Below are 72,089 nucleotides of genomic sequence, written 5' to 3' on the forward strand. Positions count from 1 at the left end.
GGGAGCAGTGGCGGTGAGGCAGCCATGGCTAGCAGCGGTGAGCGCGGCCGTGGCAGCAAAAGGCGGCAATGACGGCAGTGGGAGGCACCGGAGGAAGTTGTGGGCAGCAGTAGCAGGAGAAGGCGCGGCCGGAGAACCCGGAGCGCGGGTGAGTGCGAGCTCACCGGGGGCTGGCCGCGACAGGGCACACGAGGGCGAGCGCCTGGGCGCGGGGATGGTGCGGTTGGTGAGCGCGAGCGGTGCACACGGACGATGGCTAAGGCGGGAGACAGAGGAAGGAAAGAGGGGGTGGACGCGGCTCACTACGAGGGAGCTCGTGGGCGTGCTCGGAACCGCGGGGAGGCACCGGTGGTGGAGATCGACGGCGATGGTGTCGTGGCCGTGGGGGAAGGAGTCGATGCAGGCATTGCTGAGGTGGTCTCCCGGCCCTGTTCCAGCAGTGTAGGCATCGAAGACGAGGACGTCGGTCCTCTTGGGCTCTAGAGGACGACGAATGGTGGCCGTTGGCCATGCCAACGGAGGTGCCGCGACGGCGACAACACTCGGTGGAGGGGCGGATAAGGTAAGGGGAGAGGTAGTGGGTGAGGAGGAAAAGATCTCTGGGGGGATGACGAGGTCGAGGGGGCTCGCCCTTATCCCCTCGGTGGTGTAGTGGTGCGCGGGGTTGAGCGCCTGCGGCCATGGCGCCGCGGCCTTCTCCTGTTGCCGGAGGGGGGAAGAAAGGCTGCGGTTGTTGGGCTGGGTTGCACTGTGTGCACCTAGAGCCCAATCCAACAGTTCGCTCTGTTTTATTTTCCCTTTTTATTTTGTTTTATGTTCCCCTTTTTTGTTTCTATTTATTTTAGTTTTATAAATTATAAATATTTCACTATAATTAGTTTTGTAAAATATGTCACTGCCACAAAAGTTTGGCAACTTTAATTAAATTAGTTATAATATTTTACTATTAAAAAGGTATTTAAATAATAGTTTAAGCCTCTGATTTAATTGCTTTAGTGTATTTAAGTAATTTACAAAAAGATGATTTATCCACCAATATTACTTATGAATTATTTGTCATAGTTTGTACCTTTTAGTTTTGAATTTTGAAAACTTTAAATTTTTACTTTGATTTAAATTTGAATATGAACCGGCTTTGACTCTAGTGAGATTAGCAACAGTAATGAGGTGACCTGGCATCATTAGCAGGGGATTACTGTGGCTTAATTATCCGGGCGTCACAGGGATAGACCCCGCCACGGGGGCCACACTCTCAGTGGCGATGGAGCCGGATACTGACTTCACCCCTTACGAGAGCCGTGTCGTCGAACCACTGGATTCGTCTCCGGCCATGGACCCCGAACCGCCTGCATCTGTGCCTATCGAACCCGACTGGGCGCCGATCATGGAGTTCACCTCCGCGGATATCTTTCATCACTCGCCTTTCGGTGATGTGCTAAATTCATTAAGGTCTCTCTCCTTGTCAGGAGAACCTTGGCCGAACTATGTCCAGCTAGAATGGGACGGGGACGACGAAGAAATTCGCTGCCCACCCACCACCCACTTAGTAGCCACTGTCGACGATTTAACTGACATGCTCGACTTCGACTCCGAAGACATCGACGGTATGGACGAACGATGCAGGAGACGAACAGGAACCACTGCCCACATGGCGCTGGACCGCCACCTCATCATATGATATATACATGGTGGATACCCCCAAAGAAGGCAATGGCGACGAGACAGCGGAGGATGACCCCTCCAAGAAGCAACCCAAGCACCGACATCAGCGACGCCGCTCTAAGTCCCGCCATAGCAAAAGTAGTTATACCGGCACAAGAGACAATTACACTCCGGATAGTGCCGAAGACAACCACAATCCCCTCCAGCACGATGTAGAGTGGGAGGGTGAACAAGCTAGCCCTCCAGAGCAGGCAGCAGATGAAAAATCAGAGGAGGACAATTACATGCCTCTCTCCGAAGACGAGGTGAGCCTCGGCGACGAAGAATTCATCATGCCTGAGGATCCCTTCGAGCAGGAGCGCTTCAAGCGCCGGCTTATGGCCACAGCAAATAGCCTGAAGAAAAAGCAACAACAGCTTCAAGCTGATCAAGACTTGCTAGCAGATAGATGGACCGAAGTCCTTGCGACCGACGAATACGAACTCGAGCGCCCCTCCAAGAATTACCCAAAGCACAGGTTGCTGCCTCACCTCGAGGAGGAAGCATTGAAACCTCCATCACCAGTGTACGATGCGGCTGACCGGCCACCACGTGGCCGAACCATAGAGGCGTTTCAGCCTGAAGTTCAGCCTGCACCCCGCCGCCACTCAATCAAAGATTCCAAGACCCGGGGCAACACACGGGACCTGCGAGATGTATTGGACAGTAGGGCAAAACATGCAAGGTCAATATACAGGTCACGGGCGCGCGCGCCAACGCGGGACGATGACCGTCGCACCGGATACACTAAAAGTAAATCCAACCGGGCCGAATACAGTAGACAAGACTCATATGAACTGCGTCGGGATATAGCCCGGCATAGAGGCGCCGCACACCCCCTATGCTTCACTAATGAAGTTATGGATCATGAATTCGCAGAGGGTTTTAAACCCGTAAATATCGAATCGTATGATGGTACAACAGATCCCGCTGTATGGATTGAGGATTTCCTCCTTCACATCCACATGGCTCGCGGTGATGATCTACATGCCATCAAGTACCTCCCACTAAAACTCAAAGTACCAGCTCGGCATTGGCTGAATAGTTTGCCAGCAGACTCCGTCGGCAGTTGGGAGGATTTGGAAGACACATTCCTTGACAACTCCCAGGGCACTTATGTGCGACTACCGGATGCTGATGACTTGAGCCATATAACTCAGCAGGCAGGGGAATCGGCCAGACAATTCTGGACACGGTTCCTAACTAAGAAAAACCAAATTGTCGACTGTCTGGATGCAGAGGCCTTAGCGGCATTCAAGCATAACATCTGTGACGAGTGACTTGCCCGGCACCTCTGTCGACGTTGTGGGAATGGGGGTCCCCAGACTTGCCTGCCTACGGCCTGCGGCGTGGCTCAAAGGGGGGCCCAGCACGGCCCGTCTTCACCAACACAAACCCAAGACCCTCGCGAGGGGCCAAGCCTCGCGGGGCGGACGACGCGGAGCTTCCTCTGGCACGGCCTCGTCAGGCTGGCTCACGAGGAGGCGGAGAGATCAAGGCGGGGTACCTCACGAGGTGCCCGTGACGCAAGCCATGACGACTCAGGGCGCCAGGCGGGTGCCAGCCCGCGCAGCGTCCTCCTTTCCTCTTTGGTCCAAAGGGGGCAAGCGCAGCCGTGGAGTACCGAGGCATCAGGCAAAGGTTGCCATTTCGGTGCAACGAGACCAAGACCAGGAGGACTACGAGACGGAGGTCATCGTGGAACCCAAGACAGCGTCATCACCAGAGCTTTGCGCAGACAAAGACTACTTTTGTCAGGATAGCTGACACTTGCTGTCCCCCTTCAAATTAGCCCGCCATTGTTGGCTCCCTTCCCGCTCGATATTTGGGAAGAGGACCAGGGCCTCTATAAATAGGACCATCCACCCACAGAGCAAGAGGGGGGTGAGTTGAAGAGGTTGGGAAGTAGGAAGGAAGAGGTTCGTTAGAGAGGGTCTCGATCAGAGAGAGAGATAGAGAGAAAGGTGACTGAACTCTTCTCAGCAGTTCATCCCCCCAGCCAAGAACAGACCCTCGCGAGGCTGTTCTTCCTTGTATTGTTCATCATCATCAGCCCAAGAGGCAATCCACCACACCACACACTGGAGTAGGGTATTACACCACAACGGTGGCCCGAACCAGTATAAACCCTGTGTCTCTTGTGTTGTTCTATCCGTAGTTTAGATCCTAGCATGGCGGAGGGGTGCACGTAGGTAGGAGGCGAAATCTCCGCGCGCACCCCAGTGTTCGAACCTCAAGGGTCTGTCGGAACCCGAAATCCGACATTTGGAGCGCCAGGTAGGGGTGCGCCGGAATTCGTCTTCCACCGCCCCGTTCTCCTCCGACCATCGCGCCCATGTCAGACGCTCGTCGGGCCCGCGCCGAGCGCCAGGCCGCCCTCGCTTCCCGTGTCGCCCAGACGGCCCCTATCGGCGGGCGTCCTCGCCGTTCCCCGTCACCTGCCGTCAACGCCGCCATCGGCCCGGCGGGGGACGAGCAGCAAGCATCGTCCCAGCATCCGTCCGTGCGGCAAGACGGCCGCACCACAACTCCCTCGCTCACCCCAGCTGGATCTTCGTCCCGCGCGCTCTGCGCGCCCATGGAGGCTCGGGCTGCACTCATCGTGGCAAACGAGCTCCTGCGCTACCGTCCCGTCGATGACATCTACGAAGAATGGCTCGACCGCGTCGCGGGGGGCTCTCCTGCGCCGTCCGTTCCACTGCACCGCACCTCGCCCCGCGCGGGCGACGAGGCTCCGGCGGCGCCCCGGCTGCCTCCTCCTCAAGAAGACGCCATGGCGCCAAGGCGCGTGGCCCCTGGGCGGAACCCGCTCCGTCGGGTGCCAGCGCGGCAAGAACAGAGCTGCCAAGAAGTCCCTCGTCCGCAAGAAGCTGCCTGGGCGCTCCCTGCTCCAGCACGTCGCGACCATGCTCCTGCTCCCGCGTGTCAAGACCCCGCGCTGCTCTCAGCTGCAGCGCGTGGGGACATGCAAGACCAAGCTCTCCGTCACCCAAGGCCTCCCGTGGCCACAGCAGGCTGCTGCGCCTTCACCACCGAATTACGCAGCGTCGTGTGGCCCGGCAAGTTCAAGCCAGACCTGCCTCCTCGCTACGACGGCATGGCCGACCCTGCGGAGTTCCTCCAGCTCTACGAGTTGGGCATCAAAGCTGCCAACGGAGACGAGAAGGTCATGGTGAACTGGTTTCCCATGGCGCTCAAGGACGGGGCCCGCACCTGGCTTCTGAACCTGGCTCCAGGCACAATCTCCTCCTGGGACAAGATGCGCACCCGCCTCATCGCCAACTTCCAAGGCACTCGCGACCGGCCACCCGCCGTGAGCGACATGCGCCGCATCAAGCAACAACCCGGGGAGACCCTGCAGAAGTACATCCAGCACTTCAACAACGCACGCCTCAATATTCCCAAGGTGACTGAGGAGGCCATCATCTCAGCTTTCTCCGACGGCGTGCGCGATATCAAGATGAAGGAGGAGCTGGCGATGCATGAAGACCTATGCACTTCCTTGGAGCTGTTCAACTTGGCAAACAAGTGCGCCAGGGCTGAGAAAGGGCGTCTCTCCCTCCTCGAGCAGCCTACCGCAGACCCAGAAGAAGAAGCTCAAGGCCAAGGATGTGAAGTGCAAGGGGGCTGCCGTGCTCGCGGCAGAACCAGACACCAAGCGGGGCAGAGATCAGCCCGAACGTCCCAAGGGCAGTCGGTACTGTGTGTACCACGACCTCCACACCCACAACACCAGCAAATGTCAAGAACTCCGAGCCATGCGAGAAGGAAGGATCGGCCGTCGCCCCGACCGCGGTGACCGGGGCTACGGTCGAGGAGGAGGAAGGAACGCAGGACGCTGGGAAGATCGTGGCCTGCGCCAGGGGTGGCGCGATCAACCTCGCGAGGATCGCTGGCAAGACCCGCCTCGTGAGGGAGGCTGGAGGGATCAGCCTCGCGAGGATCGCCCGCAAGGCAACGCAGGCCTCCCACCGTTGTCGCCGCAGCCAAGGACAAACGAGGACCGCCACCAGAAGGAGGAGGCTGGGGGCTTCCAGGAGCCGCGCACAATCGCCTGCATCCTGGGCGGGGCTCAAGCCCCAGCCTCTCAATGCATCTTCAAGCAGTTCGCCCGCGAAGTCAACGCAGTCCTCCCCAGGCTCGAAGCCATGCGCCCTCTCAGGTGGTCGGCGTGCGCCATCACGTTCAGCTCAGCAGATCAGCTCAAGTGTGCGGCTATAGCCAGAGTCCTCCCGATGCTTTGTTCCCCAATCATCAGCAACGTGGTGGTCACCAAGACCCTCATCGATGGAGGGGCAGGGCTCAACTTCCTGTCCGTGGAGACATTCAACAACCTCCAAGTGCCCTACAGCCAGCTTCAGCCAACCAAGCCTTTCTCCGGTATCACCGACAGCTCCACGGTCCCGATTGGGTAGGTCCGCCTCCCTGTCACCTTCGGGGCACGCGACAACTACCGCACCGAGCTCATCGACTTCGATGTCGCTCACATTCGCCTGCCGTACAACGCCATCCTTGGGTACCCAGCGCTGGCCAAGTTCATGGCCGCAACTCACCACGGCTACAACGTCCTCAAGATGCCAGGAAGCGGCGGAGTCATCACGGTGCCCTGTGAAGAGAAGGACGCGGTGTGTTCCCTGGAACGAGCCTTTCAGGACGCATCACTGGAAGACCCGGATTGCGGAAGCAGGAGGCTTCCCGAGACCACCCCCAAGAAGAAGAAGACATCGTCCGGTCCGACCACTCAGGAGGCAGGCCCCTCTGGGCCCGTGCCTGCCCAGGGGGAACCTCCTTCCATCGCATAGGAAAGCGCACCCGGCGCCCTCCTCAGGCAGGGCTCGGGGGCTCTCCACTGGAGGGCCACCGACCTAGCTAGGGTCACGAGGGAGGCATTTGGGCACCACATCGAGGCGTGTTTCGAAGCACGTTTCCCTCAAGAAGGAGCAAGGCAAGGAGATCTAGACCCTCAGGAGTTCGTCAGCAAGGCCATTCAGGAGCTACAGGAGTCAAGAGTCATGAAAGGCGGCCGCCGCCTACCAGCAATGGCTCCCCATCCAGGCGAGGATGGCGGGTTGCGCGTCTGCATCGACATACCAGGGCTCAACCGAGTCGCCTCCCTGGAGCGCCTCTGGCCCTCGCGAGTGGGGCGCTGCGGGGGCCCACCCCACAGCTACGTTCGCATGCCTTACGGCTTGCCGAGCGCGGCTGACACGTACCAGCGCCTCATGAGGGGCAACACGGAGGCACGAGAGGCCAGGCGTTCCGCAGCCCTGGCAGGGATGGAGATGGCCCGCAAGGAGCCGCCAGCGCCTCCCGAGCCTCCCGAGGCCCCTGGGCCTGGGGGCTCATGAGTATCGGCTTCCGCAGCCCACCGAGTCTGCTACACCAACACCCCTTCGTCTTCAGCGTCATCAGGTGACATCTTTCAAGTTTCACTTCCAGCTGGGAGCGCCCCCAGGGTTGCATTATTCCCAGGCCACGTGGGTCCATCCCTGCGGCGTGTATCCCTTTTATTTCGCGTTGTTAGCTTACCTTGTTGGGGGCGCCACTCGGGCTGCATCATCCCCAAGCCGCTCGGGCCAGGCCCAGCAGCACGTATCCCATTTGCGTTTATTTCTGGTTATGCGTTAGAACCACCATGCTCGATTATTTGATGCCGGTCCACGGCACCTCTTCTCCTCCATGCCGACCACTTGCACGTTAAAGGGGGGGTACCTGAGCATCGCGACTCAGGACTCTTACTGGCTCTCCAGCCCTCACCCTCTGGCCTTGACAACGGCATCGCGACCTGGCATACCAGCGACGGCTGAGACCAGCTCGAGGGCCGGGACCCGAGGACGTAGAGTGCAGGCATCTAACCAAATTTGCAGGGACACATCACAAGATAAGGCCCAGTGCCAGACGCAACCCGCCTAGAGGTAGGGCCCCGTGAGTCCCGCGCTGGCTCATGGGTGCCCAGATACACCTCGCCAGGCCCTACCGTGCCAGCCACGTGTCAGGGCGGGGCTGTACATGCCCCGGGGGCTCCTCCCGGAGGGGGGCCCCCTCCCACGTACCAGTGGAAGCACCATGCTCCGCGCTGGCTGACGACACTGCCGAGGAGCGGCTATGCCCGTACACATACGGAAGCGCTATGCTCCGCACTGGTGATAAACAACTGAGGGTGGCCCCCAGGCCGCATCAACCTCAGGGAGCCCAGAGCTCAGTGTCTAGCCTCATCGTAACACCTCCCCTCGGGAGTGCCGCGCGAGGGGGCTGGACACGGGGGCTGCGCCTGGGTCACGCCCAGACGCACGCCGCCCAGCCAGGCTCCCCCGGGCCTGGTTCGTCGCGCACCTCTCCCCGAGCGGAGCCAAGGTATGAAGGCCATTTGAGCATCAAGGGGGACTCCTGAGCATCGCGACTCAGGAGCCTAACTGGTCACGTAGCCCCTCACTCCTTGGTCCCGTCCTGGTTTCCGGTCGAGACTATTGCTGGGTGAGGTACGCGCGGGGCTGGGCTCTGCAGACGTAGAACGGTGGATCCACCCACATCATACCCCCCTACTTGGTGTTCATGCGCCAAGGGGGACTCCTGAGCATCGCGACTCAGGAGCCTAACTTGTCACGTAGCCCCTCACTCCTTGGTCCCGTCCTGGTTTCCGGTCAGGACTATTGCTGGGTGAGGTACGCGCGGGGCCGGGCTCTGCCGGCGTAGAACATAAGCAAGTAGGAAGGAAAAGCACAAATTTCAAGGAATTCAAAAGCAAATATTACAGTCCGCACTGTTATCCCAATACCAAATGCAAGTTTAAACGCCTCCCCGAGGCATGATACATGTGCAGGATTTGAAAGCAGGACAGGAGCCACGACAGAGTCACTGGTCGACGGGGGAGAAGCGCGGAGTGGGTTCGCCTCACGGAGCAGCGGGGTCGGCAGCGCCTTGCTCCGGCTTGGTGCTGAAGGCCCGGAACTTCCCCAGCAGAGCCTCCGCGCGACCCTTCACGGCCTCGGCAGCAGCAGCGGCACGCTCACCACTCACTGGCTCCAGCAGGCTGTCGAGGTCGACACCGGGATCGCGAAGGTAGATGTGGGTGAGGACCCGTGTCAGTGCTGCAGAAGACAGGACACGCGCCTCGGCCTCGGCCATGGGGCCAAGGCCAAGGGCGACATCTTCAAGAGCGTGAACCAGGAAGGGAAGCAGCTCGGCGGGGCCGTCCTCAGCACCAGCCAGCAAGCTCTCCAGGCCGCTGTCATAAAGCGTCCTCAGCGAGGAGCGAGCCTTCGCCTCCAACTCCATGAAGGCCGTGCGGTCCTCGGCAAGAACCAGGGCCTTGTCGGCCAGCTCGGCCTTCCTCGCCCCCAACTCCTGCTCCAGCGCGCCTAGGCGGTCGCGGCGCTTCCTGAGCTTGGCCTCCCGGCCCTCGACGGCCGCCTCGTGAGCCTTCACGCCTTCTTCCTGCTCTTGGCGAAGGTGGACCTCTTTCGCGAGCTGATCCTGCAGGCCTTGCAACTCGTCCTCTAGCGCCTTGCAGCGACCACGGACGTCGACCACCTCCCCAGGGCTGCATCACGAGCAGCCTTCGCCTCAAGGACGGCCTGCTTCTCCTCGTCGCTTGCCGTCGAGCCCTGGACCAGTGTCGCCCGAATCGAGGCGTCGGAGCGAACCCATCCAGAAGCCAGCTCCAAGCGCCCGGCCACCAAGCGAGGGTCGGCGCCAAGAAGATCCTGCCGCAGTCGGTCCAGCTCAGCAGCAGCATGATCTAGAATGGCAAAAGGATTCAGAGAGACAGCAGCCGGTGGAGTAGGAGGAGAAGGCGGCAGCGCGGCCACGGCATCCTGAGGCGGAGCCTGCCGCGCCCCGACAGCTGTAGTGGCGGCGGCAGGCAAGGACACCTCGGGAGCCACTTGGGTCATGGGGGCTGAGCTCGCCCCAGCCGGCTCGGCCAGGCCTCGCGAGGATTACCGGGCAGGAGAAGCCTGTGCGTCGCGGTTACCCTCCTTCGCGGGCAGAGGCGCCGCCACGGATGGAACCTCGAGAGCCCCCTTTGGCTTCTTTGCTGCGGGCGCCAGCCTATCCAAGAGATGCGGACGTCAAGCCTCAGAAGTAGAGCAAGAAATAAAGTCAAGAATCGAACACTTACGGGTCATTGCCAGTGAGCTCAAGCGGCCTCCGGCCAAATTTGAAGCCTGAAAGACGGCTGGAAGGATCAACCTCGGGAAGCTTGGAGGCGGAAGGTGCGTCTGCGGTTCGCCCCGGGGCCGGGGCAGACCAGCGGGAGATCAGCCCGGTCCTGTCCTTCTTCGGGATCGGGGGCGAGCTCCCGCCGTCCTGCTCGTCGTCGTCTTCGCCGTCATCCTCGTCGTCATCGCTCGGAGAGAGGCGGAGAACGCGGGACCTGCACCGGGGGAGGGGAGCCCTCGACTCTCCGTCAGTCGCCTCGGAATCAGGCCCTTTTCCCCGCTCCCCTCCTTCCTCCTCTTCGCTGGAGTCATCGGAGGGCACGTCCACCGGTTCCTCGGGAGTTTCCATGGGCATGGGCCCATCCCCGTTGAAGACGGGCATGGACTTCACTACCCGCTCCCAGTCGTTGCGGAGGAACAAGGGCGTAGGAGCGCCCTCCAGCCTCACCACGTTGCCCCCGACCAGAGACTGGAGAACCGCAGCCAGGTCTCCGTCGGCAAAGGCCGCGGGGCTCGGACGGGGCCTCCACATTGGAAGTGAGTACTGCCGAAGCAGAGCCAGCTGGTGCTCCAGGAACTCCCTCAGCAGCGACGCGCCGGTCAGCTTTGCCGCCGCCATGTCGGTCGGCCTCAGATCCGCGTCCATCTTCTCCAACACCATCTTCGCGCGGGGATCCGCGAGCTCCGCTCGACCCCAGTCGCTGGAGCTCGTGGGCTGCTCCGTGGGCAGGATCAGCCGAGGGTGGATGCGCCCAACATCCACCAAGATCCACTTGCTCCTGAAGCCCTCAATCCTCTTCCCAGAGTTCGAGATGGCAATGGCGCCACCGTAAGCGATGAAGCTTGCGCACGCGGAAGCAGGACCGCGAGAGGTCTGGAGTTAGAAGTAGTGGCGCGGTAAGGCCACTGAGGGCTGCACCCCAACGTGGGCCTCGCAATAATAAGAAAAGATTGCCAGGAGAAGGACGGATTTGGGATGGAGATGCAGAGCATGTAGCTTGTAATGGCGGAGGACAGAGAAGAAGAACTCGGAGAAGGGAGGCACCAGGCCAGCAACAATGGCACTTACGAAGAGCGGATAGAAGGTGCTCCTTTGACCCTCAGGGGTGGTGGAGCCGGCCTTGAACACCTTCGCCCGTCGATGCCCCGCGTCGTCGCCATCCGGCGCAACCGGGCAAGGCTCGCCTCCGACACGTTCGGCGAGTCCAGGGCAGACGAGTACCAAGCTGCGGCCGGGGGCTGGCGAGGCGCCATGGCTTCCGAGGTCGCACGGTCAGAGCAGATCTGGAAATTTCGGAGGAAGGAAGGAGAGGCGCAAGAAAGGGGATCTGATCAGCAACCGGGGAAAGCAAGAATCAGGGCCTAGGCGGATGCCACTCCTTTATCAACTCGCGCGGTTGCTAAGGCGCCCATGTCCAGTCAACCGCCAAGCGGCGCCCAAGGCCGCAGGCTGTTAGGGCCCACGGCGTTTCGTTCTTGCCCTTCCGCCTCCCTGCACGGCCAAGTCTGGGCGTGCCTTGGGCCCAGGGGCTACTGTCGGCGTTGTGGGAACGGGGGTCCCCAGACTTGCCTGCCTGCGGCCTGCGGCGTGGCTCAAAGGGGGGCCCAGCACGGCATGTCTTCACCAACACAAACCCAAGACCCTCGCGAGGGGCCAAGCCTCGCGGGGCGGACGACGCGGAGCTTCCTCAGGCACGGCCTCGTCAGGCTGGCTCACGAGGAGGCGGAGAGATCAAGGCGGGGTACCTCACAAGGTGCCCGTGACGCAAGCCATGACGACTCAGGGCGCCAGGCGGGTGCCAGCCCGCGTAGCGTCCTCCTTTCCTCTTTGGTGCAAAGGGGGCAAGCGCAGCCACGGAGTGCCGAGGCATCAGGCAAAGGTTGCCATTTCAGTGCAACGAGACCAAGACCAGGAGGACTACGAGATGGAGGTCATCGTGGAGCCCAAGACGGCGTCATCACCAGAGCTTTGCGCAGACGAAGACTACTTTTGTCAGGATAGCTGACACTTGCTGTCCCCCTTCAAATTAGCCCGCCATTGTTGGCTCCCTTCCCGCTCGATATTTGGGAAGAGGACCAGGGCCTCTATAAATAGGACCGGCCACCCACAAAGCAAGAGGGGGGTGAGTTGAAGAGGTTGGGAAGTAGGAAGGAAGAGGCTCGTTAGAGAGGGTCTCGATCAGAGAGAGAGATAGAGAGAAAGGTGACTGAACTCTTCTCAGCAGTTCATCAGGGCGGGATGCGATGCTGGGGGAGAGCGGGTCGTCAGGAGGGAGGACTCCGGCACACCCCTACCTGGCGCGCCAAATGTCGGATTTCGGGTTCCGGCAGAACCTTGAGGTTCGAACACTAGGGTGCGCGCGGAGATCTCTCCCCTACCGATCTACGTTCAATCTCCTCGCGTGATCTAAGCTGGAAACAACGAACAACACAAGAGACACAAGATTTATACTGGTTTGGGCCACCGTTGTGGTGTAATACCCAACTCCAGTGTGTGGTGTGGTGGATTGCCTCAGGGGCTGATGAGGAATAGTACAAGGGAAGAACAGCCTCGCGAGAGGTGTTCTTTAGCTGGTGCGATGAACTGCTAGGGTGAGTCCAGTCGCCTCTCTCTCTCTCTCTGTTGGGGTTCTACCCGATCTCTAGCCGTCCCTCTACTCTGTGGTGGCTAGGTCTATTTATAGAGGCCCTGGGCCTCTCCCCAAAAAATGAGCGGGAAGGGCGCCAACAATTGGCCATTTTGAAGGGGAACATCTAGTACAAGTTATCCTGACCAAAGGTGGTCTTCGGCTGCCAAAAGTACTGGTGATGACGCCGTCTTGGGCTCCATGATGACCTCTGTCCTGCCGCTCTGTTGGTCTTGGTCTTGTTGCACCGGAATGGTAACCTTTGCCCGATGCCTTGGCCTGTGCTTGCCCCCTTTGCACCAAAGAGGAAACAAGGACACTGCGCAGGCCGGCGCCCGCCTAGTCTCGGTCGTCATGGCTTGCGTCACGGGTTCCTCGCGAGGTACCCCTGCCTTGATCTCTCCGCCTCCTCACGAGCCTGCCTGATGAGGCTGCCTTTGAGGAAGCTTCCGGTCATTTGCCCTGCGAGGCATGGCCCCTCGCGTGGGTCTGGAGCTTGTGCTAATGAAGATGGGCCGCGCTGGGCCCCCACTTGAGCCACGCCGCAGGCCGCAGGCAGGCAAGTCTGGGGACCCCCGTTCCCAGAACACCGACATATGCAACCCACATTCCCAAGAGGGAACAGAAGCATGTACTAAGGGACGTCTATGCGATGGAGCCCGTCGCCCCAAAGTTCAACCCATGGTCTACTTGTCCGATCACCTTTGATCGCAGGGACCACCTCACTAGTATCCATCATGGCGGATCTGCGGCACTGGTCCTAGACCCCATCATCGACATATTCCACCTCACTCGAGATGGATGGTGGCAGCAGCCTGAACCTGCTCTATCAGGATACAGTGTGCAAAATGGGTATAGATCCCTCAAGGATCACACCCACCAAAACCACCTTTAAGGGTGTCATCCCAGGTGTAGAGGCCCATTGCACGGGCTCAATCACACTGGAAGTGGTCTTCGGATCTCCGGACAACTTCCGAAGCGAAGAGTTAATCTTCGATATCGTCCCGTTCCGCAGCGGCTATCACGCACTGCTCGGGCGAATCGCATTACGCATACCTCAAGCTCAAGATGCCAGGACCTAGGGGGTCATAACAGTCAATGGAAACATAGAACGCTCGCTCCGCACAGAAGAGCACACTGCGACCCTCACAGCAAAAGCACAAAGCAGCCTTTTAAGGCAAACCACCAATTCGGAGATACAGCCCCCAGACACCGTCAAGCGAGTCCGGAGTAAACTACAACAGGATCACCTGGCACGTTCAGAGCTCGCCTAGCAATTGGGCCCCCGTCCCAGTCCCAGCCAAGCGACGAAATCCGTGCCGCGCGTACATAATTACGCACTGAAAATGCCATGGGCATAGGCGGGGGCACGATCAGGGCACGTCCCGCAATGCGGCTTAACCGCCCTAGGGGTTGTATACCTTTATCATTTTTTCTCTTTCAGGACCTAACTCCCTGGAAGCCCTTTCCGGCAATACGATTGCCGGACACATTACGGGAAGGAACATCCAAGGAGGCAAGAAGCTAAGATGTACACGGGAACCCACAAGTGGTCTCTAATAATAATCGATATACCCGCTTTCTACTATTCATACGCAGCTTGCCCTTGGATAGGACATGTCAAATAGTCCTATTTTCTGCTTATTGCACTACTTGTATCAGTACACTTCGACCTATTATTTAAAATAACAATGCATAGCATTAGTCTATTATTTCATTATTCATCCTTTTTTCTTATATGTTCATTTACGACAACTTGCACCTGTACATTCTGGTACGGTCAATACGCCAGGAGCTTTCGTTTACCCCATAATACGGTGTGAGAAGTCCGAACACTTTCGACAGTGCGGCACCCCAAACTTATAACATTATATGCATCAGCTCTGAATCATGTCTTGGGTCAATAGTTGGGTTGCCCGGCTCCCATGCTTTGGTACCTTACGTTCCACTATATCGGCTAAGGTAGCGCTGGGAGAACTACTGTGATTGTGTCCCGGTTCTTCCGGACGAGCACCTCAGTAGAGAAAGCTGAAAACTGACTGTCATGATAAGGCGAGAGCTGGTCGCTGTTCGAGAGGTCTCAAGTCCTTAAATACGTTTTCTACTTCGGGCGAGGAGTCGGCCTTGCCCGACTTAGGCGTGTATAGCGCGCCTAATTCGGCCTTCCGAATACTAGGGGCTTAGCCAAAATTTAAAATTGTAGACTTCTATGGCTAAGTGAGAGTGATAAAACCTTATAGTCCGATTGCCTGGTTGGTTGTGCTGAACACCTCCCTCGAAGGACCCAAGATTGGGATAAAGAGTGCTCAGGTTTATCCCAAACACCCCAGTACTAATTACATGGGGGCAGAAGCCGACGACTGGCCAACTCTCAAATTTTATAAATGGCCGCACAGAAAGTAATATTTTAAATTAAAAAAGCGTTGCATAGCGCAAATGAACTTGTTTCACATTACAGGATCATATGAGCATGTTCATTCAAAAATTACATCTCTGGCACATTCATCCGCCACAAGCCGGGAACCCTTCAGGACACTCTCATAATACATTTCAGGGCAGCGATGCTCCTTGCCCTCCGGCGGCCCCTCCTTCACCAGCTTCACGGCGTCCAGCTTCGCCCAGTGCACCTTCGCCCGGGCAAAAGCCCGGCGCGCACCCTCGATGCAGACGGACCGCTTTATGTCTTCAAGCCGTGGGCAGGCATCCACAAACCACCTCACCAGACCGAAGTAGCTGCCGGGCAGGGGCTCGCTAGGCCATATCCGGACTATAAGACCCTTCATGGCCTTTTCGGCCGCCTTGTGAAGCTCGACCAATTGCTTCAGCTGGTCGCTCAAGGGCATTGGGTGTTCGGTCCCAGTATACTGAGACCAGAACAACTTTTCCGTAGATCTCCCCTCCTCAGCTCGGTAAAATTCCGCGGCATCCAGCACACTGCGGGGAAGATCTGCGAACGCTCCTGGAGAGCTCTGAACTCGGGTAAGTAAAAGGAAAGTTTCCTTCACATGCTTGCTTTGCATAATGAATGCCTTACCCGCTGCTATCTTCTTCACCGCATCCATCTCCTGGAGGGCCTTGTGGGCTTCAGCCTTGGCGCTCCGTGCGCTTTCGAGCACCTTCGCAAGCTCGGACTCTCGTGTCTTAGAGTCAAGCTCCAAGGAATCGTGTTTTTTGGCGAGAGCCTCGAGCTCTTGCTGCATCTCGCCTACCCGGGCTTCTTGCTTTTCCCGCTCAAGGCGCTCCTTGGCCGCTTTGCCTTCGGCCTCGGACAGCGCCTTCTTCAGGGTCTCCACCTCGGTCGTGGCCCCTGGCAAATTCATGATGATCCTATTACTTCACACCCGAACTTCTTTTTAAATATATAGACAAGGTATTGCTTACCTTTCATCTCCTCGAGCTACCTCTTGGTAAGGCCGAGCTCGTTCTTGGACCGCTCCAGGTCCTGCTTCAGTACAGAGACCTCCGCAGTACGTGCGGTAGCAGCCAGCAGCGAAGCCTGCACATACACATAGATATATTCTGATTAGACTCATGAGTCATCATTTGATCCTCTATTCGGCCTTTTTTCTCGAACGCCGAACAGAGCATCAGGGGCTACTATCTATGTGGTAATATTTTCTTATATTTTGATTGCTTACCTCAAAGCCTGTTAGGAGGCTGGCGCAAGCTTCGGTCAGTCCGTTCTTGGCGGACTGAACTTTCTCGATCAATGGACTCATGATAGTGCGGTGCTCTTCATCGATGGAAGCGCCGCGAAGCGCTTCCAGCAAGTTGTTCGGTGCCTCTAGATGGACAGAGGACACCGGCACGAGTGGCTGGCCCCCCTTAACGGGGGATCGCCTGCCGGAGTCTGGAACCATCGAAGGTTCTGACGCAGTGTTCGGCTGGGGGCCAAACTCGGAGCCCGTGGGAGTTTTGCTCCCTTTGCGCCCAGGGTCCGGGAGGTCGCCTCGAGGCGCCCCCAGGACCACCTCCCCTCGGCTCGGTGCCTTTCGAGACAACACCTCAACATTGTCCGTAGGGCGAGGGGTGGAGGCGGTCGGAAGAGAACCGCTGTTCATATCCGACGAGTCCAATGAACCGCTCGACGAAGATACGTCGAGATGAGCTCGGGACGGACTGCATAATCATGTTCGGCATGAGGAGAAGTAGTGCAATAAAACATACCATGAATTACTATGGTGTCCGGATACTTACGACTTCGCCAGGGGCTTGACCCTGGGTAGCCACTCATCCCCACTGTAGGCAGCCGTCGTGGAGCAGTCCGGAGGGAGGGTCCTTCCCTTCTTGGACCCTTCGGCCTCCTCGGTTGGGTCGGCCTTCCTTTTCTTGTCTCCCCCGACTGGGGGGGAGAACTTTCCTCCTCCTCCTCGTTTTCGTGGGAGGAGTGCGCGTCGGAGTCATCGGACGATGAGTCCGATACAACCTTGCGCCGGAGACCCTTTTGGGTCCCCGTGGCCTTCTTATTGGTCTTCTTCGCCGGCACCTCGTAAGGTGCCGGAGCCAGCATCTCCGTTAGGAGAGCATCTGCAGGATCTTCAGGCAGGGGGGTTGGGCAATCGAGCTCCTCCGCTGTCTTTATCTAGTCCTGTTAATGACATGGAAGCTTAGATCCCGCACATGATTTAACTAGGGAAAATAAATACCTGTGAGATATCAAAACTTACCGGATTGGCATGGCGCTTTGCGCTGAGTCCGCGGTCCTCGGTGAGGGAAGGAGGTACCTCGGCGCCCTTGAACAGCACCCTCCAGACGTCCTTGTGCATCGTGTCATAGAGCTCTCACAGCGTTTGGTGCTTGGCCAGGTCGAACTCCCACAAATTGAATGCCCGTCGTTGACACGGGAGAATCCAGCGGAAGAGCATGACCTGGACCACATTGACGAGCTTGATTTTCTTGCTCATCATGTTCCTGATGCAGGTCTGGAGTCCGGTCAGCTCTACTGAAGAACCCTAGGACAGGCCCTTCTCTTTCCAGGAAGTGAGCCGCATGGGTATTCCGGATCAAAATTTGGGGGCCGCCACCCTGTTGGTGTCGCGCGGCTCGGTGATGTAGAACCACCCCGATTGCCACCCCTTTATGGTCTCCACATAGGAGCCTTCGAGCCAAGTGACGTTAGGCATTTTTTCCTACATGGCGCCTTCGCACTCTGCTTGCTGGCCAACCACCACCTTCGGTTTGACATTGAAGGTCTTCAGCCACAGGCCGAAATGGGGCCTAATGCGGAGGAAGGCCTCGCACACGACGATAAACGCCGAGATGTTGAGGATGAAATTGGGGGCCAGATCATGAAAATCCAGCCCGTAGTAGAACATGAGCCCGCGGACAAACGGGTGGAGAGGAAATCCCAGTCTGTGGACGAAGTGGGTAAGAAAAACTACCCTCTCATGGGGTTCGGGCGTAGGGATGATCTGCCCTGCATCTGGCAGCCGGTGCGCGATATCCATGGCCAGATATCCGGCTTCCCGTACCTTTGTGATGTTCTCCTCCGTGACGGAGGAGACCACTTGCCTCCCGCTCCGGACATGCTTGGAGTGGTTTGAGAAGAAAGACGCGAACATGGGCGCTGGAGCTCAAGTGTGTGAGAATGGTTAGCAAGGGGGAAGAAGGCATGGGAAAAAAGGGTGAATCCTTGTCCCTTTAAAAGGGCGGAAGAGGCGACGCGCCTCCCCACTTTCCTGGTAAAATCGCTTATTCCCCAAGCACCGTAATTGATGGCGCAGTTGGGTTACCCATGTCCTTATTGATGAGAATCCCGTAATAAGAGGGACACGATCTCTGCTTTGACAAGACGTGTCTAGAAAACCGCCTCGTGATATGTGCAGTGCTGGTTGAGAAAAACGGTTTGAATAATGACCGAGCCATGATGTGATGTCATGCTGTCAAAACGTGTTAGCAGATTAGATTTGTGGAAATATTATTCTCTCTACGGTGGTATGTGGAACTTGTTTTGCAGAGCCGGACACTATCCTTGTGTTCAAAATCTTCCATGGAGTATTCGGAGGAGGAACCCGCCTTGCAATGCCGAAGACAAAATTGCGCGTCAGACTCATCGTCATTGAAGCCTGGTTCAGGGGCTACTAAGGGAGTCCTGGATTAGGGGGTCTTCGGACAGCCGGACTGTTGGACTATGAAGATACGAGATTGAAGACTTCGTCCTGTGTCTGGATGGGACTTTCCTTGGCGTGGAAGGCAAGCTTGGCAATACGGATATGTAGATCTCCTCCCTTGTAACCGACTCTGTGTAACCCTAACCCCCTCTGGTGTCTATATAAACCAGAGGGTTTAGTCCGTAGGACAACATACAATCATACCATAGGCTAGCTTCTAGGGTTTAGCCTCTACGATCTCGTGGTAGATCAAATCTTGTAATACTCATATCATCAATATCAATCAAGCGGGACGTAGGGTATTACCTCCATCAAGAGGGCCCGAACCTGGGTAAACATCGTGTCCCCTGCCTCCTGTTACCATCCGCCTTAGACGCACAGTTCGGGACCCCCTACCCGAGATCTGCCGGTTTTGACACTGACAACCAAACTATATGATTTTGTAGGGATGAACATTCTTTTGCCATGTTATTTTGAGAAGACATAATTGCTTAGTTAGTATGCTTGAAGTATTATTATTTTTATGTCAATATTAGACTTTTGTCTTGAATCTTTCGGATCTGAATATTCATGCCACAATAAGGAGAATTACATTGAGAATTATCCTAGGTAGCATTCCACATCAAAAATTCTGTTTTTATCATTTACCTACTCAAGGACGAGCAGGAATTAAGCTTGGGGATGCTTGATACGTCTCCAACGTATCTATAATTTTTGATTGTTTCATGCTATTATATTATCTGTTTTGGATGTTAACAGGCTTTATTTTACACTTTTATATTATTTTTGGGACTAACCTACTAACCCAAGGCCCAGTGCAGATTGCTGTTTTTTTGCCTATTTCAGTGTTTCGCCGAAAAAGAATATCAAACGGAATGAAACCTTCGGGAGAGTTATTTTTGGAACAAACGTGAACCATAGGACTTGGAGTAGACTTCAAGCAACCAACAAGGTGGCCACGAGGCAGGGGGCGCGCCCTCCCCCCTCGTGGGCCCCTCGTGGCTCCACCGACCTACTTCCTCCTCCTATATATATTCATATACCCCGAAAACATCCAGGAGCACCACGAAACCCTATTTCCACTGCCGCAACCTTCTGTACCCAAGAGATCCCATCTTGAGGCCTTTTATGGAGCTCCGCCGGAGGGGGCATCGATCACGGAGGGCCTCTACATCAACTCCATGGAGCCTCCAATGATGTGTGAGTAATTTACTTCAGACCTTCGGGTCCATAGCTATTAGCTAGATGGCTTCTTCTCTCTCTTTGAATCTCAATACAAAGTTCTCCTCGATCTTCTCGGAGATCTATTCGATGTAACTCTTTTTGCGGTGTGTTTGTCGAGATCCGATGAATTGTAGGTTTATGATCAAGTCTATCTATGAACAATATTTGATTCTTCTCTGAAATCTTTTATGTATGATTGGTTATCTTTGCAAGTCTCTTCGAATTATCAGTTTGGTTTGGCCTACTAGATTGATCTTTCTTGCAATGGGAGAAGTCCTTATCTTTGGGTTCAATCTTGCGGTGCTCGATCCTAGTGACGGAAAGGGAAACGACACGTATTGTATTGTTGCCATCGAGGATAAAAAGATGGGGTTTATATCATATTGCTTGAGTTTATCCCTCTACATCATGTCATCTTACCTAATGTGTTACTCTGTTCTTATGAACTTAATACTCTAGTTGCATGCTGGATAGCGGTTGATGTGTGGAGTAATAGTAGTAGACGCAGGCAGGAGTCGGTCTACTTGTCACAGACGTGATGCCTATATACATGATCATGCCTATATATTCTCATAATTATTCGCTTTTCTATCAATTGCTCGATAGTAATCTGTTCACCCGCCGTAATACTTATGCTATCTTAAGAGAAGCCACTAGTGAAACCTATGGCCCCCGGGTCTATTCTCCATTATATTAATCTCCCAAGTTATTTCTGGCACCGTTTATTTTGCAATCTTTACTTTCAATCTATGTTATAAAAATACCAAAAATATTTATCTTATCATTATTATCTCTATCAGATCTCACTCTCGTAAGTGACCGTGAAGGGATTGACAACCCCTTTATCGCGTTGGTTGCGAGGGACTTGCGTGTAGTCTCCTACTGGAGTACCTTGGTTCTCAAAAACTGAGGGAAATAGTTATGCTACTTTGGTGCATCACCCTTTCCTCTTCAAGGGAAAACCATTGCAGTGCTCAAGAGGTAGGAGATACCACGACGTCGAGTGCCCATAATTGTTCCTGTGTAGTTGGTTAGTGCGTATAGGCCGATGGCCAGACTCAGATCAAATACCAAGATCTCGTTAAGCGTGTTATTTTGAAGTAACCGCGGACGCCAACCAGGGTCAGGCCCACCTCTCTCCTAGGTGGTCTCAACCTGCCCTGTCGCTCCGCCACAAAGATCCACTCAGAGGGCCGTCGGGACAAATGTCCTTTCAACCCCCAATTCGTGAATCACTCACGGGTACTCTACGAGCTGACCCGACTTTAGTCACCATAAGTATCACATATTATGTATATAAGTATATACCCGTAATCACCTCCCGAGTGATCATGGCCCGATAGTATAGCATGGCAGACGAACAAGAATTTAGGGCCACTGATGGAATACTAGCATCCTATACTAAGCATTTAGGATTGCAAGTAAAGGTAACAATAGTAATAGCAAAGGCAGGCTGTGCATCAGAATAGGATTAACGGAAAGCAGTAACATGCTACACTACTCTAATGCAAGCAGTAGAGAGAAGAATAGGCAATATCTGGTTGATCAAGGGGTCGTCGTCGATGTAGTCGATCACGGGGGGTATCGGCGGCGGTCTCGAGGTCTACCGAAAAGAAGTAATGGAGGGGGAACACAATTAAATAATAGAGCAATCAAAGCAACACAAAGCATAACATGGCAATACGTGGTGCTAGGGGTGACCTAACGCAGTAGTAGGCGATATCGGCAAAGGGGGGCATCCGGAAAAGTATTCCCGGTGTTTCGCGTTTTTGGACGGACTGACTGCAGGGGGAAAGTTGCAGGTTTGCTATGCTAGGGACGCGTGATGGACGAACAGGCTGCGTATTCGGATTCGTCTCATTTTTCAGAGCAATTTTCATATACAAATTATTTTCATTGGAGTTACAATTTATTTTATATGATTTTTCAAAGTTTTTTTAAACAATTTCTAGAATTTCTATTTCTTTTTTTAATTCTGAAATTCACCAGTTAAAACTGGGTGCACCCGGTGTAGTGCACCCACGGGTGCACCAGAGGCTAGCAGTGGGGCCAGTCAACTGTTGTCTACGGTTCACTAGTTAGCGGGTCGGGCGGGATCCAGGTGTCATAGAGTGTTTTTATTAGGAGGAGTTTTAATTAGGTAGTTTAGATAACTTAGATGGGGTCCACCAGTCAGTGGTTAGGTTAATTAACTAAATTAACTAATCAACTAATTAACTGTTTCACTAATTAATTCTTTTATTTATTATTTTTATTTATTTATCTTCTTTTTTAGGGGCGGTCCCAGTGGCTGAGGCACAGGGCCTCCAGGGGGGTCGCTGTGCTCGGCACTCGCACAGGCAGAGGCCGACGACGGTGACCAGTGCCGCGGTGCCATAGCCGGGGCGAGCAGTTGTTGTCGGTGTCAAAACCGGCGGATCTCGGGTAGGGGGTCCCGAACTGTGCATCTAAGGCGGATGGTAATAGGAGGCAGGGGACACGATGTTTACCCAGGTTCGGGCCCTCTTGATGGAGGTAATACCCTACGTCCTGCTTGATTGATCTTGATGATATGAGTATTACAAGAGTTGATCTACCACGAGATCGTAGAGGCTAAACCCTAGAAGCTAGCCTATGGTATGATTGTATGTTGTCCTACGGACTAAACCCTCCGGTTTATATAGACACCGGAGGGGGCTAGGGTTACACAGAGTCGGTTACAAGGGAGGAGATCCACATATCCGTATTGCCAAGCTTGCCTTCCACGCCAAGGAAAGTCCCATCCGAACACGGGACGAAGTCTTCAATCTTGTATCTTCATAGTCCAACAGTCCGGCCAAAGGATATAGTCTGGCTGTCCGGAGACCCCCTAATCCAGGACTCCCTTAGTAGCCCCTGAACCAGGCTTCAATGATGATGAGTCCGGCGCGCAGATTTGTCTTCGGCATTGCAAGGCGGGTTCTTCCACCGAATACTCCATGGAAGATTTTGGACACAAGGACAGTGTCCGGCTCTGCAAAACAAGTTCCACATACCACCGTAGAGATAATAATATTTCCACAAATATAATCGGCTGACACGCTTGACAGCATGACATCATACTACGACCCAGTCATTATTCGAACCGTTTTCCTCAACGAGCACTGCACATATCGTGAGGCGATTTTTTCTTGACACGTCTTGTCAAAGCAGAGATCGTGTCCCCTTATCACGGGATTCTCATCAATACGGGTATGGGTAACCCAACCGTGCCATCAATTACGGTGTTCGGGGAATAAGCGATTTTACCAGGTAAGTGGGGAGGCGTATCGCCTCTTCCGCCCTTATAAAGGGACAAAGATTCACCCTTTTTACCCACGCCTTCTTCCTCCTTGCTTATCCATTCTCACGCACTCGAGCTCCAGCACCCAAGTTCGCGCCTTTCTTCTCAAACCACTCCAAGCATGTCCGGAGCGGGAGGCAAGTGGATGGTCTCCTCCGTCACGGAGGAGCACATCGCAAAGCTACGGGAAGCCGGATATCTGGCCGCGGACATCGCGCACCGGCTACCAGATGCGGGGAAGATCGTCCCTACGCCCGCACCCCATGAGAGGGTAGTTTTCCTTACCCACTTTGTCTACGGACTGGGATTTCCCCTTCACCCGTTTGTCCGCGGGCTCATGTTCTACTACGGGCTAGATTTTCATGATCTGGCCCCTAGTTTCATCCTCAACATCTCGGCGTTTATCATCGTGTGCGAGGCCTTCCTTCGCATCAGGCCCCACTTCGGCCTGTGGCTGAAGACCTTCAATGTTAAACCAAAGGTGGTAGTCGGCCAGCAAGTGGAGTGCGGAGGCGCCATGGTGGGCAAAATACCTAACGTCACCTGGCTCGAAGGATCCTATGTGGAGACCATAAAGGGGTGGCAATCGGGGTGGTTCTACATCACCGAGCCACGTGACACCAACTGGGTGGTGGCCCCCGAATTTCGATCCGGAATCCCCACGTGGCTCACCTCCTGGAAAGAGAAGGGCCTGTCCTGGGGTTCCCCGGTAGAGCTGACCGGACTCCAGACCTGCATCAAGAACATGATGAGCAAGAAAATCAAGCTCGTCAACGTGGTCCAGGTCATGCTCTTCCGCCGGATCCTCCCGTGTCAACGACGGGCATTCAATTTGTGGGAGTTCGACCCGGCCAAGCACCAGACGCTGCGAGAGCTCTTCGACACGACACACAAGGACGTATGGAAGGTGTTGTTCAAGGGCGCCGAGGTACCTCCTCCCCTTACCGAGGACCGCGGACTCAGCGCAAAGCGCCATGCCAATCCGGTAAGTTTTTATATCTCACAGGATATTTATTTGCCCCAGTTTAATCATGTGCGGAATCTAAGCTTCCATGTCGTTAACAGGACTGGGTAGAGATGGCGGAGCAGATCAATTGCCCAGCCCCCCTGCCTGAAGATCCCGCAGATGCTCTCCTAACGGAGATGTTGGTTTCGGCGCCTTACGAGGTGCCGGTGAAGAAGGCCAAGAAGAAGGCCACGGGGACCCGAAAGGGTCTCCGGCGCAAGGTTATATCGGACTCATCGTCCGATAACTCCGACGCGCCCTCCTCCCACGAAAACGAGGAGGAGGAAGAGGAAAGTTCTCCCCCCCCCAGCCGGGGGAGACAAGAAAAGGAAGGCCGCCCCAACCGGGGAGGCCGAAGGGTCCAAGAAGGGGAGGACCCTCCTTCCGGACTGCTCCACGACGGCCGCCTACAGCGGCGACGAGTGGCTACCCAGGGAGAAGCCCCTGGCGAAGTCATAAATATCCGGATACCATAGTAATTCATGGTATGTTTTATTGCACTGCTTCTCCTTACGCCGAATATGATTATGCGGTCCGTCCCGAGCCCGTCTTGACGTATCTTCGTCGGGCGGTTCTTTGGACTCGTCGGATATGAATAGCGATTCACTTCCGACTGCCTCCACCCTTTGACCTACGGAAAACGTCGAGGTGTTGTCTAAAAAGGCACAGAGCCGAGGGGAGGTAGTCCTGGGGGCGCCTTGAGGCAACCTTCCGGACCCTGGGCGCAAAGGGAGCAAGGCTCCCACGGGCTCCAACTTCACCCCCAGCCGAACACTGCGCTGGAACCATCGGTGGTTCCGGACTCCGGCAGGCAATCCCTCGTTAAGAGGGGCGAGCCACCGGTGCCAGTGGCCTCTGTCCATCCAGAGGCACCGGACAACTTGCTGGAAGCGCTTCGTGGCGCTTCCATCGATGAAGAGCACCGCACTATCATGAGTGCGGTGAGAAAGTTCAGTCCGCCAAAAACGGACTGACCGAAGCTTGCGCATGCCTCCTAACAGGCTTTGAGGTAAGCAATCAAAATATAGGAAAATATTACCGGATAGACAGTAGCCCCTAATGCTCTGTTTGGCGTTCACGGAGAAAGGCCGAATAGAGGATCAAATAATGATTCAGGAGTCTAATCATAATATGTCTATGTGCATGTGCAGGCTTCACTGCTGGCCGCTGCCGCACGTACTGCGAAGGTCGCTGCACTGAAGCAGGACCTTGAGTGGTCCGAGAAAGAGCTCGGCCTTACCAAGAGGCAGCTCAAGGAGAGCAAAGGTAAGCAATACCTTGTCTATATATTAAAAAGAAATTCGGTTGTAAAGTAATAGGATCATGATGAATTTGTAAGGGGCCACAACCGAGGTGGCGACCCTGAAGAAGGCGTTGTCCGAGGCCGAAGACAAGGCGGCCAAGGAGCGCATTGAGCGGGAAAAGCAAGAAGCCCGGGTAGGCGAGGTGCAGCAAGAGCTTGAGGCTCTCGCCAAAAAACATGAGTCCATGGAGCTTGACTCTAACACGCGAGAGTCCGAGCTTGCGAAGGCGCTCGAAAGCGCACGGAGCGCCAAGGCTGAAGCCCACAAGGCCCTCCAGGAGATGGATGCGGTGAAGAAGATAGCAGTGGGTAAGGCATTCATTATGCAAAGCAAGCATGTGAAGGAAATTTTCCTTTTACTTACCCGAGTTCGGAGCTCTCCAGGAGCGTTCACAGATCTTCCCCGCAGTGTACTGGATGCCGCGGAGTTTTACCGAGCTAAGGAGGGGAGCTCGACAGAAAAGTTGTTCTGGTCTCAGTATACTGGGACCGAACACCCAATGCCCTTGAGCGACCAGCTGAAGCAACTGGTCGAGCTTCACAAGGCAGCCGAACAGGCCATGAAGGATCTTATAGTCCGGATGTGGCCTGGCGATCCCCTGCCTAGCAGCTACTTTGGTCTGGTGAGGCGGCTTGTGGATGCCTGCCCACGGCTTGACGTCATAAAGCGGTCCGTCTGCATCGAGGGTGCACGCAGGGCTTTTGCCCGGGCTAAGGTGCACTGGGCGAAGCTGGACACCGTGAAGCTCGTGAAGGAGGGGCCGCCGGAGGGCAAGGAGCATCGCTGCCCCGAAATATATTATAACAGTGTCTTGAAGGGTTCCCGTCTTGTGGCGGAGGAATGTGCCAGAGATGTAATTTTTGAATGAACATGCTCTTGTGATCCTGTAATATGAAACAAGTTCATTTGCGCTATGCAATGCTTTTTGAATTTAAAATATTACCTTCTGCGCGGCCATTTATAAAATCTGAGAGTTGGCCAGTCGTCGGCTTCTGCCCCCCATGTAACTAGTACTGGGGTGTTCGGGATAAACCTGAGCACTCTTTATCCCAATTTTGGGTCCTTCGAGGGAGGTGTTCAGCACAACGAACCAGGCAATCGGACTATAAGGCTTTATCACTCTCACTTAGCCATAGAAGTCTACAATTTTAAATTTTGGTGAAGCCCCTAGTATTCGGAAGGCCGAATTGGGGGCACTATATACGCCTAAGTCGGACAAGGCCGACTCCTCGCCCGAAGCGGAAAAAATCTTTAAGGACTTGAGACCTCTTGAACAGCGACCAGCTCTCGCCTTGTCATGACAGTCAGTTTTCGGCTTTCTCTACTAAGGTGCTCGTCCAGAAAAACCGGGACACAATCGCAGTAGTTCTCCCAGCGCTACCTTAGCCAATATAGCGGAAATTAAGGTACCAAAACATGGGAGCCGGGCAAACCCAACTATTGACCCAAGACATGATTCGGAGCTGATGCATATAATGCTATAAGTTCGGGGTGCCGCACTGTCGAAAGTGTTCGGACTTCTCACGCCGTATTATGGGGTAAACGAAGGCCCCTAGTGTACTGACCGTACCAGAATGTACGGGTGCAAGTTGTTGTAAATGAACACATAAGAAAAAAGGGATGGATAATGCAATAATAGACTAATGCTATGCATTGTTATTTAAATAATACGTTGAAGCGTACTGATACAAGTAGTGCAATAAGCAGAAAATAGGACTATTTGACATGTCCTATCCAAGGGCAAGCTGCGTATGGATAGTAAAAAGCGGGTATATCGATTATTATTAGAGACCACTTGGGGATTCCCTTGTACATCTTAGCTTCTTGCCTCCTTGGTTGTTCCTTCCCGTAATGTGTTCGGCAATCGTACTGCCGGAAAGGGCTTCCAGAGTGTAAGGTCCTGAAAGAGAAAAAATGATAAAGGTATGCAACCCCTAGGGTGGTTAAGCCGCAATGCGGGACGTGCCCTGATCGTGCCCCGCCTATGCCCATGGTATTTTCAGTGCATAATTATGTACGTGCGGCACGGATTTCGTCGCTTGACTGGGACTGGGACGGGGGCCGAATTGCTAGGCGAGCTCTGAACGTGCCAGGCGATCTTGTTGCAGTTTACTCCGCACTCGCTTGACGGTGTCCGGGGGCTATATCGGTGAATTGGTGGTTTGCCTTAAAAGGATGCTTTGTGCTTCTGCTGCGAGGGCCGAAGTGTGCTCTTCCATGCGGAGCGAGCGTTCTATGTTTCCATTGACTGTTATGACCCCCCCCCTAGGTCCTGGCATCTTGAGCTTGAGGTATGCGTAATGCGGTACCTCATTGAATTTTGCAAATGCGGTTCACCTGAGAAGTGCGTGATAGCCACTGCGGAACGGGACGATATCGAAGATTAACTCCTTGCTTTGGAAGTTGTCCGGAGATCCTAAGACCACTTCCAGTGTGATTGAGCCCGTACAATGGGCCTCTACACCTGGGATAACGCCCTTAAAGGTGGTTTTGGTGGGTTTGATCCTGGAGGGATCTATACCCATTTTGCACACTGTATCCTGATAGAGCAGGTTCATGCTGCTGCCGCCGTCCATAAGGACTCGAGTGAGGTGAAATCCGTCGATGATGGGGTCTAGGACCAGTGCGGCAGATCCGCCATGACGGATACTAGTGGGGTGGTCCCTGCGATCGAAGATGATCGGACAAGCGGACCATGGGTTGAACTTTGGGGCGACGGGCTCCATCGCATAGACGTCCCTTAGTGCATGCTTCAGTTCCCTCTTGGGAATGTGGGTTGCGTATATCAAGTTCATCGTCTTCACTTGTGGGGGGAATGAGGGAGTCCTGGATTAGGGGGTGTCCGGATAGCCAGACTATACCTTCGGTCGGACTCCTGGACTATGAAGATACAAGATTGAAGACTTCGTCCCGTGTCCGGAAGGGACTTTCCTTGGCGTGGAAGGCAAGCTTGGCGATACGGATATGTAGATCTCCTACCATTGTAACCGACTCTGTGTAACCCTATCCCTCTCCGGTGTCTATATAAACCGGAGGGTCTTAGTCCGTAGGACAAACAACAATCATACCATAGGCTAGCTTCTAGGGTTTAGCCTCTCCGATCTCATGGTAGATCTACTCTTGTACTACCCATATCATCAATATCAATCAAGCAGGAGATAGGGTTTTACCTCCATCAAGAGGGCCCGAACCTGGGTAAAACATCATGTCCCCTGCCTCCTGTTACCATCCGGCCTAGACGCACAGTTCGGGACCCCCTACCCGAGATCCGCCGGTTTTGACACCGACATTGGTGCTTTCATTGAGAGTTCCTCTGTGCCGTCGCCATCAGGAAGGATGCCTCATCCCGTCTTTAAAGACGGCACCGTTGCTAAAGGAGCTTTGGCTGTCGGCCAAACTCTCGGCTAGGTGGTTTCCTTATGACCGCCTGTTCGGCTGCTGCGCTGACGATGACCTCTTGGGTCATCGAAAGCAATCTTCACGTCAGCTCGGAATTCGTCGAGCAGCTAGATCCAATGGAGCTCTCTTCCCTAAATGAGCTCTTGGATCGCATCGCCGCCCTGGGAGTCGCTACGGATTACGACCAGATTGGGCCTAAACCCGATCTGAGAGAGATTAAATCTCCCCAGGTCACCCATCACGTTGTCGTGGTAGAGGGACAATGCGGCGACCCTTCATCTATCTTAAGGACTAGCTATGTCCGGATTCCTGATCCCTCCAAGCCGGATACCCACGGAGGGGAGGACATCACTCAAGACCTGAACTTAAAGTCAGGCGAGCCTAAATTCATTGGACATCATCCAAGAATCCAAACTTCCGAGTTCGGAAACTCCTTAGCCCCTGGGTCTCAGATTGGGTGAGGTTTCGGATTTGATTCCACCCACCCACCCGTACATAAGCGATCTATCCCAAATTAGGCAAGAGCCGAAGAAATAGTACATCATTACTGGGCCAGATTCCTCCTGGTTATGAACAGGATAAAGGACTGCCGCGAGGAAGACGCAATTTCATTATTCTGCAATAATTGCACGGACAAGGGAATCCTCAACGCCATAAGTCGCCGTGATATTACACGCTTCGCTGACTTGGCGTCCATAGTATGAAAGTACTGTGCAATGGAAAGCGCTTGGAAAACCGAAATAAAATTGTGGGACAATCCGGCCTTGAATACAAACCCAGTCCGAAATAAAAGGGTGCATCATCGCCAGACACTCGGGTTCAATACCAAAAAGCAAAAGCCCTCTATAGGGCACGGAACCGTACTGGAAGGATGGCTTGATGGACCCTGTAAAATTCACAGTGCAGAGGGCGCCACACCAACTCACAGCCTTAGAGCATGTTGGATACTCCAGCAGGTGGCAAAAATTGGCGAAGATCTTCTAATTCCAGAAGCCACAGAAAGCCACCCCAGAGAAACCAGTACAGTATTAACAGTCTTCGAGACTTTCGCATCAAATAATATGTGAAAAAGAACACTCCGCGGCCTTGCCGAAGTCTACCAAGTAGCAACAATAAACCCATGGAGTGACACGGCTATTACTTTTAACGCCAGTGATGAACCTAAATTCCGAACAGCCCGAGCACCAGCCGCATTGGTCCTCGGTCCAATAGTGGATGGCTTTCGTCTTACCAAGGTACTCATGGATGGCGGCAGCAGATTGAACCTCATTTATGAGACAACCCTTCAAAAATGGAAATAGACTAGAACCGCATTGAGCGAAGCAGCACAACCTTTAGAGGAATAATCCCCAGTCGGGAAGCGCGCTGTACAGGAAAAATCACACTAGATGTGGTGTTCGGCACGCCAGATAATTACAGGTCCGAAGAGGTCACGTTCCAGGTGGCCCCGTTCAGTAGTGGATATCACGCTCTGCTAGGGCGGGAAGCGTTTACATTCTTCCAAGCAATACCCATTACGGGTACATGAAGCTCAAGATGCCCGGGCCTAACGGAATCATCACTCTCACTAGTGATCCAGACATAGCACTCTGCGCCGAAAACAAGACAGCCGCACTGGACCTCGAGGTGCTATCCGAAGCCCTAGCAGCTGAGGAACTGACTGCGCTGCGCTCCATGGTGAATAGGGACGATGTGATACTCGATAAAATATCCAAGTCCACCTCCTTTAAACCGGTGGACGAAATAGTCAAATTCCAGGTCCATCCAATGGACCCGAATAAAACAGCTTCCATCGGGGCACAGTTAAACCCTGATGTAGACGTCGCACTGCGAGAGTTCCTACGAGAGAACTGGGACATTTTCGCCTGGCACCCTTCAGACATGCCAGGAATCCCACGCAGGCTGGCCAAACACAGCTTAAATATCCTAAAAGGATTCAAGCCAGTCAAACAGGCTCTTCGGTGTTTTTCCGAACCTAGGAGACAGGCCATGGGAAAGGAACTAGCCAAGCTATTGGAGGCCGGATTCATCAAATATATAAAACACCCAGACTGGCTAGCAAACCTGGTGATGGTACCAAAGAAGGACAAATCCTGGCGCCTGTGCGTTGATTTCAAAGACCTTAACAAGGCTTGCCCAAAGGATCCCTTCCCTCTCCCCCGCATCGATCAAATTATCGACGCTACCGCAGGACACGATTCATTTTGTTTCCTCGACGCATACTCCGGCTACCATCAAATAAAGATGGCAGAGTCAGACCAAGCCGCAACGGCATTCATCACACCATACGGCCCATTCTGCTTCAACACAATGCCCTTCGGGCTCAAAAACACCGGCGCAACATATCAGCGCATGATTCAGACATGTCTGGCAAACCAGATCGGCAAAACAGTGGAGGCATACGTAGATGATGTGGTCGTTACAACAAGACATGTCAAATCTCTAGTAGATGACTTGAGGCTAACATTCGATAACCTCCGAACATACGACAACAAGCTCAACCCGGAAAAATGTGTTTTCGGCATTCCAGCCAGAAAGCTCTTGGGCTTCATTGTATCCGATAGAGGAATTGAAGCAAATCCAGCCAAGATCCGAGCTCTGTCATAATTGGATATACCGAAGGACCTCAAACAAATACAAAAATTAACCGGATGCGTGGCGGCTCTAAGCCGCTTTATCTCCCGCTTAGGAGAAAAGGCCCTACCCCTTTACCGCCTCCTTCGGCGCACCGAACACTTTGAGTGGACGGATGCAGCCATGGCCGGACTCGACGAAAGAAAAGCCATCTTGGCAAAAAACCCAGTCCTGGCCGCGCCAAACATTGGAGAACCAATGCTATTATACATTGCAGCAACCCATCAGGTCGTAAGCGCAGTGCTTGTCGTCGAACGAGAAACGGACGGACATAAATTCCCCCTTCAAAAGCCGGTCTACTATGTGTCCACTGTCCTTACTCCGTGCAAGTCACGGTACCCGCATTATCAAAAGATTGCGTACGCGGTATTTATGGCATCCCGGAAGCTGCGACACTACTTTCAAGAGTGTTCAATAATAGTAGCCTCGAAAGTGCCACTTAACGATATTATAAACAACTGCGACGCGACGGGCCAGATTGCAAAATGGGCCATTGAGCTCCTCCCGTTCGACATAACTTACAAGGCACGGGGAGCTATCAAGTCGCAAGTTTTGGCCGACTTCGTCGCAGAATGGATAGAGGCCGAACTCCCTAAAGAGTACGGCACATATTCAAACTGGGTCATGCACTTTGACGGCTCCAAAATGTTGGCTGGTCTAGGGGTTGGCGTCGTTTTGACGTCCCCCACAGGAGACACAGTTCAATACGTACTCCAGATAATGTACACAGACTCCAACAACGCAGCCGAATATGAGGCCCTTTTACATGGTCTCCGGATGGCAGTATCCATGGGCATTCAACGCCTAGAGGTGCGCGGGTACTCAAACCTCGCAATATCCCAAATAAATGGAGACTTTGATGCCAAGGATCCAAAAATGGCAGCTTATCGCAACGCCGTCCTAAAAATGTCAGCTCGGTTCGAAGGGCTCGAATTTCACCATATAGCCCGGGAAAATAATCAGGCGGCAGATATCCTGGCACGCATCGGCGCAAAACACGATGTAGTCCCCCCCAACATCTTCCTGGAAAGGTTGTTCAAGCCATCCGTAGTATGGGAAGGGGAACCCGGCAATCACAGCCCGGACCCAACCGCACTGCCCGACACCGAACACTCTGACATAATTGGAGGCTTTGCCAATGAAATAATACCTTCAGCCCATGTAATAATGGCCGTCATCGCCCCGTGGACAGAACCATTCCTCGCTTACCTTACTAGGCAGGAACTCCCTGAGGACCAAAATGAGGCACGCTGCATAGTGCGGCGATCTAAAGCCTATCAAGTCCATGAGGGAGAGATTTATAAGAAAAGCACTACCGGAGTCCTTCAAAGGTGCATCTCCGAAGAGGAAGGGCGGAACCTCCTGGCTGAAATTCATGCCGGACTCGGCGGTCATCACGCTGCAGCTCGGTCCCTTGTAAGCAAGGCCTTCCGTACAGGCTTTCATTGGCCGATGGCCCGGGCAGACGCCCAGGACTTAGTCCAACGATGCGTCGGTTGCCAGCTTTTTGCAAACCAAAGCCATATGCCACCCACCGCCCTCCAAACTATCCCCATCACTTGGCCCTTCACGATCTGGGGGCTTGACATGGTTGGACCCCTTAAAGGCGGAACCCACAAGAAAAAATACTTACTGGTCATGGTGGATAAGTTCACCAAATGGATAGAAGCCAAGCCTGTTAAGACGGCCGAATCCAGACCGGTGATAGACTTTATATCCGGGGTTGTACACCGTTACGGCGTCCCCCACAGCATCATCACTGATAACGGCACGAACTTTACGGCCGATGAGGTAAAACTCTGGTGCAAAAACATGGGCATCAAGCTCGATTATGCTTCCATCTATCACCCAAAAACTAACGGCCAGGTCGAACATGCAAATGGTCTTATCATGAGCGGCATCAAACCCAGATTAGTGCGGTCCCTTAAGGAATCTAATACGCACTGGGTAGAGGAGCTCGTCTCCGTACTCTGCGGGCTGCGGACCACGCCGAATTGCACCACCGGATACACACCATTCTTCATGGTGTATGGCGCAGAGGCAGTTTTGCCCTGCGACATAATTCATGACTCACCTCGAGTGCGCATGTACGAAGAAAGAGAAGCCGAGCTCGATCGGCAGGACAGTTTGGACGCCTTGGAGGAAGAGCGAGACGTGGCAAAAGCCCGTTCCGCATTCTATCAATAGCAGGCTCAAACATACCAAAGCAGAGAAGTACAGGCCAAAAATTCTAACGTTGGCGAACTAGTTTTACGCCTGCCGGACAAGAAAAAGGACAAACTCAAGCCCAAGTGGGAAGGTCCCTTCATAATTGACCAAGTCGTGACTGGTGGAGCGTACCGCCTGCGGGATGCATCGGATAACCGACTCGAGCCGAACCCATGGAACGCAGCCCGTCTTCGAAGATTCTATGCCTAGCGCCGGACTCTGTGTTCATCTCCTTCCTCTGTCCATTTTTTATACACTTCCTGTCTTACATTTCTCTCCTTCTCCTCTCTTTCTCTTATAGCCTTCAAAGGCTTATAAAGTGACGCGCTATACGCGCTCATTAAACCTGGGGGCTTCTTTAAACAGAAGCTTATTTATACGGGCTTCATGCCCAACACATGTGCCACACTTCCGCATGTACCTTTTATTCACCATTATATGCATCGATATGACTTAAGTTTTGGCCAAGCTGGCTCGCCTGGCTCCTGTGCTTACCCCTACGTTCCCGATTGTTCGGCTAGGTGGTAAAGGGAGCACCTCTGCGATTGTTACTGCCGGGTCAGTCGGATGTGTACCTCAGACTGGGTGAAGCCGAAAGCTAGCGTTCTTAAGGGAATATTCGGTCGGTGAACTAAAGATGATCTTTTTTTCACTTATTTATCTATACGCCCCCAGATGTTTTTCCTGCGTCTCTTTTCGCAGAATGGACATGCACTTTAGGGCATGCCTCCCAGGGAAAGGAACCCCTAACGGAACTATTCTCCCTGGAAGATGTTTCTTACTAACCATGTAATATAACATAACTAGTTGGGCACTTGTCTGTTCAAGCACTAATGACCCCTACGCCTGGTCTCCATGCATACCCCGGTTCTTATATAACCGCGAGGGTATTCGGACACACTCCGGACCGTCAGGTCCCAAGGTTGAAGCGAAAAGGTCGGCCATGACAAACGATGTACAATCCGGCTAGAAGGCATTACACATGTCAACTATAATTACATAGTCAATCTGACTGATTGTATTCCTCTTCAATACCATCTAACAGGCTGTCTAGTTTACAGTCATGTTGGGAATACTTTGCGGCCAATTCTACTTGGCCGTATACTAAGCTCACAGGGATCTCCTTCCCATCGGGCCCCACGGGTCCGACCTCGGCCATGTGGTTTGGGTCAACCTTCGTGTACCGCGTCTTCACCATGGCCCAGGCCTCCCTGGCGCCTTGACGGCAGGCCGACATCTTCCACAATCGGAAGCGCCGCCGCGCTCCCTTCAGCTTCTCTACCAGCTCTCCAAGGCCTTCGGGCATGGAGACGGATGGCCACAAGGCCTTGGCGACGCTTTGCATCACCTGCCGAACTCGCTCGTGCAGTTGTGAGAGCTGGGGAAGAAGGTCACCCGTAGAACCGGGCATTTCCTCTGCAAGACGACCTGTTAGCATACCTACAGACATTACTCTGTTAGTCAACTTCCTCGCCGAACTCTTTTTTCAAAGTTTGTTTAAGCACTTACTATATATGCCACGTCGAAGCCGCTGATTCTCCTTCACGGAGTCCAACAGCTGGGCACGAACATCCTTCAGTTCAACGCCCAGCTTGGTGTTGGCATCTTGGAGATCATTCTTCTCCCGCCTCACCTTTGTCAGCACGATCTCACCAGCCTTCAGCTGGCGTCGGAGTTGTTGCTCTTCCGGATTTAATCCGGCGCCATCTGCAATTTCATTTGTCAGCTTTGCACCCATGCCGCACTTCGCAAAATACTTATCTTTCGAAGCGTATATTACCAGAGGGGGTCTCCTTGGGCTCCCTTGCCGTGGCTAGTGCGGCCTCAAGTTGGGCTTTGCACTCTTCCAGCTCCTGGGACAGTAGGGTATTCTTTTCTGTAAGAACCTGCATAGCAAATGATCCTTAAATCAGTTATTCTAACTGTTTCAAGTCTCGGGGGCTACTAGTATATATATAATTACCAAAATTTTCTTACCCGTATGTCCTTTACATATTGCTCCGTGGCTCTGGCTAGACCATTTTGAGCGGCACGGAGGTACGCATCTCCCGAATTGAACGCATCCAATGCCTCTTGGGAGAAACAAGCGTCGCGAAGAACTATCCGGCGACGCCTGTGGTTCATGGCACTCTCCACCTCGGAATTGGTGGCAGACAGCCTGTCCGCATCCTTTGTCGGAGGAGTGTCTGGTGCGCGCCTTGTGTTCGCCTCCGCTACCAGACCAGGCTTTGGAACCTGGCTGGTGGAGGCGCAATTGGCAGCCTCTCCGGATATAGTCCGGCGAGGTCTCTTTGTCCTGAAGAGAGCACGAGCGTTAATATGCCTCGAAGGAATAACACCTAGGAATAAGATGGCGCGCTATACCTTTGCGCCGGCATCTCAGTCCGGACCGCACTTCTTTTCAGCCCGCGGGGCCTTACTGCCCCTCGTTGGCTAGTCGTCGCAGGCTCGGCCTCCCGTCTTAGGGACCTCCCCTGCAAAACACGGTTGTCATACGGCAATCGAAAACACGCGAGGATAGATCCCTTTTCAAAGTGCTGGGACTTCGGTCTCAGTTATCTGTGAGGCTGGGAGTAGCCCTGGGTAATCGGCCGTAATGGCCACCAAGGCGTTGTCCTTGCTCAATTGATGAAACACCCCATCAATCAGCTCCACAGATAAGTCCGGATCCTCTTGAGAGGCCGGGTCGAGGGACCGTGTAACACCCTCGATGCGACTATAGCTCCCACGTGTCGAGGCATGACTTAGAGACATAATCGCATTAAAGGCATATGTCGCAAGTTAGGCAATCTTCACAACATCCCATGTAATATAATTAATAACGGGGAGATAACATAGTTGGCTTACACTCGCCACGTCAATCAAGGTACATAAATAGCATTACATCAACCAAACACTCATGGCCCGACTACGGCGCCAAAATAAAAGATAACCCAACAAGCGACACGGTCCCGATCACCCCCAACTGGGCACCACTACTGATCATCAGGAAAGGAAACATAGTATCGTTGAGAGTCCTCGTCGAACTCCCACTTGAGCTCGAGCGCGTCACCTGGAGCGGAATCAGCAGGCCCTGCATCGGGTGTAATAGTAATCTGTGAGCCACAAGGACTCAGCAATCTCGCACCCTCGCGATCAAGACTATTTAAGCTTAAAAGGCAAGGTAAGGTAAATACGTGGAGCTGCAGCAAGCGACTAGCATATGTGGTGGCTATCCTGTTCGCAAAAGAGAGCGAGAAGAGGAGGCAAAGCGTGAGCGCATAACTAAAGAGGGCAAACCTGCGGCAAGCATTACTCCAACACCGTGTCCACTTCCCGGACTCCGCCGAGAAGAGGCCATCACGGTAACTCACACTGTTGATTCATTTTAATTAAGTTAAGGTTCAAGTTATCTACAACCGGACATTAACAAATTCCCATCTGCCCATAACCGCGGGCACGGCTTTCGAAAGTTCAAAACCCTGCAGGGGAGTCCCAATTTAGCCCATGACAAGCTCTCACGGTCAAGGAAGGAATAGACCTCCTCCCGAGACGTTCCGATCAGACTCGGTATCCCAGTTCTTCAAGACACTTTGACAGGTTAAAACAAATCCAGCAACACCGCCCGAATGTGCCGACAAATCCCGATAGGAGCTGCACATATCTCGTTCTCAGGGCACAATCGGATAAGCAATCCGTACAACTAAAACCAGCCCTCGAGTTTCCTCGAGGTGGCGCTGCAAGGGGCTCTAGGTTGGACCAACACTCAGAGGAGCACTGGCCCGGGGGGGTTTAAATAAGATGACCCTCGGGCTCCGGAAACCCAAGGGAAAAAGAGGCTAGCTGGAAAATGGTAAAACCAAGGTTGGGCATTGCTGGAAAAGCTTTAATCAAGGCGAACTATCAAGGGTTCCCATTATAACCCAACCGCGTAAGGAACGCAAAATCTGGGAACATAACACCGATATGACGGAAACTAGGGCGGCAAGAGTGGAACAAAACACTAGGCGAGAGGCCGAGCCTTCCACCCTTGACCAAGTATATAGATGCATTAAGATAACATGGCAATATAATGATATCCCAACAGGTAAAATAATGTTCCAACAAGGAACGGTCTACAATCTTCACCTGCAACTAGCAACGCTATAAGAGGGGCTGAGCAAAGCGGTAACATAGCCAATCAACGGTTTGCTAGGACATGGTGGGTTAGAGGTTTGACATGGCAATATGGGAGGCTTGAAAGCAAGTGGTAGGCATCGTAGCATTGGCATAGCAAAAGAGCGAGCATCTGGCAAAGCAAAGATAGTAGTGATTTCGAGGGTATGATCATCTTGCCTGCAAAGTTGTCAGAGTTGACTGGATCCTCGAAAGCAAACTCAACGGGCTCCTCGTTAGCAAACTCGTCTCCCGGCTCTACCCAAACAAGACAAACAAGCAAACGGAACACAATCAACCACGTGCAAAGCTCAAACAATATGATGCAAAAATGATATGCTATGCGGGATGCGATGCGGGATGCATATGCAAGATGTGACAGGGAATGCAAGAACCTGGCCTCAACTTGGAAAACCAAGTGTGCCACTGGAAAGATGAGATGAAATTGCTTGAAAACAATATAAAGAACGCCGGAATCGGAGTTACGGTTTGGAAATGGCAAGCGATTCAAATATGGCCACGTTCTGCGATTTACAGCAAGTAGCCATCTAAATGCAACAAGATGAACATGCTACAGCACCCAAACATGACAACAAAATACATGGCAGGGATGCATTCAAGATTCTTAACAAAAGTCTAGCACTGAGCTACGGCCAATTCATCCATTAACAGGTTCAAACAAGCATGGCAAAAATGCATATGGTAAACAGATTTCAGACTTAGTGAAATTAACACTTGTCTGGAATTTCAGATCAGGTAGCACTCTTTGGAGCATGAAAACTACATGCTACAGGACCTGAACATGGCAAAGTAAAGCATGGCATGGAGCTACTCAAAGAGCTTAACAAAAGTCCCTTAGTGACCTTGAGCCAAAAGGGATCAGAAAATACAATTGCAAGCATGTGAACATGGCAAAAACGTAATCAGTTCTCAGACTTGGTGAAAACTGGAGCATGCTGAAAACAGATATCAAGTAGGCATGTTTACGAGCTCGATGCACTCACTACAGAGCAAGTCATGATAATCTAAGCATACACCCATCAAGAATACACAAAATTCAAGCTAGACATGGCAAGAACAATAGCATAGCATGCACGGATCAACTAGAACACCCTCGGCAAAATCGCTAACAAGTAGACAATCTGCCCAGATTCACGAAGTAGCAAAAGTAGAGCTCGATTGACTCAAGCTAGGGTGCTCCATAATTGCAAACAAAGACATGGATGGATAGAGCACTACAAGATTAACAAAACATCCTTACCGATCATCCTCAAGAGAGGCACGGATCACTAGGAAACAACATGAACATATGGCCATATGAGATAAACAGCTCAAGGACTTAGTGGAAATGCTAAGTCCCTGAAATCAGCTTTACCAAGTGCCTCACTTTGCAAGCTTGTGCTAGTCACCACACACATCACAAAAATACATGGGTTGCACCTATGGAAAGATGGCAAAACCCTTAACAAAACATATGTAGGGCACCAGGGCATATCATGCACACAATAATCATGGCAAAAATGACAAATATCTAAATGGAGCAGCAGATCTGACAATTATCTCAAGTAGCCCTCTTCTAACAGCATTTCGGGCATCAAGATGAACTCAAATGAAAATGATGCAATGAGAAGAAATGATGTACTCTCTGAGACGAACATTTTGATATGCTATATGCGCAAAACGGAGTTATGGATGCAAATTTACGGCACGATGAATAGAGCAACATGAGCTAGGGTTTCGGGAGAAAGTCAACCCTCGAGATCAGATCCAGATCCGGACACTGTTCACGCGCGGAACGAGGATCGCCGGAGACGGAGTCGAGGTCGCCGGAGGGTCGCTGGACTTGCCGTTCCGAGGAGGAGGAGGGAGAGGAAGCCGGATCCGGGCACGAGGGCGGCGGAGGAGGTGACGGCGGTCGTCGGGCGCGGCCCCGACGCGGCTTGGCGGACGGCGGGGAAGAGGCGGAGGTCGGCGATGGCGCGCGGCGGCGCCGTGGCGGCGGCGGCCGGTGACCGGGCGTCGTGGAGGAAGAGGACGGCGGCGGCTCGGGCTCCCAGGCGGCGTGGAGCTTCGGGCCCGCGGGGGCCCTACGCGGGCCGAGCGGGCCGGCGCGCGGGTGGAGGCACGGCGAAGTGGGCGCGGCGACCGGGCGAATAGGGAGGCGCCATGTGGCGCGGACAGGCGGAGTGGACGTGTCCGGCCGGACGGAAAAGTGTCCGCCGGCGCGTGGAGACGAAGGAGACTAGGGATTCGGGGGAAGGAGAAGGAGAATTTCGGAGGGGGTCTTTATATAGGCATAGAGGGAGCTAGGAGAGTCCAAATGAGGTGCGGTTTTCATCCACGCGATCGTGATCGAACGCTCTAGATGATGGAGAAGGTTTTGGTGGGTTTGGGGCCAAATTGGAAGGGTGTTGGGCTGCAACACACACAAGGCCTTTTCGGTCCCTCGGTTAACCGTTGGAGTATCAAACGGAGTCCAAATGATACGTAACTTGACAGGCGGTTTACCGGTAGTAAACCAAGGCCGCTTGGCAAGTCTCGGTCCAATCCGGAAATGTTTAATCCCACACATGAAAGAAAGGTAGAAATGACCACCGGAGGAGAACGAAGTGCTGGAATGCAAAACGGACAACGGGGAAAAGCTCGAATGCATGAGATGAACATGTATGCAAATGCAATGCACATGATGACATGATATGAGATACATGACAACGATAAAAACACACGGAGACAAAAACCCGAACCCGAGAAAATAAAATAACTTAAGGCCGGAAACGGCAAGAGTTGGAGTACATATTGGGAAAGTCATATCCGGGGTGTTATAGACCGTCCCGGATCCTCGGGTTGTGGAGGGGGGCTGTTTATTTCTTTAACAGCCTGGCGCAGTTCCTGCGTTGAAGTCGTTAGACTGAATATTTAACGATGGGAATATAAAACGGATGGGCAAGTAAAAGTGTCCACTTACCCAACTTGGGGGATTATACATAGAAAATCCACCCTGTGGGTTGACGCAGAGAAATTCCTCCTCTTCTCCCTTGTACAAAGCGGACATGGTCTTTATTAGAGCGGCAGCCGAATCCGGCCCCTTATGGCCGTGGCGGGTGGCGTCGTCCTCCCCGTTCAAATCCCGCATGGGGCGGCCTCTATACTAAAGCGGATGCACCCCTCGCATGATGCATACGGCCATGACCCCTATCATGGTCAGTCCGGAATGAGCTAACAATCTTATCCGGCCCATAAGGTAAAGAACGTCCCTGTCACTTTCCCTCTGAGGGCTCCGTGGACGCCAGCTTAGGCGCTTCTTTAGGGGAGCACTGTCGAACTCAGGGAGGCCGATCCGGACAGGATCCGGCAGCGGGACGTCCTCTATATAAAACAATTCCGAAGGCCGGTCTTCAGACGCCTTCTTTGGGGTTCCGGATAGATATCCGGTCCCGGCGATGCACCACACTTCGGCTCCACCCACTTGATATATTGACCCCTTCTTAGAATGGGGCACGAGGCAGAATAGCCTTTTCCACAGCGTGAAATGAGCCTCGTAGCCCAAAAACAGCTCGCAAAGGGCTACGAAGCCCGCGATATGCAATATGGAGGCAGGCGTGAGGTTGTGCAGCTGGAGGCCATAGAACTCCAGGAGCCCCGGAGAAACGGATGAATTGGAAATCCGAGCCCTCTTATTAAGTAAGGGACAAGGCATACCTGCTCTCCTTTGGAGGGATTGGGGGCGCTCTCCGCTTGCTCTCCGCCATTATAGGTGGCAAGTCCGGCTCGAACCGGGACCATATAGGCCGGGGGGAGAAATCCCTTGGTCTGGAGTGTCACTAGCTCGCTGTGCGGGATGGAGCACCTCTTCCAATCTCTAGGCTGAGGGCTGGAAGGGCGAGAGGAGGAGCTGCGGCGTTCGGCCATGATAGAATGGACCTCTGTCGGATACGCTCTGATGAATACTCACGGAAGGGAGAAGGTGGGGTTTGGATATAAATCCTCGTCCCCTTAAATAGGCACCTCATTCACATGGCTAGGGGTGTAAATATAACAAAAAACACCCTGACTTTTCGTATTCGTTTGACACGTGGAAGACGGCCATTGTTGGGCGTAGAAGCCAAGGAGCGCTACATTTACAAGAAACCGGACACTATTCAACAGGTACACGGAATTTGGAGGAGAACCCGCCTTGCAATGCCGAAGAAAATTTGCGCGCCGGACTCGTCGTCATTGAAGCCTGGTTCGGGGGCTACTGAGGTAGTCCTGGATTAGGGGGTGTCCGGATAGCTGGACTATACCTTCAGCCGGACTCCTGGACTATGAAGATACAAGATTGAAGACTTCGTCCCGTGTCCGGAAGGGACTTTCCTTGGCGTGGAAGGCAAGCTTGGCGATACGGATATGTAGATCTCCTACCATTGTGGGTTAGAGGTTTGACGGCGGGGAAGAGGCGGAGGTCGGCGATGGCGCGCGGCGGCGCCGTGGCGGCGGCGGCCGGCGACCGGGCGTCGTGGAGGAAGAGGACGGCGGCGGCTCGGGCTCCCGGGCGGCGTGGAGCTTCGGGCTCGCGGGGGCCCTACGCGGGCCGAGCGGGCCGGCGCGCGGGTGGAGGCGCGGCGACCGGGCGAATAGGGAGGCGCCACGTGGCGCAGACAGGCGGAGTGGACGTGTCCGGCCGGACGGAAAAGTGTCCGCCGGCGTGTGGAGACGAAGGAGACTAGGGTTTCGGGGGAAGGAGAAGGAGAATTTCGGAGGGGGTGTTTATATAGGCATAGAGGGAGCTAGGAGAGTCCAAATGAGGTGCGGTTTTCGGCCACGCGATCATGATCGAATGCTCTAGATGATGGATAAGGTTTTGGTGGGTTTTGGGCCAAATTGGAAGGGTGTTGGGCTGCAACACACACGAGGCCTTTTCGGTCCCTCGGTTAACCGTTGGATTATCAAACGGAGTCCAAATGATACGAAACTTGACAGGCGGTCTACCGGTAGTAAACCAAGGCCGCTTGGCAAGTATCGGTCCAATCCGGAAATGTTTAATCCCACACATGAAAGAAAGGTAGAAATGACCACCGGAGGAGAACGAAGCGCCGGAATGCAAAACGGACAACGGGGAAAAGCTCGAATGCATGAGATGAACACGTATGCAAATGCAATGCACATGATGACATGATATGAGATGCATGACAATGATAACAACACACGGAGACAAAAACCCGAACCCGAGAAAATAAAATAACTTAAGGCCGGAAACGGCAAGGGTTGGAGTACATATTGGGAAAGTCATATCCGGGGTGTTACAACACTCCACCACTACGAAAGGATCTCGTCCCGAGATCTAGGATTGAAAGAACGCCGGGTATCCAGAACGGAGGTGATCCTCGCGTTCCCAGGTAGCTTCACGGTCGGAATGGTGTGACCACTTGACTTTGAGGAATTTGATTGACTTGTTGCGAGTCTTGCGTTCAATCTCTTCAAGAATAGCAACTGGGTGCTCACGATAAGAGAGATCTTCTTGGAGCTCAATGTCCTCGAAGTTGACGGTGCGGTCAGGAGTCTTGAAGCACTTTCGGAGCTGAGAGACATGGAACACATCATGAACATTTGCAAAGTTTGAAGGAAGCTCGAGTTGATAGGCGAGATCGCCTCTCTTGCTGACAATCTTGAAAGGTCCCAAGTATCTGGGGGCAAGCTTCCCTTTGATACCGAAGCGACGAGTACCTTTCATAGGAGAGACGCGGAGGTAAACATGATCTCCGATCTCGAAAGCCAAATCACGGTGCTTACTGTCATAGTAGCTCTTCTGGCGGGATTGGGCTGCTTTGAGGTTATCTCGAATGACTTTGCACACTTCCTTTGCCTCTGAGATTAAGTCATTACCCAAAAGCTGACATTCACCGGTTTCAGACCAGTTGAGAGGGGTACGGCACTTCGTGCCATACAGAATTTCAAATGGGGCCTTGCCCGAACTTGCTTGAAAATTGTTGTTGTAGGAGAATTCAGCATAAGGAAGACAATCCTCCCACTTCATGCCGAAGGAGATCACACAAGCCCTGAGCATATCTTCAAGAATCTGGTTGACACGCTCGACTTGACCGCTAGTTTGAGGATGGAAAGCTGTGCTGAAGCGGATGTTGGTGCCCATGGCCTTCTGAAAAGAATCCCAAAACTTGGAGGTAAAGATGCTGCCACGGTCTGAAGAGATCACTTGTGGAATACCATGCAGAGAGACAATTCGAGAGGTATAGAGTTCCGCCAATTGAGCTGTAGTGATTGACTCTTTGATAGGCAGAAAGTGAGCCACTTTGGTGAGTTTGTCGATGACAACGAATATAGCATCATTGCCACGCTTGTACTTTGGAAACCCAGTCACGAAGTCCATTTCAATGTGGTCAAACTTCCATTCTGGAATGGCAAGAGGTTGGAGGAGACCTGCTGACCTTTGGTGTTCTGCCTTCACTCTTCTACAGACATCACACTCATTCACGAATTGAGCAATCTCGCGCTTCATTCGAGTCCACCAATAAGCCTGCTTGAGGTCCTGATACATCTTCGTGCTCCCAGGGTGGATGGAGAGGAGAGAATTGTGAGCCTCGTTCATGATCACTTTACGGAGGTCACCTTTGGGCACAACAATACGATCCTCGAAGAAGAGAGTATCCTTGTCATCAAGGCGGTAGCACTTGTACTTGGGTTGACTCTTGGCAATCCCAATCTTCACCTTTTTCATCATAGCATCAAGAAGCTGGGCTTGGCGAATCTGGTCTTCCAAGGTAGGAGAGACTTGAAGGTTGGCAAGGAAACCTTGAGGAACAACTTGCAGATTAAGTTTGCGGAAAGCTTCACAAAGCTTGGGTTGATAAGGCTTGAGAATCAGATTGTTGCAATAAGCCTTCCTGCTCAATGCGTCAGCAATCACATTGGCCTTGCCTGGAGTATACTCGATACTCAGATTATACTCTTGAATCATTTCGACCCATCAAGTTTGCCTGAGGTTGAGATTAGGCTGAGTGAAGATGTACTTGAGACTCTTGTGATCAGTGAAAATGTCCACTTTTCTTCCCAATAAGAGATGTCTCCAAGTCAAAAGAGCATGCACAACTGCCGCCAACTCGAGATCATGAGTGGGGTAGTTCTTCTCATTGGGCTTCAACTGGCGAGAGGTATAAGCAACAACTTTCTTCTCTTGCATCAACACTGCACCAAGACCTTGGAGAGAGGCATCACAAAAGACCTCGTACGGCTTGGATTCATCAGGCGGAGTCAGAACTGGAGCAGTGATCAATTTCTCTTTCTAAGTGTTGAAAGCAATGTCACACTCCGGAGACCAAACGTACTTGACGTGCTTCTAGAGAAGATTTGAGAGAGGCTTCGCGATCTTAGAAAAGTTTTCAACGAATCTTCGGCAATAGCTTGCGAGACCGAGGAAGCTACAGAGTTGCTTCACGTTCTGAGGAGGTTCCCAATTCACAATTGCAGACACCTTCTCAGGATTCACCGCGATGCCCTTGGCAGAGATGATATGACCAAGATAAAGGACCTCATCGAGCCAAAATTCGCACTTGGAGAACTTGGCGTAGAACTTGTGTTCCCTCAACTTATCGAGTACCAAACGCAAGTGCTTGGCATGATCTTCCTTGTTCTTCGAGAAAACCAGAATGTCGTCGAGATAGACCAAAACGAAGTCATTGGTGTAGGGGTTGAAGATGAAGTTCATCATGCGAGAGAACGTCGGAGGAGCGTTGACGAGGCCAAAAGACATGACAGTGTATTCGTATGAACCATAGCTTGTCCTGAAAGCCGTCTTGGGAATATCTTGCTCACGGATTCAAATCTGATGATAACCCATACGGAGATCAAGCTTGGAGAATACTTGGGCACCTTTGAGTTGTTCGAACAGCTCGTTGATGTTGGGAAGTGGGTATTTGTTCTTGATGGTCTTCTTGTTCAATGGACGGTAATCAACACAAAGTCGGTCTGTTCCATCCTTCTTCTTCACAAAAAGAACACCACAACCCCACGGAGAAGAACTAGGCCGGATGAGACCCATTCTCTCTTGAATATCGAGTTGCTTCTTCAGCTCCTTCAACTCTTCAGGTCCGAGCTTGTAAGGACGCTTGCACACAGGTTCCGTGCCAGGCTCAAGATCAATAACGAATTCAACTGGCCGGTGCGGAGGCATTCCTGGAAGCTCTTCTGGAAAGATGTCTTGATAATCGCAAACGACTGGAATTTGCGAGATGGCATCCAATTCACCCTTCTCATTTAGAGAAAATAGACGGATGGTATTGTCACGAGCGGCAAAGACAATTACATCCTCAGACGAATGAGTCAATTGAATCTGCCTGGCTGCACAATCAAGTTGAGCCTTGTGCTTAGAAAGCCAATCCATTCCAAGAATAAGATCAATATCCGAGTCACTAAGAACACTTGGAGAGGACAAGAACTTATAGTCACCCAAAGTGATTGTAACATCCGGAACACATACTCGAGATGTCATTTGATGGGCAGGAGAAACAATAGCCAACGGTTTCGACAACACTTGAGTAACAAAATCATGCTTAGATGCAAAAGGTCTCGACATGAAACAATGCGATGCACCAGTGTCAAAAAGAACTCTTGCAGGAATATCGTTAACAGGAAGGTTACCCATGATGACATCTGATGAATCCTCTGCCTGAGCTGCATTCACCATATTGACCTTGGCGTACTTGGGGTTATGCTTGACCATAGCTGTACTTGTCGATCTCACAGGAGGAGGAGGAGGGAGACGCCTCTGATTGAGACACTTGTTGGCATAGTGACCCTTCTGTTGGTACTTGTTGCACGTGACCTCTGAAAGCGGACGGTGATACGGAGCACTCGATCTTGGAGCTTGAGACGAAGTCTTGTTCTGAAAGCCAGGGTTGGGTGGGTGGGAAGATCCATGCCACCTTTGCTCTTCTGCTGATACGGCTGACGGAACGGAGGAGGAGGAAGCCAATACTTCTGCTGCTTGGCCACTTGAGTAGAGGAAGAAGGAGTAGTGTCTCTGACTCGCTTCTTGGAAGCATCACACCTCAGTTGAGCGGCCTCTTGCTTCAATGCCATGTTGTAGAACTCATCGTATCTCAAGGGCTCAAAGAGAACAAGAGCTAGCTGAATTTCTTCTCTGAGACCACCCCTGAACTGGTATATCATGCTCTTCTCATCAGGTACGTCCTGCTTAGCAAAGCGGGCGAGCTTCTGAAACAACTTGTTGTAGTCATAGACAGACAAAGAGCCTTCCTTCAGGTTGCGGAATTCCTCATGCTTGCTTTCAACCACGCTCTGAGGGATATGATGAGCTCTGAAATCTTGATGGAATTCATCCCAGGTAATAACACGTCCACCTCTGGAATCCTTGTGCTGCTGGAACCATTCTGCAGCTTGATCTTGTTGGGGAACGTTGCAGAAAACAAAAATTTTCCTACGGTTTCACCAAGATCCATCTATGAGTTCATCTAGAAACGAGTGATCGGATTTCATCTACATACCTTTGTAGATCACGCGCGGAAGCGTTCAAAGAACGGGGATGAGGAAGTCGTACTCGACGTGATCCAAATCACGGAGATCCTAGCGCCGAATGGACGGCACCTCCATGTTCAACACACGTACGGTCAGCGTGATGTCTCCTCCTTCTTGATCCAGCAAGGGGGGAAGGAGAGGTTGATGAAGATCCAGCAGCACGACGGCGTGGTGGTGGATGCAGGGGTCACCGCAGCAGGGCTTCGCCGTTCTACTGCGAGAGGGAGAGCTGTAGCAGGGGAGAGGGAGGCGCCAAGACTCAAGGGTGCGGCTGCCCCCTCCCTCCCCCCCTTTATATAGGCCCCCTAGGGGTTGCGCCGACCCTAGGAGATGGGATCTCCTAGGGGGGCGGCGGCCAAGGGGTGGAGTGCCCCCAAGCCAGGTGGGGCGCCCCCCCACCCAAGGGTTCCCAACCCTAGGCGCATGGGGTGGGCCAAGGGGGCGCACCAGCCCACTATGGGCTGGTTCCCCTCCCCCACTTTAGCCCATGGGGCCCTCCGGGATGGGTGGCCCCACCCGGTGGACCCTCGGGAACCTTCCGGTGGTCCCGGTACAATACTGGTGACCCCCGAAACTCCCCCGATGGCCGAAACTGCACTTCCTATATATAATTCTTCACCTCTGGACCATTCCGGAACTCCTCGTGACGTCCGGGATCTCATCCGGGACTCCGAACAACTTTTGGGTTACTGCATATTCAGATCTCTACAACCCTAGCGTCACCGAACCTTAAGTGTGTAGACCCTACGGGTTCGGGAGACATGTAGACATGACCGAGATGGCTCTCCGGTCAATAACCAACAGCGGGATCTGGATACCCATGTTGGCTCCCACATGATCCTCGATGATCTCATCGGATGAACCACGATGTCGAGGATTCAAGCAACCCTGTATACAATTCCCTTTGTCAATCGGTATGTTACTTGCCCGAGATTCGATCGTCGGTATCCCAATACCTCGTTCAATCTCGTTACCGGCAAGTCACTTTACTCGTACCGTAATGCATGATCCCGTGACTAGACACTTGGTCACTTTGAGCTCATTATGATGATGCATTACCGAGTGGGCCCAGAGATACCTCTCCGTTATACGGAGTGACAAATCCCAGTCTTGATCCGTGTCAACCCAACAGACACTTTCGAAGATACCCGTAGTATACCTTTATAGTCACCCAGTTACGTTGTGACGTTTGGTACACCCAAAGCACTCCTACGGCATCCGGGAGTTACACGATCTCATGGTCTAAGGAAAAGATACTTGACATTGGAAAAACTCTAGCAAACGAACTATACGATCTTGTGCTATGTTTAGGATTGGGTCTTGTCCATCACATCATTCTCCTAATGATGTGATATCGTTATCAATGACATCCAATGTCCATTGTCAGGAAACCATGACTATCTGTTGATCAACGAGCTAGTCAACTAGAGGCTTACTAGGGACATGTTGGTGTCTATGTATTCACACATGTATTACGATTTCCGGATAACACAATTATAGCATGAATAAAAGACAATTATCATGAACAAGGAAATATAATAATAATCCTTTTATTATTGCCTCTAGGGCATATTTCCAATAGTCTCCCACTTGCACTAGAGTCAGTAATCTAGTTACATTGTGATGAATCGAACACCCATGGAATTCTGGTGTTGATCATGTTTTGCTCTAGGGAGAGGTTTAGTCAACGGATCTGCTACATTCAGGTCCGTATGTACTTTACAAATATCTATGTCTCCATCTTGAACATTTTCACGAATGGAGTTGAAGCGACGCTTGATGTGCCTGGTCTTCTTGTGAAACATGGGCTCCTTGGCAAGTGCAATAGCTCCAGTGCTGTCACAGAAGAGTTTGATCGGCCCCGACGCATTGGGTATGACTCCTAGGTTGGTGATGAACTCCTTCACCCAAATTGCTTCATGCGCTGCCTCCGAGGCTGCCATGTACTCCGCTTCACATGTAGATCCCGCCACGACGCTTTGCTTGCAACTGCACCAGCTTACTGCCCCACCATTCAAAATATACACGTATCCGGTTTGTGACTTAGAGTCATCCAGATCTGTGTCGAAGCTAGCATCGACGTAACCCTTTACGACGAGCTCTTCTTCACCTCCATAAACAAGAAACATGTCCTTAGTCCTTTTCAGGTACTTCAGGATATTCTTGACTGCTGTCCAGTGTTCCTTGCTGGGATTACTTTGGTACCTACCTACCAAACTTACGGCAAGGTTTACATCAGGTCTGGTACACAGCATGGCATACATAATAGAACCTATGGCTGAGGCATAGGGGATGACACTCATCTCTTCTATATCTTCTGCCGTGGTCGGACATTGAGCTGAGCTCAATTTCTCACCTTGCAACACAGGCAAGAACCCCTTCTTAGACTGATCCATATTGAACTTCTTCAATATCTTATCAAGGTATGTGCTTTGTGAAAGACCTATGAGGCGTCTTGATCTATCTCTATAGATCTTGATGCCTAATATATAAGCAGCTTCTCCAAGGTCCTTCATTGAAAAATTCTTATTCAAGTAGGCCTTAATGTTGTCCAAAAGCTCTATATTATTTCCCATCAAAAGTATGTCATCTACATATAATATGAGAAATTCCACAGAGCTCCCACTCACTTTCTTGTAAACGCAGGCTTCTCCATAAGTCTGCATAAACCCAAACGCTTTGATCATCTCATCAAAGCGAATGTTCCAACTCCGAGATGCTTGCACCAGCCCATAAATCGAGCGTTGGAGCTTGCACACCTTGTCAGCATTCTTAGGATCGACAAAACCTTCCGGCTGCATCATATACAATTCTTCCTTAAGGAAACCATTAAGGAATGCCGTTTTGACGTCCATTTGCCATATCTCATAATCATAGAATGCAGCAATTGCTAACATGATTCGGACGGACTTCAGCTTCGCTACCGGTGAGAAAGTCTCATCGTAGTCAACCCCTTGAACTTGTCGATAACCCTTAGCGACAAGCCGAGCTTTATAGATGGTCACATTACCATCCGCGTCTGTCTTCTTCTTAAAGATCCATTTATTTTCTATAGCTCGCCGCTCAACGGGCAAGTCAGTCAAAGTCCATACTTCGTTTTCATACATGGATCCTATCTCGGATTTCATGGCTTCCAGCCATTTGTCGGAATCCGGGCCCGCCATCGCTTCTTCATAGTTCGAAGGTTCACCGTTGTCTAACAACATGATTTCCAAGAAAGGGTTGCCGTACCATTCTGGTGCAGAACGTGTCCTTGTGGACCTTCGAATTTCAGTAGGAGCTTGATCAGAAGTATCTTGATCATCATCATTAACTTCCTCTCTAATTGGTGCAGGCACCACAGGAACATTTTCCTGAGTTGCACCACTTTCCGGTTCAAGAGGTAATACTTCATCAAGTTCTACTTTCCTCCCACTTACTTCTTTCGAGAGAAACTCCTTCTCTAGAAAGGATCCATTCTTGGCAACAAAGATCTTGCCTTCGGATCTGAGGTAGAAGGTATACCCAATAGTTTCTTTAGGGTATCCTATGAAGATGCATTTTTCCGACTTGGGTTCGAGCTTTTCAGGTTGAAGTTTCTTGACATAAGCATCGCATCCCCAAACTTTTAGAAACGACAGCTTAGGTTTCTTCCCAAACCATAATTCATACGGTGTCGTCTCAACGAATTTCGACGAAGCCCTATTTAAAGTGAATGCGGCAGTCTCTAAAGCATAGCCCCAAAATGATAGCGGTAAATCGGTAAGAGACATCATAGATCGCACCATATCTAATAGAGTGCGATTACGACGTTCGGACACACCATTACGCTGAGGTGTTCCAGGCGGCGTGAGTTGTGAAACTATTCCACATTTTCTTAAGTGTGTGCCAAATTCGTGACTCAAGTATTCTCCTCCACGATCTGATCGCAGGAACTTGATTTTCCTGTCACGTTGATTCTCAACCTCACTCTGAAATTCCTTGAACTTTTCAAAGGTCTCAGACTTGTGTTTCATTAAATAGACATACCCATATCTACTCAAGTCATCAGTGAGGGTGAGAACATAACGATAGCCACCGCGAGCCTCAACACTCATTGGACCGCACACATCAGTATGTATGATTTCCAATAAGTTGGTTGCTCGCTCCATTGTTCCTGAGAACGGAGTCTTGGTCATTTTACCCATGAGGCATGGTTCGCACGTGTCAAATGATTCGTAATCAAGAGACTCTAAAAGTCCATCTGCATGGAGCTTCTTCATGCGTTCGACACCTATGTGATCAAGGCGACAGTGCCACAAGTATGTGGGACTATCATTATCAACCTTACATCTTTTGGTACTAACACTATGAATATGTGTAGCATTACGCTCGAGATTCATTAAGAATAAACCATTCACCATCGGAGCATGACCATAAAACATATCTCTCATATAAATAGAACAACCATTATTCTCGGATTTAAATGAGTAGCCATCTCGTATTAAATGAGATCCTGATACAATGTTCATGCTCAAACTTGGCACTAAATAACAATTATTGAGGTTCAAAACTAATCCCGTAGGTAAATGTAGAGGTAGCGTGCCGACGGCGATCACATCGACCTTGGAACCATTCCCGACGCGCATCGTCACCTCGTCCTTCGCCAGTCTCCGCTTATTCCGCAGCTCCTGCTTTGAGTTACAAATGTGAGCAACTGCACCGGTATCAAATACCTAGGAGCTACTATGAGTACCGGTAAGGTACACATCAATTACATTTATATCACATATACCTTTCGTTTTGCCGGCCTTCTTGTCCGCTAAGTATTTGGGGCAGTTCCGCTTCCAGTGACCACTTTCCTTGCAATAAAAGCACTCAGTCTCGGGCTTGGGTCTATTCTTTGGCTTCTTCCCGGCAGCTTGCTTGCCGGGCGCGGCAACTCCCTTGCCTTCCTTCTTGAAGTTCTTCTTACCCTTGCCTTTCTTGAACTTAGTGGTTTTATTCACCATCAACACTTGATGTTCCTTTTTTATTTCTACCTCTGCTGATTTCAGCATTGCAAATACTTCAGGAATGGTCTTTTCCATCCCCTGCATATTGAAGTTCATCACAAAGCTCTTGTAGCTCGGTGGAAGCGACTGAAGGATTCTGTCAATGACCGCGTCATCCAGGAGATTAACTCCCAGCTGAGTCAAGCGGTTATGTAACCCTGACATAGTGAGTATGTGCTCACTGACAGAACTATTTTCCTCCATCTTACAGCTGAAGAACTTGTCGGAGACTTCATATCTCTCGACCCGGGCATGAGCTTGAAAAACCATTTTCAGCTCTTCGAACATCTCATATGCTCCGTGTCTCTCAAAACGCTTTTGGAGCCCCGGCTCTAAGCTGTAAAGCATGCCGCACTGAACGAGGGGGTAATCATCGGTACGTGTCTACCAAGCGTTCATAACGTCTTGTTCCGCAGGGAGAACAGGTACGTCACCTAGCGGTGCTTCTAGGACATAATCTTTCTTTGCAGCTATGAGGATGATCCTCAGGTTTCGGACCCAGTCTGTATAATTGCTGCCATCGTCTTTCAGCTTTTCTCTAGGAACGCGTTGAAGTTGAGGACAACGTTGGCCATTTGATCTACAAGACATATTGTAAATATTTTAGACTAAGTTCATAATAATTAAGTTCATCTATTTAATGAACTCCCACTCAGATAGACATCCCTCCAGTCATCTAAGTATAACATGATCCGAGTTAACTAGGCCGTGTCCGATCATCACGTGAGACGGACTAGTCAACATCGGTGAACATCTTCATGTTGATCGTATCTTCTATACGACTCATGCTCGACCTTTCGGTCTTCTGTGTTCCGAGGCCATGTCTGTACATGCTAGGCTCGTCAAGTCAACCTAAGTGTTTGCATGTGTAAATCTGTCTTACACCCGTTGTATGTTAACGTTGGAATCTATCACACCCAATCATCACCTGGTGCTTCGAAACAACGTGTCGCAATGGTGCACAGTTAGGGGGAACACTTTCTTGAAATTATTATGAGGGATGATCTTATTTACTACCATCGTTCTAAGTAAACAAGATGCAAAAACATGATAAACATCACATGCAATCAAATAATAATAGTGACATGATATGGCCAATATCACATAGCTCCTTGGATCTCCATCTTCGGGCTCCATGATCATCTTGTCACTGGCATGACACCATGATCTCCATCATCATGATCTCCATCATCGTGTCTCCATGAAGTTGCTCGCCAACTATTACTTCTACTACTATGGCTAACACGTTTAGCAATAAAGTAAAGTAATTTACATGGCGTTTCTCAATGACACGCAGGTCATACAAAAATAAAGACAACTCCTATGGCTCCTGCCGGTTGTCATACTCATCAACATGCAAGTCGTGATTCCTATTACAATAGCATGAACATCTCATACATCACATATATATCATTCATCATTCATCACAACTTTGGCCATATCACATCACAAAACACTTGCTGCAAAAACAAGTTAGACGTCCTCTAATTGTTGTTGCAAGTTTTACGTGGCTGCAATAGGGTTCTAGCAAGAATGGTTTCTTACCTACGTGAAAGCCACAATGTGATTTGTCAATTTCTATTTACCCTTCATAAGGACCCTTTTCATCGAATCCGCTCCAACTAAAGTGGGAGAGACAGACACCCGTTAGCCACCTTATGCAACTAGTGCATGTCAGTCGGTGGAACCGGTCTCACGTAAGCGTACGTGTAAGGTTGGTCCGGGCCGCTTCATCCCACAATACTGATGAAGCAAAATAAGACTAGTAGAGGCAAGAAAGTTGACAACATCTACGCCCACAACAAATTGTGTTCTACTCGTGCAAAGAGAACTACGCATAGACCTAGCTCATGATGCCACTGTTGGGGAACGTTGCAGAAAACAAAAAATTTCCTACGGTTTCACCAAGATCCATCTATGAGTTCATCTAGCAACGAGTGATCGGATTTCATCTACATACCTTTGTAGATCACGCGCGGAAGCGTTCAAAGAACGGGGATGAGGAGGTCGTACTCGACGTGATCCAAATCACCGGAGATCCTAGCGCCGAACGGACGGCACCTCCGCGTTCAACACACGTACGGTCAGCGTGACGTCTCCTCCTTCTTGATCCAGCAAGGGGGGAAGGAGAGGTTGATGAAGATCCAGCAGCACGATGGCGTGGTGGTGGATGCAGGGGTCACCGCAGCAGGGCTTCGCCGTTCTACTTCGAGAGGGAGAGGTGTAGCAGGGGAGAGGGAGGCACCAAGACTCAAGGGTGCGGCTGCCCCCTCCCTCCCCCCCCCCTTTATATAGGCCCCCTAGGGGTTGCGCCGGCCCTAGGAGATGGGATCTCCTAGGGGGCGGCGGCCAAGGGGTGGAGTGCCCCCCAAGCCAGGTGGGGCGCCCCCCCCACCCTAGGGTTCCCAACCCTAGGCGCATGGGGTGGGCCAAGGGGGTGCACCAGCCCACTATGGGCTGGTTCCCCTCCCCACTTTAGCCCATGGGGCCCTCCGGGATGGGTGGCCCCACCCGGTGGACCCTCGGGAACCTTCCGGTGGTCCCGGTACAATACCGGTGACCCCCAAAACTCCCCCGATGGCCGAAACTGCACTTCCTATATATAATTCTTCACCTCCGGACCATTCCGGAACTCCTCGTGACATCCGGGATCTCATCCGGGACTCCGAACAACTTTCGGGTTACTGCATATTCAGATCTCTACAACCCTAGCGTCATTGAACCTTAAGTGTGTAGACCCTACGGGTTCGGGAGACATGTAGACATGACTGAGATGGCTCTCCGGTCAATAACCAACATCGGGATCTGGATACCCATGTTGGCTCCCACATGCTCCTCGATGATCTCATCGGATGAACCACGATGTCGAGGATTCAAGCAACCCCGTATACAATTCCCTTTGTCAATCGGTATGTTACTTGCCCGAGATTCGATCGTCGGTATCCCAATACCTCGTTCAATCTCGTTACCGGCAAGTCACTTTACTCGTACCGTAATGCATGATCCCGTGACCAGACACTTGGTCACTTTGATCTCATTATGATGATGCATTACCGAGTGGGCCCAGAGATACCTCTCCGTTATACGGAGTGACAAATCCCAGTCCTGATCCGTGTCAACCCAACAGACACTTACTCAAAATATTTTTATAGACACAACTCGGCCGCTAAAAGCAGTCAAGCAATGGGGCTCCTAAGGTCGGGGAAGGCTCTGATTACCAACTTGTAACACCCTCGATGCGACTATAGCTCCCACGTGTCGAGGCACGACTTAGAGACATAATCGCATTGAAGGCATATGTCGCAAGTTAGGCAATCTTCACAACATCCCATGTAATATAATTAATAACGGGGAGATAACATAGTTGGCTTACACTTGCCACGTCAATCAAGGTACATAAATAGCATTACATCAACCAAACACTCATGGCCCGACTACGGCACCAAAATAAAAGATAACCGAACAAGCGACACGGTCCCGATCACCCCCAACTGGGCACCACTACTGATCATCAGGAAAGGAAACATAGTATCATTGAGAGTCCTCGTCGAACTCCCACTTGAGCTCGAGCGCGTCACCTGGAGCGAAATCAGCAAGCCCTGCATCTGGTGTAATAGTAACCTGTGAGCCACAGGGACTCAGCAATCTCGCACCCTCGCGATCAAGACTATTTAAGCTTAAAAGGCAAGGTAAGGTAAATACGTGGAGCTGCAGCAAGCGACTAGCATATGTGGTGGCTATCCTGTTCGCAAAAGAGAGCGAGAAGAGGAGGCAAAGCGTGAGCGCATAACTAAAGAGGGCAAACCTGCGGCAAGCATTACTCCAACACCGTGTCCACTTCCCGGACTCCGCCGAGAAGAGGCCATCACGGTAACTCACACTGTTGATTCATTTTAATTAAGTTAAGGTTCAAGTTATCTACAACCGGACATTAACAAATTCCCATCTGCCCATAACCGCGGGCACGGCTTTCGAAAGTTCAAAACCCTGCAGGGGAGTCCCAATTTAGCCCATGACAAGCTCTCACGGTCAAGGAAGGAATAGACCTCCTCCCGAGACGTTCCGATCAGACTCGGTATCCCAGTTCTTCAAGACACTTTGACAGGTTAAAACAAATCCAGCAACACCGCCCGAATGTGCCGACAAATCCCGATAGGAGCTGCACATATCTCGTTCTCAGGGCACAATCGGATAAGCAATCCGTACAACTAAAACCAGCCCTCGAGTTTCCTCGAGGTGGCGCTGCAAGGGGCTCTAGGTTGGATCAACACTCAGAGGAGCACTGGCCCGGGGGGGTTTAAATAAGATGACCCTCGGGCTCCGGAAACCCAAGGGAAAAAGAGGCTAGCTGGAAAATGGTAAAACCAAGGTTGGGCATTGCTGGAAAAGCTTTAATCAAGGCGAACTATCAAGGGTTCCCATTATAACCCAACCGCGTAAGGAACGCAAAATCTGGGAACATAACACCGATATGACGGAAACTAGGGCGGCAAGAGTGGAACAAAACACTAGGCGAGAGGCCGAGCCTTCCACCCTTGACCAAGTATATAGATGCATTAAGATAACATGGCAATATAATGATATCCCAACAGGTAAAATAATGTTCCAACAAGGAACGGTCTACAATCTTCACCTGCAACTAGCAACGCTATAAGAGGGGCTGAGCAAAGCGGTAACATAGCCAATCAACGGTTTGCTAGGACATGGTGGGTTAGAGGTTTGACATGGCAATATGGGAGGCTTGAAAGCAAGTGGTAGGCATCGTAGCATTGGCATAGCAAAAGAGCGAGCATCTGGCAAAGCAAAGATAGTAGTGATTTCGAGGGTATGATCATCTTGCCTGCAAAGTTGTCAGAGTTGACTGGATCCTCGAAAGCAAACTCAACGGGCTCCTCGTTAGCAAACTCGTCTCCCGGCTCTACCCAAACAAGACAAACAAGCAAACGGAACACAATCAACCACGTGCAAAGCTCAAACAATATGATGCAAAAATGATATGCTATGCGGGATGCGATGCGGGATGCATATGCAAGATGTGACAGGGAATGCAAGAACCTGGCCTCAACTTGGAAAACCAAGTGTGCCACTGGAAAGATGAGATGAAATCGCTTGAAAACGATATAAAGAACGCCAGAATCGGAGTTATGGTTTGGAAATGGCAAGCGATTCAAATATGGCCACGTTCTGCGATTTACAGCAAGTAGCCATCTAAATGCAACAAGATGAACATACTAAAGCACCCAAACATGACAACAAAATACATGGCAGGGATGCATTTAAGATGCTTAACAAAAGTCTAGCACTGAGCTACGGCCAATTCATCCATTAACAGGTTCAAACAAGCATGGCAAAAATGCATATGGTAAACAGATTTCAGACTTAGTGAAATTAACACTTGTCTGGAATTTCAGATCAGGTAGCACTCTTTGGAGCATGAAAACTACATGCTACAGGACCTGAACATGGCAAAGTAAAGCATGGCATGGAGCTACTCAAAGAGCTTAACAAAAGTCCCTTAGTGACCTTGAGCCAAAAGGGATCAGAAAATACAATTGCAAGCATGTGAACATGGAAAAAACGTAATCAGTTCTCAGACTTGGTGAAAACTGGAGCATGCTGAAAACAGATATCAAGTAGGCATGTTTACGAGCTCGATGCACTCACTACAGAGCAAGTCATGATAATCTAAGCATACACCCATCAAGAATACACAAAATTCAAGCTAGACATGGCAAGAACAATAGCATAGCATGCACGGATCAACTAGAACACCCTCGGCAAAATCGCTAACAAGTAGACAATCTGCCCAGATTCACGAAGTAGCAAAAGTAGAGCTCGATTGACTCAAGCTAGGGTGCTCCATAATTGCAAACAAAGACATGGATGGATAGAGCACTACAAGATTAACAAAACATCCTTACCGATCATCCTCAAGAGAGGCACGGATCACTAGGAAACAACATGAACATATGGCCATATGAGATAAACAGCTCAAGGACTTAGTGGAAATGCTAAGTCCCTGAAATCAGCTTTACCAAGTGCCTCACTTTGCAAGCTTGTGCTAGTCACCACACACATCACAAAAATACATGGGTTGCACCTATGGAAAGATGGCAAAACCCTTAACAAAACATATGTAGGGTACCAGGGCATATCATGCACACAATAATCATGGCAAAAATGACAAATATCTAAATGGAGCAGCAGATCTGACAATTATCTCAAGTAGCCCTCTTCTAACAGCATTTCGGGCATCAAGATGAACTCAAATGAAAATGATGCAATGAGATGAAATGATGTACTCTCTGAGACGAACATTTTGATATGCTATATGCGCAAAACGGAGTTACGGATGCAAAGTTACAGCACGATGAACAGGGCAACATGAGCTAGGGTTTCGGGAGAAAGTCAACCCTCGAGATCAGATCCAGATCCGGACACTGTTCACGCGTGGAACGAGGATCGCCGGAGACGGAGTCGGGGTCGCCGGAGGGTCGCCGGACTTGCCGTTCCGAGGAGGAGGAGGGAGAGGAAGCCGGATCCGGGCACGAGGGCGGCGGAGGAGGTGACGGCGGTCGTCGGGCGCGGCCCCGACGCGGCTTGGCGGACGGCGGGGAAGAGGTGGAGGTCGGCGATGGCGCGCGGCGGCGCCGTAGCGGCAGCGGCCGGCGACCGGGCGTCGTGGAGGAAGAGGACGGCGGCGGCTCGGGCTCCCGGGCGGCGTGGAGCTTCGGGCCCGCGTGGGCCCTACGCGGGCCGAGCGGGCCGGCGCGCGGGTGGAGGCGCGGCAAAGTGGGCGCGGCGACCGGGCGAATAGGGATGCGCCATGTGGCGCAGACAGGCGGAGTGGACGTGTCCGGCCGGACGGAAAAGTGTCCGCCGGTGCGTGGAGACGAAGGAGACTAGGGTTTCGGGGGAAGGAGAAGGAGAATTTCGGAGGGGGTCTTTATATAGGCATAGAGGGAGCTAGGAGAGTCCAAATGAGGTGCGGTTTTCGTCCACGCGATCGTGATCGAACGCTCTAGATGATGGAGAAGGTTTTGGTGGGTTTGGGGCCAAATTGGAAGGGTGTTGGGCTGCAACACACACGAGGCCTTTTCGGTCCCTCGGTTAACCGTTGGAGTATCAAACGGAGTCCAAATGATACGTAACTTGACAGGCGGTCTACCGGTAGTAAACCAAGGCCGCTTGGCAAGTCTCGGTCCAATCCGGAAATGTTTAATCCCCACACACGAAAGAAAGGTAGAAATGACCACCGGAGGAGAACGAAGTGCCGGAATGCAAAACGGACAACAGGGAAAAGCTCGAATGCATGAGATGAACACGTATGCAAATGCAATGCACATGATGACATGATATGAGATGCATGACAATGATAACAACACACGGAGACAAAAACCCGAACCTGAGAAAATAAAATAACTTAAGGCCGGAAACGGCAAGAGTTGGAGTACATATTGGGAAAGTCATATCCGGGGTGTTACAGACCGTCCCGGATCCTCGGGTTGTGGAGGGAGGCTGTTTATTTCTTTAACAGCCTAGCGCAGTTCCTGCGTTGAAGTCGTTAGACTGAATATTTAACGATGGGAATATAAAACGGATGGGCAAGTAAAAGTGTCCACTTACCCAACTTGGGGGATTATACATAGAAAATCCACCCTGTGGGTTGACGCAGAGAAATTCCTCCTCTTCTCCCTTGTACAAAGCGGACATGGTCTTTATTAGAGCGACAGCCGAATCCGGCCCCTTACGGCCGTGGCGGGTGTCGTCGTCCTCCCCATTGAAATCCCGCATGGGGCGGCCTCTATACTAAAGCGGCTGCACCCCTCGCATGATGCATGCGGCCATGACCCCTATCATGGTCAGTCCGGAATGAGCTAACAATCTTATCCGGCCCATAAGGTAAAGAACGTCCCTGTCACTTTCCCTCTGAGGGCTCCGTGGACGCCAGCTTAGGCGCTTCTTTAGGGGAGCACTGTCGAACTCAGGGAGGCCGATCCGGACAGGATCCGGCAGCGGGACGTCCTCTATATAAAACAATTCCGAAGGCCAGTCTTCAGACGCCTTCTTTGGGGTTCCGGATAGATATCCGGTCCCGGCGATGTGCCACACTTCGGCTCCGCCCACTTGATATATTGACCCCTTCTTAGAATGGGGCACGAGGCAGAATAGCCTTTTCCACAGCGTGAAATGAGCCTCGTAGCCCAAAAACAGCTGGCAAAGGGCTACGAAGCCCGCGATATGCAATATGGAGGCAGGCGTGAGGTTGTGCAGCTGGAGGCCATAGAACTCCAGGAGCCCCGGAGAAACGGATGAATTGGAAATCCGAGCCCTCTTATTAAGTAAGGGACAAGGCATACCTGCTCTCCTTTGGAGGGATTGGGGGCGCTCTCCGCTTGCTCTCCGCCATTATAGGTGGCAAGTCAGGCTCGAACCGGGACCATATAGGCCGGGGGGAGAAATCCCTTGATCTGGAGCGTCACTAGCTCACTGTGCGGGATGGAGCACCTCTTCCAATCTCCAGGCTGAGGGCTGGAAGGGCGAGAGGAGGAGCTGCGGCGGTCGGCCTTGATAGAATGGACCTCTGTCGGATACGCTCTGATGAATACTCACGGAAGGGAGAAGGTGGGGTTTGGATATAAATCCTCGTCCCCTTAAATAGGCACCTCATTCACACGGCTAGGGGTGTAAATATAACAAAAAACACCCTGACTTTTCGTATTCATTTGACACGTGGAAGATGGCCATTATTGGGCGTAGAAGCCAAGGAGCGCTACATTTACAAGAAACCGGACACTATTCAACAGGTACACGGAATTTGGAGGAGAACCCGCCTTGCAATGCCGAAGACAATTTGCGCTCCAGACTCGTCGTCATTGAAGCCTGGTTCGGGGGCTACTGAGGGAGTCCTGGATTAGGGGGTGTCCGGATAGCTGGACTATACCTTCAGTCGGACTCCTGGACTATGAAGATACAAGATTGAAGACTTCGTCCCGTGTCCGGAAGGGACTTTCCTTGGCGTGGAAGGCAAGCTTGGCGATACGGATATGTAGATCTCCTACCATTGTAACCGACTCTGTGTAACCCTAGCCCTCTCCGGTGTCTATATAAACCGGAGGGTCTTAGTCCGTAGGACGAACAACAATCATACCATAGGCTAGCTTCTAGGGTTTAGCCTCTCCGATCTCGTAGTAGATCTACTCTTGTACTACCCATATCATCAATATCAATCAAGCAGGACGTAGGGTTTTACCTCCATCAAGAGGGCCCGAACCTGGGTAAAACATCGTGTCCCCTGCCTCCTGTTACCATCCGGCCTAGACGCAAAGTTCGGGACCCCCTACCCGAGATCTGCCGGTTTTGACACCGACAGGGAACCTCTTCTGTCCTCCCGTGTTCAGCGGCCGGGGCTCCTCCTTGTCATCACTATGCAGCCCCTTGTCCTTGTTTTCGGCATTCAACTTGCCAACTTTCTTGAACACCCAGCATTCTCTGTTGGTGTGATTGGCTCGCTTATTGGGGGTGCCGTGGATTTGACACGAGCGATCAAGTATGCGATCCAAACTGGACGGGCCCAGAGTAATTCTTTTGAATGGCATTTTCCGCTGACCGGATCTAGAGCCTCTGAATCCAGCATTGACTGTCGTATCATCGGTGTTATCACCGTTTTTGCGGCGCTTTTGTCTGTTACGACATGGTCTGCCGTTGGCATCTTTGGTATCCCAAAGTCCCCGGATTCATTGATGTGTTGTTGCTACGAGCCAGCCAGCTATCCTCGCCCGTGCAAAAGCGGGTCAGGAGTGTCGTGAGGGCTGCCATAGACTTCGGCTTCTCCTGGCCGAGGTGCCGGGCGAGCCACTTGTCACGGATGTTATGCTTGAATGCCGCTAAGGCATCTGCATCCGGACAGTCAACAATTTGGTTTTTCTTAGTTAGGAACCATGTCCAGAATTGCCTGGCCGATTCCCCTGGCTGCTGAGTTATATGGCTCAAGTCATCAGCATCCGGTGGTCGCACATAAGTGCCCTGGAAGTTGTCAAGGAATGCGTCTTCCAGATCCTCCCAACTGCCGACGGAGTCTGCTGGCAAGCTATTCAGCCAATGCCGAGCTGGTCCTTTGAGTTTTAGTGGGAGGTACTTGATGGCATGCAGATCATCACCGCGGGCCATGTGGATGTGGAGGAGAAAATCCTCAATCCATACAGCGGGATCTGTTGTACCATCATATGATTCGATATTTACGGGTTTAAAACCCTCCGAGAATTCGTGATCCATAACTTCATCAGTGAAGCATAGGGGGTGTGCAGGGCCTCTATGCCGGGCAATATCACGACGCGGTTCATATGAGTCTTGTCTGCTGTATTCGGCCCAGCCGGATTTACTTTTAGTGTATCCGGCGTGACGGTTATCGTCCCGCGTTGGCACGCGCCCCGTGACCCGTATATCGACCTTGCATGTTTTGCCCTGCTGTCCAATACGTCTTGCAGGTACCGTGTGTTGCCCCAGGCCTTGGTATTTTTGTTTGAGTGGCGGCGGGGTGCAGACTGAACTTCAGGCTGAAACGCCTCTCTGGCTCGGCCACGAGGTGGCCGGTCAGCCGCATCGTACACTGGTGATGTAGGTTTCAATGCTTCCTCCTCAAGGTGAGGTAGCAACATGCGCTTTTGGTAACTCTTGGAGGGGCGCTCGAGTTCGTATTGCTCAGCCGCAAGGACTTTGGTCCATCTGTCTGCTAGCAAGTCTTGATCAGCTTGAAGCTGTTGTTGCTTTTTCTTCAAGCTATGTGTAGTGGCCATAAGCCGGTGCTTGAAGCGCTCCTGCTCGATGGGATCCTCAGGCATGATAAATTCTTCGTCGCCAAGGCTCACCTCGTCTTCGGAGAGAGGCATGTAATTGTCCTCCTCCGATTCTCCATCAGCTGCCTGCTCTGGAGGGGCTTGTTCACCCTTCCGCTCTACATCGTGCTGGAGGGGATTGTTGTTGTGTTCGGCACTATCCGGAGTGTTATTGTCTCTTGTGCCGGTACCACTACTTTTGGTATGGCGGGACTTAGAGCGGCGCCGTTGACGTCGGCACTTGGGTTGCTTCTTGGAGGGGTCATCCTCCGTTGTCTCATTGCCATTGCCTTCTTTGGGGGTGTCCACCATGTATATATCATATGATGAGGTGGCGGTTCAGCGCCCTATGGGCGGTGGTTCCTGTTCGTCTCCTACATCATCATCCATACCGTCGATGTCTTCGGAGACGAAGTTGAGCATGTCGGTTAAATCGTCGACAGTGGCTACTAAGTGGGTGGTGGGTGGGCAGCGAATTTCTTCGTCGTCCGCATCCCATTCTAGCCAGACATAGTCCGGCCAAGGTTCTCCTGACGAGGATAGAGACCTTAATGAATCTAGCACATCGCCGAAAGGCGAGTGCTGAAAGATATCCGCGGAGGTGAACTCCATGATCGGCGCCCAATCGAATTCGATAGGCACGGATGCAGGCGGCTCGGAGTCTGTGGCTGGAGATGAATCCAATGGTTCGGTAATACGGCTCTCGTAAGGGGTGAAGTCAGTATCCTGCTCCATCGCCACTGAGAGTGTGGCCTCCATGGCGGGGTCTATCCCTCTGTCCTTGGATGGTGCAATTTGCTCCGGATTGAAGGCCGGAGTAGTTGCAGATGCGATCTCCCGAACACTGTCCGACGGCAGAGTTACGTCATGCTCGTCGTGATTGTGCGGCGCACCTGACATGGGCTCGAATCCGTCGAAGATTAAGTCTCCGCGGATGTCGGCAGTGTAGTTTAAGTTCCCGAACCTGACCTGATGGCCAGGGGCGTAGCTCTTGATCTGCTCCAGATGGCCAAGCGAATTGGCCCGCAGTGCGAAGCCGCCGAATACGAAGATCTGTCTGGGGAGGAAAACCTCACCCTGGACAGCATCGTTACCGATGATCGAAGGGGCCATCGAGCCTTACGGTGACGGCACAGTGGAACTCTCAATGAAAGCACCAATGTCGGTGTCAAAACCGGCGGATCTCGGGTAGGGGGTCCCGAACTGTGCATCTAAGGCGGATGGTAATAGGAGGAAAGGGACACGATGTTTACCCAGGTTCGGGCCCTCTTGATGGAGGTAATACCCTACGTCTTGCTTGATTGATCTTAATGATATGAGTATTACAAGAGTTGATCTACCACGAGATCGTAGAGGCTAAACCCTAGAAGCTAGCCTATGGTATGATTGTATGTTGTCCTACGGACTAAACCCTCCGGTTTATATAGACACCGGAGGGGGCTAGGGTTACAAAGAGTCGGTTACAAGGGAGGAGATCCACATATCTTTATTGCCAAGCTTGTCTTCCACGCCAAGGAAAGTCCCATCCGGACACGGGACGAAGTCTTCAATCTTGTATCTTCATAGTCCAACAGTCCGGCCAAAGGATATAGTCTGGCTGTCCGGAGACCCCCTAATCCAGGACTCCCTCAGTTGTGGCGGCCGAGGCAGGGTGGGCGAGGCAGGGCGCACCCCACGCAGGCGCTGGCAGAGGTGCGGCCGGGAGTACACCATCGTAGTCGTGGGCGCTGACGGCGAGAGAGCGGGAGGGGCGGCTGCTACCTCTTGAGCACTGCGTTGGTTTCCCCTTGAAGAGGAAAGGGTGATGCAGCAAAGTAGCGTAAGTATTTCCCTCAGTTTTTGATAACCAAGGTATCAATCCAGTACGAGGCCACACGCAAGTCCCTCATACCTACACAAACAAATAAGAACCTCACAACCAACACGATAAAGGGGTTGACAATCCCTTCACGGTCACTTACGAGAGTGAGATCTGATAGAGATAATAATGATAAGATAAATATTTTTGGTATTTTTATGATATAGATTGAAAGTAAAGATTGCAAAATAAAACAGATTGGAAACTTATATGATGGAGAATAGACCTGGGGGCCATAGGTTTCACTAGTGGCTTCTCTCAAGATAGCATAAGTATTATGGTGGGTGAACGAATTGCTGTCGAGCAATTGATAGAAAAGCGAATAATTATGAGAATATCTAGGCATGATCATGTATATAGGCATCACGTCCGTGACAAGTAGACCGACTCCTGCCTGCATCTACTACTATTACTCCACACATCGACCGCTATCCGACATGCATCTAGAGTATTAAGTTCATAAGAACAGAGTAACGCCTTAGGTAAGATGACATGATGTAGAGGGATAAACTCAAGCAATATGATATAAACCCCATCTTTTTATCCTCGATGGCAACAATACAATACGTGTCGTTTCCCTTTCTGTCACTGGGATCGAGCACCCCAAGATTGAACCCAAAGCTAAGCACTTCTCCCATTGCAAGAAAGATCAATCTAGTAGGCCAAAGCGAACTGATAATTCGAAGAGACTTGCAAAGATAACCAATCATGCATAAAAGATTTCAGAGAAGAATCAAATATTGTTCATAGATAGACTTGATCATAAACCCACAATTCATCGGATCTCGACAAACACACCGCAAAATGAGTTACATCGAATAGATCTCCAAGAAGATCGAGGAGAACTTTGTATTGAGATCCAAAGAGAGAGAAGAAGCCATCTAGCTAATAACTATGGACACGAAGGTCTGAAGTAAACTACTCACACATCATCGGAGGGGCCATGGAGTTGTTTTAGAGGACCTCCGTGATCAATGCCCCCTCTGGCGGAGCTCCGGAAAAGGCCCCAAGATGTGATCTCTTGGGTACAGAAGGTTGCGGCGGTGGAAATAGGGTTTCGTGGTGCTCCTGGATGTTTTCGGGGTATGTGAACATATATAGGAGGAAGAAGTAGGTCGGTTGAGCCATGAGGGGCCCACGAGGGGGGAGGGCGCACCCAGGGGGTAGACGCTCCCCCTGCCTCATGGACACCTCGTTCGTTTCTTGGCGTCCACTCCAAGTCATCTGGATCACGTTTTTCCAAAAATCACACTCCTGAAGGTTTCATTCCGTTTGAACTTTGTTTGATATTCCTTTTCTGTGATACACTGAAATAGGAAAAAAACAACAATTTGCACTGGGCCTTGGGTTAATAGGTTAGTCCCAAAAATAATATAAAAGTGTAAAATAAAGCCCATTAACATCCAAAACAGATAATATAATAGCATGCAACAATCAAAAATTATAGATACGTTGGAGACGTATCAAGCATCCCCAAGCTTAATTCCTGCTCGTCCTCGAGTAGGTAAATGATAAAAACATAATTTTTGATGTGGAATGCTTTCTAGCATGTTCTTCGATGTATTTTTCTCTATTGTAGCATGAATGTTCAGATCCGAAAGATTCAAGATAAAAGTTTATTGTTGACATAAAAATAGTAATACTCCAAGTATGCTAATCAAGCAATTATGTCTTATCAAAATAACATAGCCAAAGAAAACTTATCCCTACAAAATCATATAGTTTGGCCATGCTTCATTTTCGTCACACAAAATGCTCCCATCATGCACAACCCCGATGACAAGCCAAGCAATTGTTTCATACTTAGTCTTTTCAAACTCTTTCAACTTTTACGCAATATATGAGCGCGAGCCATGGACATAGCACTATGGGTGGAATAGAATATGATGATTGAGGTTGTGTGAGAAGACAAAAAGGGAGAAAATCTCACATTGACGCGGCTAATCAATGGGCTATGGAGATGCCCACCGATTGATGTCAATGCAAGGAGTAGGGATTTCCATGCAACGGATGCACTAGAGCTATAAATATATGAAATCTCATCAAAGAAACTAAGTGGGTGTTCATCCAACTTGCTTGCTCACGAAGACCTAGGGCATTTGAGGAAGCCCATCATTGGAATATACAAGCCAAGTTCTATAATGAAAATTTCCCACTAGTATATGAAAGTGACAAAATAAGAGACTCTCTATCATGAAGATCATCGTGCTACTTTGAAGCACAAGTGTGGGAAAAGGATAGTAACATTGTCCCTTCTCTCTTTTTCTCTCTCTCTCTTATTTTTGTTTGGGCCTTCTTATTTTTGTGGCCTCTTTTTTTCGTCCGGAGTCTCATCCCAACTTGTGGGGGAATCATAGTCTCCATCATCCTTTCCTCACATGGGATAATGCTCTAATGATGAACATCACACTTTTATGTACTTACAACTCAAAAATTACAACTCGATACTTAGAACAAAATATGACTCTATGTGAATGCCTCCGGCGGTGTACCAGGATTGCGATGAATCAAGAGTGACATGTATAAAAAATTAAGCATGGTGGCTTTGCCACAAATACGATGTCAACTACATGATCATGCAAAGCAATATGACAATGATGATGCGTGTCATAATAAATGGAACGGTGGAAAGTTGCATGGCAATATATCTCGGAATGGCTTTGGAAATACCATAATAGGTAGGTATGGTGGCTGTTTTGAGGAAGATATAAGGAGGCTTATGTGTGATAGAGCGTATCATATCACGGGGTTTGGATGCACCGGCAAAGTTTGCACCAACTCTCAAGGTGAGAAAGGGCAATGCACGGTACCGAAGAGGCTAGCAATGATGAAAGGGTGAGAGTGAGTATAATCCATGGACTCAACATTAGTCATAAAGAACTCAGATACTTATTGCAAAAATGTACAAGTCATCAAAACCAAGCACTACGCATATGCTCCTAGGGGGATAGATTGGTAGGAAAAGACCATCGCTCGTCCCCGACCGCCACTCATAAGGAAAGCAATCAAAGAACACCCCATGCTTCAAATTTGTCACACAACGTTTACCATACGTGCATGCTACGGGACTTGCCAACATCAACACAAGTATTCATCAATTTCACAATTACTCAACTAGCACACCTATAATATTACCACCTTTATATCTCAAAACAACTATCAAGCATCCAACTTCTCTTAGCATTTAAAATTTATAACCAAAGTGAATTACCATGCTGTTCTAAAGGACTCTCAAAATGATATAAGTGAAGCATGAGAGATCAATTATTTCTATAAAATAGAACCACTGTCGTGCTCTAAAAGATATAAGCGAAGTACTAGAGCAAAAATTATCCAACTCAAAAGATATAAGTGAAGCACATAGAGTATTCTAATAAATTCCAATTCATGTGTGTCTCTCCCAAAAGGTGTGTAAAGAAAGGATGATTGTGGTAAACTACAAAGCAAAGACTCAAATCATACAAGACGCTCCAAGCAAAACACATATCATGTGGCGAATAAAAATATAGCTCCAAGTAAAGTTACTGATGGACGAAGATGAAAGAGGGGATGCCTTACGGGGCATCCCCAAGCTTAGGCTTTTGGTTGTCCTTGGATTTTAGCTTGGGGTGCCTTGGGCATCCCAAAGCTTAGGCTCTTGCCACTCCTTGTTCCATAATCCATCAAATCTTTACCCAAAACTTGAAAACTTCACAACACAAAACTTAAAAGAAAATCTTGTGAGCTCTGTTAGTAAAAGAAAACAAACCACCACTTCAAGGTACTGTAATGAACTCATTCTTTATTTATATTTGTGTTAGACCTACTGTATTCCAACTTTTATATGGTTCATAAACTCTATTACTAGCCATAGATTCATCAAAATAAGCAAACAACACACGAAAAACAGAATCTGTCAAAAACAGAACAGTCTGTAGTAACCTATAGGTTTCGAACACTTCTGGAACCCCAAATATTCTAAAATAAATTGATGGACATGAGGAATTTATCTATTAATCATATGCAAAAAGAATTAACTAAATAGCACTCTCCAGTAGAAATGGCAGCAAATCTCGTGAGTGCTAAAGTTTCTATTTTTTACAGCAAGATCGCAAAGACTTTCCCCGAGTCTTCCCAAAGGTTCTACTTGGCACAAACACTAATTAAAAGCATAAAACCACATCTAAACAGAGGCTAGATGAATTATTTATTACTAAACAGAATCAAAAATCAAGAAACAAAAATAAAATTGGGTTGCCTCCCAACAAGCGCTATCATTTAACGCCCCTAGCTAGGCATTGATAATTTTAATGATGCTCACATGAAAGACAAGACTTGATCCACAAAGAAAGCATCATGAAACACGTGAGAAACACATCTAAGTCTAACATACTTCCTATGCATGGTCATCTTATAAGGAAACAAATTATCATAGCAAGCAAAAACTAGCATGTGCAAGGAAGCGGAAAGAAACAATTGCAATCTCAACATAACGAGAGGTAATTTACTAACATGAAAATTTCTACAATCATATTTTCCTCTCTCATAATAATTTCATTTGGGATCATAAGCAAATTCAACAAAATAGCTATCACATAAAATATTTTCAACACGATCCACATGCATGCAAAGTTGACACTCTTCCAAAATAGTGGGATTAACATTAACTAAAGTCATGACCTCTCCAAACCCACTTTTATCAAAAAATTCATAAGATTGAACATTCTCCAAATATGTGGGATCTAAAGTTGACACTCTTCCAAACCCACTTTCAATAATATTTCAAACACTATTATCAATCTCATATTCATCATGGGGCTTAAATAAATTTTCAAGATCAAAAGAAGAATCACCCCAATCATGATCATTGCAACAAATAGTAGTTATAGCAAAACTAGCATCCCCAAGCTTAGGGTTTTGCATATTATTAGCACAATTGACGTTAATAGAATTTATAATAACATCATTGCAATCATGATTTTCATCGAAGGAACCATGAAGTATGGGTGCAATAGCAACGATCTCATGTTTAACATAAGGAACTATAGCAAATTCATATTCATAAATATTGGCATCATGGCCACAAGAATAGCAAGCATCATGTTCATCAAGGGATATTTCAATCAAATAATTGGAATCATGATTATCTATAGATTCATGCATATCATTATTTTCTTCCAAATCAGCGGTCATTTTTCAATAAATTCTTTGACATAGACATTATGAGCATAGTTTTCATTGCAATATTTAAGTATGTCAAGATTTTCAGATATGTTGAGAGTAATATCATGCTTTTCAATCAAAGAAGAAACTTCATAAGCACCCTTAAAAGCAACAAATTCTTCAATTTGTTCAATATCATAGTAACTATAAACACCCTTTGCATAAGAAGATAAGATTTCATTATCATTAAACTCACATAGGTAGGGGAGGTGTTTTTTAGGGTTCTTAGAGCAACAAGTAAAATCACAAATTTCACAAAGATTCCAAGCATAACACAACAATCTGTTTATTTGATCCCATAAGAGTTTCCCTTTTTCACACAAATGGTGAAGCACAAAATGAGCATGCTCATCTAGATATTTCCCATCAACTAGGCTAGTTGGGGTTTCAGCACGAGCGCATAAGGATCGAAGATGATCCAAGTAGAACACTTTAAGTGGATCCATATCAATAGATTTTTAGCAAGCAAATAGAAGGCACATGGAAACACAAACAAATATACATATGGAAAGAAGGCGAACGGAAAAGAGGGCGAATAAAACTGCAAGGGTGAAGTGGGGGAGAGAAAACGAGAGGCAAATGGCAAATAATGTAATGTGAGGGATAAGAGTTTGTGATGGGTACTTGATATGTCTTGACATGTGCATAGACTCCCTGGCAACGGCGCCATAAATCCTTTTTGCTACCTCTTGAGCACTGCGTTGGTTTTCCCTTGAAGAGGAAAGGGTGATGCAGCAAAGTAGCGAAAGTATTTCCCTCAGTTTTTGAGAACCAAGGTATCGATCCAGTAGGAGGCCACATGCAAGTCCCTCGTACCTACACAAACAAATAAGAACCTCGCAACCAACGTGATAAAGGGGTTGTCAATCCCTTCTCGGTCACTTACGAGAGTGAGATCTGATAGAGATAATAATGATAAGATAAATATTTTTGGTATTTTTATGATATAGATTGAAAGTAAAGATTGCAAAATAAAATTGATTGGAAACTTATATGATGGAGAATAGACCTGGGGGCCATAGGTTTCACTAGTGGCTTCTCTCAAGATAGCATAAGTATTACGGTGGGTGAACGAATTACTGTCGAGCAATTGATAGAAAAGCGAATAATTATGAGAATATCTAGGCATAGGCATCACGTCCGTGACAAGTAGACCGACTCCTGCCTGCATCTACTACTATTACTCCACACATCGACCGCTATCCAGCATGCATCTAGAGTATTAAGTTCATAAGAACAGAGTAACGCCTTATGTAAGATGACATGATGTAGAGGGATAAACTCAAGCAATATGATATAAACCCCATCTTTTTATCCTCGATGGCAACAATACAATACGTGTCGTTTCCCTTTCTGTCACTGGGATCGAGCACCCCAAGATTGAACCCAAAGCTAAGCACTTCTCCCATTGCAAGAAAGATCAATCTAGTAGGTCAAACCAAACTGATAATTCAAAGAGACTTGCAAAGATAACCAATCATGCATAAAAGATTTCAGAGAAGAATCAAATATTGTTCATAGATAGACTTGATCATAAACCCACAATTCATCGGATCTCGACAAACACACCGCAAAAAGAGTTACATCGAATAGATCTCCAAGAAGATCGAGGAGAACTTTGTATTGAGATCCAAAGAGAGAGAAGAAGCCATCTAGCTAATAACTATGGACCCGAAGGTCTGAAGTAAACTACTCACACATCATCGGAGGGGCCATGGAGTTGATGTAGAGGCCCTTTGTGATCAATGCCCCCTCCGGCGGAGCTCCGAAAAAGGCCCCAAGATGGGATCTCTTGGGTACAGAAGGTTGCGGCAGTGGAAATAGGGTTTCATGGTGCTCCTGGATGT

This window comes from Triticum urartu, chromosome 1A (assembly GCF_056163025.1).
Source record: "Triticum urartu cultivar PI428250 chromosome 1A, HENAU_Tu73, whole genome shotgun sequence".
Taxonomy (NCBI): Eukaryota; Viridiplantae; Streptophyta; class Magnoliopsida; order Poales; family Poaceae; genus Triticum; species Triticum urartu.